The sequence below is a fragment of the Notolepis coatsorum genome, assembly GCF_963971535.1.
Source record: "Notolepis coatsorum genome assembly, chromosome: 2".
NCBI lineage: Eukaryota > Metazoa > Chordata > Actinopteri > Aulopiformes > Paralepididae > Notolepis > Notolepis coatsorum.
Genome location: NC_140166.1, coordinates 227,961,019 through 228,033,107, shown reverse-complemented (window position 1 = coordinate 228,033,107; position 72,089 = coordinate 227,961,019). Strand labels below are relative to the sequence as shown.

At 43.7% G+C, this 72,089-nt stretch overlaps 2 protein-coding genes and 1 long non-coding RNA gene across 3 annotated transcripts; all 3 read right to left on the bottom strand.

Annotated features, from left to right (window-relative positions):
• Positions 1-7,959: 7,959 nt before the first annotated feature.
• On the bottom strand, positions 7,960-12,286 carry LOC311248152. The gene is made up of 3 exons (XR_014620923.1): positions 12,136-12,286; positions 10,827-10,908; positions 7,960-8,110 (listed from the first exon to the last, which is right to left on the bottom strand). It is a non-coding gene; the product is annotated as an uncharacterized lncRNA (long non-coding RNA).
• Positions 12,287-21,262: 8,976 nt separating this feature from the next.
• Positions 21,263-27,496, bottom strand: LOC311223861 (collagen alpha-1(X) chain-like; the record flags this gene model as incomplete). Its single annotated transcript, XM_084308625.1, has 3 exons — positions 21,263-21,815; positions 26,822-26,938; positions 27,472-27,496. The coding sequence occupies 3 exons, from the start codon at positions 27,494-27,496 to the stop codon at positions 21,310-21,312; spliced, it is 648 nt and encodes a 215-aa protein (XP_084164751.1). The 3' UTR covers positions 21,263-21,309.
• A 34,266-nt stretch (positions 27,497-61,762) lies between these two features.
• Positions 61,763-68,025, bottom strand: LOC311248856 (collagen alpha-1(X) chain-like). Its single transcript, XM_084338086.1, has 3 exons — positions 67,922-68,025; positions 66,786-66,870; positions 61,763-62,794 (listed from the first exon to the last, which is right to left on the bottom strand). The coding sequence occupies exons 2-3, from the start codon at positions 66,850-66,852 to the stop codon at positions 62,289-62,291; spliced, it is 573 nt and encodes a 190-aa protein (XP_084194212.1). The 5' UTR covers positions 66,853-66,870; positions 67,922-68,025; the 3' UTR covers positions 61,763-62,288.
• Between the last annotated feature and the right edge of the window lie 4,064 nt (positions 68,026-72,089).

The following is a 72,089-nucleotide window of genomic DNA, read 5'->3' as shown; positions in this document are numbered from 1 at the left end:
GTATGGTAAATCACAGTGTTTCACATTAGGATCTAACATCCTAATAGGCTCTCTATTCAGTAATACAAATAATAAAATAGTTTAAAATGATTAAGTTTAAAAATAGTCTAAAAATTATAAAATAGAACGGACATACAACAGTAAAAAATACAGGCATAAGCGAGCATAAAAATAAAAAATGTAAATAGCAAGGTTACAGTGAAAAGTGTGATAAGATTGTTCAAGCAGATGAAAATGGCCCAGTTAGGAGAATCAACCTTGGCACGATGTACCTAACTGGAATGGTAAACAACTTTGCTAGATCTAGGTCAAAAGTCATCTTCTCCTCACAACAGAGCATCACTCTAACATACATATGAATTTCATTGGACGTGTATGAAAGTAGGTAGGGTAAGAATATAGCTCTGTTTACAGTTTGATTCAGTAATACAAATAATAAAAATAGTTTAAAATGATTCAGTTTAAAAATAGTCATCAGTAAGAAGTAAAAAGTGTGATAACCGACACATGAATTTGATAGGCAGTGTATAAAAGTAGGCAGGGTAAGAATAGTGTAGGTAAGTACAATTTGTGTCAGGATATCCCTGATGTTTCTATAATAATATTTCCCCTTGCCACTAGGTGGTAGCAGATATCTATCTTCAGATATTTGCCTGCATTACCCCACAGTGAAATGCCTGAGCAAAGAGATAGGTTTTAAGCTGTCTTTTAAAGATGTCTAGCGAGTTGGCTTCTCTGATGTTTTGGGGTAGTTTGTTCCACAGTTTTGGGGCATAGTTGATAAAGGCTGCATTACCGATCCTCTTTTGACTGTTTCTGGGAGCCTCTAGTAGTCCAGCAGCTGATGATCGCAGTGTTCTTGCTGGTGTGTAATTTATTAGAGTGTTGGCGATGTAGCTAGGTCCCTGTCCATTTAGAGCTTTGTATGTAAGGAGAAGGACCTTAAAGTCAATTCTAAATGTTACAGGAAGCCAGTGTAAAGCAGCTAAGACTGGACTAATGTGCTCTCTCCTTTTGGTTCTAGTTAGCAGTCGGGCTGCAGAGTTTTGGATTAGCTGAAGTCTCTCTGTGGTTTTCTTAGGGAGACCTGTGAAAAGTGCATTACAGTAGTCTAACCGGCTAGATATGAATGCATGAATTAGCTTCTCAGCATCGTTCTGATTAATAAATGGTCGTACTTTTGCTATATTTCTGAGATGGAAGAACGATGTTTTCGTCACTTTGCTAATATGAGAATTGAAGTTCAGTTCTGAATCTATGATAACCCCGAGACTAGTGACCTCAGATTTGATCCAAGGGGTTAGTCCTCCCAGGTTCTTTATTAATGTTTCTTTTTTAGTTTTGGGGCCGATAATTAGAATTTCAGTTTTGTTCTCGTTTAGTTTCAGGAAGTTCTTACTCATCCATTTATTTATTGCCAGTAAGCAGTCTGTAATGGAGCTAATCGCTGTATCATTTGGTTCAGCAGATATGTACAGTTGTGTATCATCCGCATAGCTATGGAAATCTACATTATGTTCTCTGATGATATCACCCAGCGGTAACATGTAAAGGGAGAAGAGTAAAGGACCTAAGCAACTCCCTTGTGCAACTCCATAGTTGTTGTCGTATATATCAGACATGTGATCTCCTAGTTTAACATAGAATTTCCTCCCTCTGATGTATGTTTTAAACCAGCCTAGCACATGTTCTGAGAAACCGACATGGTTTTCAAGACGATCGATTAGAATATCGTGATCGATTGTATCAAATGCTGCACTGAGATCTAGCAAGATAAGGATGGAGATCTTATTCTCATCAGAGTTTAGCCTGAGGTCACTGATCATTTTGGTGAGGGCAGTTTCAGTGCTATGATATTTTCTGAATCCTGACTGAAATTCTTCTAAGATGTTGTTTTCTTCAAGAAAGGAATTTATTTGAACTGAAACTATCTTTTCAAGTACTTTACTAATGAATGGTAGGTTGGATATTGGACGATAATTTGCCATTTCATTACTATCAAAGTTAGGTTTTTTTAGTAATGGCTTTACAACTGCTGTTTTAAAGGCATCTGGGAAAATACCAGTTTTAAGGGAAGTGTTTATGATAACTAGCACAGGGCTTGAAACACTATTAAACACCCGTTTGAAGAAAGCTGTAGGTATAGGGTCAATGTCTGAGGTGGAGGAGTTACATTCTGAGACAGTTTTGCAGAGTACATCTAATGTGATGCATGTGAATCTTCTCATGGTTACATTGCGCGGTTTTCTGCAATCAGCTTTATTTCCATGAGTAATGCTGGCCCTGATCAAGGTTATTTTGTTGTTAAAGAATAGTGCAAGTTCTTCACACTTAACCGTTGATGACTGAGGAGGTGTAGGGGCAGTGTTGAGTAGTACATTAATAGTGGAAAAAAGGATTCTGGAGTTTCCAGCATTTTCTGTAATGATTTTAGAGAAGTAGTCTTTCCTTGCTAAGCGGATGGTTTTATTATAAGCAGTTAAAGGATAACTCCACTTTTTTTTTTAAATTAGCTTATTTAACATCTTCCCTGGAGTTAGACAAGAAGATACATACCTTTTTTGTCTCTTGGTGGGCTCTAGGTCAACTCCTGAAAAGGGGGTCAATGTCAGACCTTGCAATCAAAAGTTAGGGGCGCACTGAAATTATGGCAAGGGTTATTAGCCCCCTAACTTTTGATTGCAAAGTCTGACATTGACCCCCTTTTCAGGAGTTGACCTAGAGCCCACCAAGGTCATGCATATCAAGTTTGGTCAATGTCAGACGTTGCAATACACTGTAAGGCACTGTAAGGCTACTGTCCTCCCCCACTTCCAGTGATGAAGCTAAGCTATGCTAACGGAGCGTCTATTCCCAAAGCTAAAATGCACGCACAGAGACAAAAAAGGTATGCATCTTCTTGTCTAACTCCAGGGAAGATGTTAAATAAGCTAATTTAAAAAAAAAGTGGAGTTATCCTTTAAAGCATCTTTGTATATATCACAGCATATGGTGGTTTTTTAAGGTTAAGGCTCCAGTACCATGAACTGATGGCAGTCAAAATGGCACTGGACCAGACATGAGGCAAGGGTTTTTAGCAGAGGTTTAAAAATTACCCAGAAATTATACTTACAGTAAGTGAAAGTATGGGTACCGTCTCAAAATCTTACTCAAGTAAAAGTCAGAGTATCTGGCTAAAAGACACTGGAGTAAAAGTAAAAAAGTTTCTACTTTTAAATGTACTTAAGTACTAAAAAGTAAAAGTAAAAACGTTGTTTTATTCCGGGGCAATGAAATGTTCCGTTTCGTCCTCCTCATCACTCGTACAATCGTTTGTGGCCATCTTCTGTAGCTCGTCACGCTGACTGTCTATTCTTCTGATAGCAGGTGCTTAATCAAAGATCCCCACTTTCTAGTCTTGCACAAGGACCAATCAGCATGGGTTTGGGCGGGTTCATTTTCCATTGATGGGGATTTGATTGGCTATTTTAAAATAAAGTTTGGCCGCAGCATTAATAACGTTAATGTTAGTTCGGCAAGAGAAACAAATATACTAATTAAAATGGTTGGACATGCAAGATTTGTACTTTGTAGGTCTGCATTTTAAATGTAAGGAGTAAAAAGTATGTTTTTTTTCTCTGAAATGTAATTGAGTAAAAGTACAAGTATACAAACCTAATAATACTCGAGTAAAGTACAAATCCCCAAAAACAGTACTTATGTATTGTAACAAAGTACAATTACTCAAGTACTTTACACCCCTGCATATATATAGTTCATAATATCAAATATATTATAGATTTCGACTGAATTTCTCATGGTAAACATGTATGTAAAACAGTGAGTAAAGTCAATTATTCTGCGTTGTGTTAGCAAATATCCACACAGGTCCTTCTGGGTTTAGACGTCCAAGTTTATTTAGTAAGAATAAAAGAACAAAAGACAAAATGCACAATATTCAATGAATGGTCATTCTTCCTAAGCCAGCTCCTATCTAGGTCTGTCTCCCTCAAAGTCGGCCACCAGAAGAACAATTCTCTCTCTCTCTCCCTCTCTCGATAACGCAGATGGGTCTGTTCTAAAACTAAATAGTTGCTTTTACGACTGACCCATGCCCCACACATCCTGGCTGTGGGTTCAACAGAAGGCCTTGAAAATAGAGTGTCCCGTATGAAGTGTCCCGGCTGCCCAGAGACAAGAGGTGAGGGAGAAGGTTATAGGCTGAATCAACCCCCTCCATGGAGGTCCGGCCACCACATTGTTACCAACCCCCCCCCCCCCCCCCTTGGAACAGAGAGAGAAGAGAGACCCAAATCCCACAGTAATTGACCAAAGGTGATCAAATTAAAATAAAAAGGTTGCATATTGTGGGCTCTTTCAGAACGTCCTCTAGTTTGTCTCTCAGCTTAGACACGACCTCAGTCACATCTGCAAAGTACAGGAGAGGAAGGACACTGATGCTGGGTAAGTCTGTAGACTCACTGGGACCGGAGAGGGAGGGGTAACTCTGTAGAAAGTGGATGTGGTCCTCTGTGTGTGAGAGCTGCTCCAGCTCAGTGTCTCTCCTCCTCAGGTCCGCTATCTCCTGCTCCAGTCTCTTCTGCAGTTCTTCAGCCTGAGTCACTGTGGTCCTCTGTTGGGCTCTGATGACCTTCTTCTGCTCAGAGCGTCTCGTCTCCAAGGAGCGTATCAGCTCAGTAAAGATTGTCTCACTGTCCTCCACTGCTTTATCAGCAGCGCGATCGAGAGAATCAACAGCCTGTTGGGCCTCTTTGAGTTGCTTCTCTCTCTCCCGGACTCTCTGGTGGATTTTCTGCTGACTCATGCCAAGCTCTTTCTGTCTCTCTGTCCTTTCTGCTGCAGCTGAGACTATATCATGGCCTTTATGTTCATCCATGGAACACAAATAACAGATACACTGCTGATCAGTACGACAGAACATCTTCATAGCTTCATCATGGCGAGAGCAGGTGTTCTCCTGAAGTCGTGTGGAGGCTTTGACCAGCTTGTGTTTCTTTAACGGAGCCACAGTATAATGAGGCTGGAGGTGAGTTTCACAGAAAGAGGTCAGACATACCAGGCAGGACTTGAGGGCTTTCCGCTTTCTCCCAGTGCAGAAATCACAGGCCACATCTCCAGGTCCAGCACAACAGTGATCAAGAGGAGCAGCTCGGAGTCTTGTCTTCATTAGTTGTTCCATCACTTCAGAAATTAAATAGTTTTTCTTCAGAACAGGCCTCGGAGTAATAGTCTCCCTGCACTGGGGACATGTGTAGATCCCCTTCTGATCATCTCGATCCCAGCAGTCTTTAATACAGCCCATACAGTAGCTGTGTCCACAGGGAATAGTTACCGGATCCTTCAGTAGATCCAGACAGAGAGAACAGCAGAACTGGTCCCGGTCCAGATCAACTCCTTGCTGCGCCATTTTATTTTATGTGTTTGGTGGGAGCTGCTTCCTGGTTGTAGGGTGAACTTCTTCTTCTTCTTCTTCTTCTTCTTCTTCTAATGTTTATTGGCGGTTGGCACTAACGTGTTGGTGCATTACCGCCACCTACTGAAATTGATTTTAGAGCTAGATGGATTATGCACATGCCAATCCCTATTCTACACTACTCTATATCCTACCACTCAAACCTGTACTATTTAGAAAATAAAAAATTGCCCTATACCCCACATTCCCTGAACTCAGTCGCAACACTTCTCTTACCTCCAGCTTGATGTGGTCTCTCTCTAACCTTTCTTTGAGGATCTGTCTCTCTTCCCTATACTTACTACACTCCACTAACACATGCTCCACTGTTTCCTGCCTACCGCAATACTCACACCTACCCGTCTCATGCTTGCCCATTAACCTAAGTGTACTATTTAGCCCTGTGTGCCCTAATCTCATTCTTGATACAATCACTTCTTCCCTCGTACCCCTACCCCCACTTCTCATCTTCCCTACTGCCCTCTGGATATTATAAAACTGCCTACCTTTACTTCCTCTATCCCACTCCTCCTGCCACTTCTTTTTCATTTCATACTTAACTACACTCTTAACTTCTGCCTTGCTGTACCTCACTTCCCTACTTACTACTACTCTACTAGCTGCTTCCTTAGCAAATGTATCCGCCAGTTCGTTCCCCTCCACCCCTATATGTGCTGGCACCCATATGAAACACACATCTGCGCCTACCCTCCTTACCCTGATTGATTGATTGATTGATTGAAAACTTTATTAACAGATTGCAGAATGGGTACAATACAGTACAGCTCAATACACACAATTGTTAAGGGGATGCAGACCAGAGAAAGACTTTCGTCTTGTTTACATCAGGGTCCCCCATTTTCAATTCATCCTAAACATCGCCTGCGCTATTTCTAAAATAATGTCCTGCCTTGATTCTGACTCTGTGTTCTTTATACTTACTAATGCACTACTTGAATCTGACGCTATTAATACCTTGCTTGGCTTAATTGTTTCCACCCAATTAATAGCTAACAAAATAGCCATTAACTCACCCGTGTATACCGACAATTTATCACTCACCCTCTCCTTTTCCATGATATCTACTTCTGGGCTTATAAATGCAACCCCCACCTTGCCACTGATTGTTTTTGATGCATCTGTGTATACTTTAACCTGCTCTCTATACTTACTTTCTATATACCTATTGACTTCATACCTATCCAACACTTCCTCACCTCTTTCCCTCCTTCTTTCCAATAAATGAAAATCTACCTCCACCTCCTCAAACAGCCATGGTGGAACATCAGACAATGGTACCGTCGGGCTTATCTCCATCTCCCCTATCCCTATCTCCCTACTGTCATTCCCTATTGTATAGAGTGAACTCTGAACGCGTCACGGGGTGGGAGGTGCTTCCTGGTTACAGTTGTTTAGGGGAGGAGTCGCTTTAAAGAGACAGTGTCTAGTTTACTGTGATTCATAGATAGATTTTTTTTAGGGCTGTCAAAATTAATGCTTTAACTTTGGAGACTAATTAAAATAATTTAAAGCATTACAATAAATATTAATCTAGCTTAATCTATGGAGTGAAAAATCTTCAATCTTAGCGCCGCGGATATAAGAAAGAAGTCTAGCTGAGTCAATGTTGATGGTTTTGTTGAACATTTGTATTTCACAGGAGAGAAACTGTATTCAAAGAAAGCTATTAAAATAGTCTTTGAATCTAAATATACTTTCTTTGTGTTGATTTTACATTAATTCCATGATTTTACTCAAGTAAATATCTGTTACAAGCTTCGGTCTTAAGTAGAAAAATGCTATTTTTAATCTAGATTAATTACAGAAAATTGTGAGATTAATTAGTTAATTTCTTTTAATCTATTGACAGCACACTTTTTTTTACATAGTTCTGGACTTTCTCTCGTCATCAACTACCTCTAATTTGTTTACATTGTCAAGGAAAACCCACTAAAACTAATAAGTACAAAGAGAGACAGAGAGAAAATGGTAAACATACAGTACTCATTAAAACATTTTCTTTCTCTCTCTCTTTCTCTCTCAAACACACACACACACACTCTCTCATTTACTCTCATTCTCAAGTTCAAAGTTCTATATTGAGGTTAATCAAATATGATGAATTGAAAATGGGGGACCCTGATGTAAACAAGACGAAGGTCTTTCTCTGGTCTGCATCCCCTTAACAATTGTATGTATTGAGCCGTACTGTATATTGTACCCATTCTGCAATCTGTTAAATAAAGTTTTCAATCAATCAATCAAGTCGGTGAAACGGCATGTTTCAAGCAAATATCCACACGGGTCCTTCTGGGTTTAGACGTCCACGTTTATTTAGTAAAAATAAAAGAACAAGAGACTAAATGCACAATATTCAATGAATGGCCATTCTTCCTAAGCCAGCTCCTATCTAGGTCTGTCTCCCTCAAAGTGGTCCCACAGCGATATTCCGACGAGGGCCAGGTGGGCCAGGTGGTCCCACAGCGCTATTCCCAGGTGGGCCAGGTGGTCTCACAGCGCTATTCCCAGGATGGCCAGGTGGTCCCACAGCGCTATTCCCAGGAGGGCCAGGAGGGCCAGCACTGCCAGGAAGGCCAGGTGGGCCAGGTGGGCCTATGGGTCCTGCCTCGCCTGGGTTACCTGGGGGACCTACAACGGCTGGGAAAATGTATAGATATGGTTACATATATGATGCAAAAAAACTGTTACATGATCACAATTGACCTATCCCAAACCCGCCCTCTGTTCTTGATAGGGATGTCCGATATTATCGGCCGATATCGGCAGTAAAATGTGATATTGGAAAATATCGGTATCGGTTAAAAAAAGAAAAAAAAACAATACCAATATTTGTTATATATATATCCAGTGAAATTATTAGTTACCTGAAATTATTCAGTTTTTTGGACGGGGAAACCCTGCATATATCGGTATCGGTTGATATCGGTTGATATCGGTATCGGAAATTAAGAGTTGGACAATATCGGAATATCGGTATCGGTAAAAAAGCCAATATCGAGCATCCCTAGTTCTTGATCCTCCAATCACAACTGTTGCTCCAACAAATGTTTTTTTCCCCGAGGGAATCAACAGTTGTGATTGGAGGGCAGCATTTGAGATAGGTCAATTCATTCTGGTACAGGGTCACATTGTTGGATGTTCATGGGTGGTTTTCTGGTGAAATGTATATCTGTTGCATTGAAGCATACAGTACCATATCACTTGCACATTCTATTTATGATCCAGTAGTTCACCTGATACTATAAATGTATTGTTAAAAAAGCCCATGGATCTAGGGGGGATAGGGGGAGGGAAGTCGTGGGTGGTAATCTGGCGTTGTGGACAGCGACACCTACAGGTCAGGTCTGGGCGCCTGCTCAGCGAAAGGCAGGAAGTGGTGAAGGCAGCGTGACCTCCCACGCGTTACACTTCACCAATGAGAGTCCTCGCTGCCAGGTGAAAAGAGGGCCACTGGCTGTCTCCACATGTGTCGGAGGAAGCATGCGGTAGACTTCAGGGTTCCCTTGTACCGACCAGTAGGGGGAACATGTGCACAATGACCAGGTAGGGGAGGGGGGGGGAATTGGCATAACGACTAAATTGGGATGGGGAGAAAAAAGATAAAAAATCGGAGAAAGAGAGGATAAAAAAAAAAAAAAAATTGCCTTATTTTGTAATGGTAATGAATGGCGAGCATCACTTGTTATTTATTTAGTTGTATCTAATCAGAGACTTGGGGGATATACAAGCATCAATCCGACAAGCATAAATGTGTCTTCATACAGTGCACATGAGAGAAGATCTGAGTCAAACTTTTCTGTGTTAAAACTTGGTATCTATCTAGCAAGGAATAATGCCATGCAGATAATAATAATAATAATAATAATGGATTGGATTTATATAGCGCTCTTCTCTGACTCAGAGCGCTTCACAGAGTCCATTATTCCTTCATACACAGTCATACCGGTGGTGGTAAGCTACAATTGCAGCCAGAGCTGCCCTGAGGCAGACTCACGGAAGCGTGGCGAATAATCATCGCCTACGGCCCCTCCGACCACCACCAACATTCATACACATTCATACGAGGCAAGTAGGTTAAGTGTCTTGCCCAAGGACACAAGGGCAATGGGATGGACATGGGCTTGAGCGGGATTCGAACCACCAACCCTTCGATCATTGGACGCCCCGCTCTACCCCTGAGCCATAGCCGCCCCACAATCTTTAGGCCCTTTAATCTATAGTCAAGATAAACATCTTCTTTCTCCACATCCTTTTTCCACTTTTCGGGCCCATCCACGTTAGTTACAGAGGGTTCCTTGGTCCTCAAGTGACCTCAGGCCTGGTATTCTATTCCAAAAGACCACAACCTGATTTAAAAGCAATAGGACACTGCTCCCCTGTGATTATAGAGAGAGGCTGTGGGATTTTGTGGGAAGAGCACTCTTTTTTTTCTCAGGGTAATCTCCACGGCACTAGTGGTCAGGGGTGTAAAGTACTTGAGTAATTGTACTTCGTTACAATACTTAAGTACTGTTTAAATGGTGCACCTGAAGCTGAAACGATTATATCTATGACATTAACATTCCACAATAAGCAATTTGTTATTGAATTACAACATCATTGTACTGGATCTTTAAGGTAGATGGAACTGATGAGACATCATCACACATGTATTTCTTAACTTCTTTTGCCAGAGATTAATTAAAAAGATACGAGCTAATTTAGGCTTTTAGGTTGTTCGATATCTTTACCTTCATCATGTGCTCAGTTACTATGCGCTCCAACGTTTTATGAATCTGATTGTTGTCTTGCTTTGCAACATCATTATGTCACAAGTTTAGGTCTTGAAGGATGAACTTTATAAAAGGATAATGCACTGTAACTGTCATCTTTCATCCGCTACTCTTTGTTCTACTCAAGTTGGCCCGAGTGTTGTTTTGATTCTGTGCATCAAAATGATGAATTAGCAAATTGTGTGTTTGCCTTATTGCTGCTGCCATTTACGGGTTACCTAACGTGCAGGGCTGAAGTTTGATCACTAAATCGAAGATAGATGCAGTTTTTTCCTTTCTTTGCGTGTGTTCACCCATATCCTCATTTGCCAGAATGGCATTTTAACCTGCCTTGCATCCTTATTGTCGTTGTGGTAAATAAAAATAGTAAACGGTGCAGTTTTATAGCTTTTATCCAAAGCGCTTTACAGTTTGTTCCTCACATTCACACGAGGACGGCCGAGGCGACTGCTCTACCTCCAGAGCCACTGTCGCCCCCTCTGTTCAGACTGCCACCAGAACATTAGGCACACGTTTCATCGTGAATAGTGCACGTTTCTACATGAACGTGCACGTTTCTACAATCATTGAATGCAACTTACGGGTGCTCTTGACTCTTGGAGGACATGCTGCCAGGAGGACGAAGAGAATGCTTGTTATCCTCAGGTCCATCTTCGGAAGAAGCTAAACCTGTAAAAGAAATGATCACATTTACAACAACAACAACAACTGTATCATCGCTAGCGTCTCTGTTGTGAAGCAGTAATCGGAACCCATACAAATAATAATAATAATAATAATAATAATAATAATAATAATAATAATAATAATAATAATAATAATAATAATAATAATAATAATAATAATACATTTTATTTGGTGGCGCCTTTCAGGACACCCAAGGTCACCTTACAGATCATAGAAAAAAAAATAAAGAAAAAAACACAAGGCAGTTAAAAGTCAAGGTTAACAATAAAACAAGCAACAGGAAGTATAAAAACAGTTAAGTTAAAATAACAGAACAAACAAACAGCAGGGGGTATAGGACAGTGGCAGAGGTCACAGTGAATATGCTAGTTCTAACAGATGGGTTTTCAGTTGAGATTTGAAGGTTGATAGTGAGTCAGACTGTACACAGTACACAGTAGCGTGGAGATCGTCTTCACGGCTCTTCAGTTCTACCAGGCTTTAGGCCCACAGTTATTCTAACGAGGGAAAATGAGAACAGAAAAGAGTAACTTCCCAACTCCTTTCCTTCAATGTAATCTTTAAGACATTGTTATACTGGCCCGTTGTCTCGTCACCCAGTGAACTGAGCCCTGAAAAGTGGTCTTTAGCTTTCCATGACTATAGCTGGGTTCACGCAGGAACTGAAAATCAGAGTCTTAACCATGTGCTACTTAGAGCTGAGTCTCCTTCATATTTCTTCTATGATGACAGAAGACCATATTTGGGTCTAATTGGGTTAAAAATAGGGATGTTCGATATTGGCTTTTTTACCGATATCCGATATACCGATATTGTCCAACTCTTAATTTCCGATACCGATATCAACCGATACCGATATATGCGGGGTTCTCGGGGAATTAACACAACATTATGCATACTTTTGACAATAAATAAAATAAGAATTTGTTCTTACTTGCTTGCCTGGGTAAATAAAGGTTAAATAAATGTAAAAAGAAAAAGAATATTTGAAAAACCGATACCGATAATTTCCGATATCACATTTGAATGCCAATATCGGACATCCCTAGTTAAACACCAATCTTCTCCGGAAACCCAGCCTTAGCGTGCGGCCCGCTGGACCAGTCGTAACCCTTTCACTGCCGCACTACCAAACGGTTAACCCTTTCACTGTGACAATACACAGAAGGTTAAGACGCGGCCGCGAGAGGAAGTCACACCTACCGGCAGGTTCACACAGTGGGGTCAGGAGGAGGCTGCAGTCCTGGTACAGAGCTGTATCTCCTGAAGGCTGGAGGAGCTGGAGGTGCTGCTGCTGCTGTTCTCCAGGGCACTGGGCTCCTGGTATTTATACCAAGTCGGTCCCCAGCGTCACACACTCTACCTAGGATGGAGGCCCCTCCCTGCTCTGATGTCGTCTTCAACGAGGGGTGCCATGTCCTCAGAAGAGAACCCTTTGAAATTCCTTTTTTAATGTTTTTATATTCTTCTCTTTTCTGTTTTGTGTATCATTTCCAGGCCCGGACTGGCCATCGGGAGCACCGGGAGTTTTCCCGGTGGCCTGGCCTGTGCTGATTACAAAAAATATTATATAATATTTTTTTTTCTTTTTGCAGTCAGGCCACATAACTTAGAAGCAGGCCAGGCCAGTGTTTCTAGTTGCGGTGACGCGATAGTTAGATAACCTAAGTGGGGAACAACCAGGAGATCACTGTGACAATCAATCAATCTAATTGAATTGTATAGCACATTTAGACATGACACTTGTCAACCAAAGTGCTTCACAGTAGGTTGCATAGCAAAAAAAATCAAAAAATTGCTCCTATAAAGTATAAAAAACAGAGATAGTACAGAGAGTAAACAGACAGAGTAACGCAGTCTAAACAGTCATACATATTTTATTCAACTTCAGTCCTGATCATAACCATTTTTATTTTTAGATGTTTTGTTTTTTGTAATGTCAGATTAACTCAGCCATTAGCCGGGTCCCGTTGTAGCTATGCCACGCTTTAAAGATAGGAGTGCGTCACCTTGTTTGTAGAGCTATATCTAATCTATATACTATAATATAATATAGCTATGGGGACAATACTATGGTCATTTGACAGTGAATTTCTTCCGGCCAAGATGCAAAAATGAGATCATTTGTCCATGCATACGTTCAAGCGTTATCCCGTGGTGAATATAAGCATAATTTCAGAGTGGTCTGGGGTAATTCCCGAAAGGCTGACTTATAGCCTTATACGTGAATTCTACTATAAGCGTTGGCGTTTCTTGCCTGGACATGCTACTATTCCCAAATCAAATGTAATAGGTATTATGTTTCATCATGAATGCATGAAAGGGGGGGGGGTATGTTTCTGATTCTCTGATGGCCAGTAACAGCATTCGTATTGAACACTAAAAATGCTGATCAGCTGGATCGGTATAAAAACATTGCACGATCAAGCTAGAATTGACGTCAGATAGTCCAAATAGTCCAAGATAGAGTACTCCAAAAATAATATTCCAATTGTTTGATCGCCATCTGGTCCATCTGATCTCCATCTGGTCCACGACATAACCCGCTTAAAAAGTGGCCTGACAGGGGAGCTCCAGTAGCTCACCGCGTACCTCGAACGCTATTTCGGCGTCGGGGACAACCGGACTCGCCGTATTTTCTCAGAGTGTCTTTCCCCCCATCTATACCCCATTCAACCTGTATCTGTCGGTCATACTTGACCAGAAAAAGCGATAAACGCGAAAAGAACCAGCTGACTGGTCAAAGTTTAAAAAAAAAAAAAGTGGCCTGACTGGGACTATATTTCGCACTATATCTCCTGGCCTGAATTATTTCCCCATGAGTCCGGCCCTGATCATTTCCGACACGTCTTGGTTGCCTCTTGGCTTTGTGGTCGTGTGTTGACGTTAACATCCCCTTGTGCACTTGACATCTTAATTGCAATGTGTGTTTTATGACTGATGATTTGGGATGGTTAAATCTGAGCTTTTGTTTCTTTGACCTGCATTTTAAAACGGCTCAAACACAGGTGCTTTTGCAATATTTAAGTGGATTCATTGTCTCAAATAGTTTTATTGACAAAGTGACCGAGTGTGTTCCTGGAAAAGTAGGAGAGTCTGAGTCTGACTGTGTTTTCCTTCAGTGGCTGAAGTTTCTGTATTTACTGGTAAAGTAATGGCACACTAGGTGACAGTCTCTCAGTGTGTGTGTGTGTGTGTGTGTGTGTGTGTGTGTGTGTGTGTGTGTGTGTGTGTGTGTGTGTGTGTGTGTGTGTGTGTTTATTGTTTAAAAGGATCCCCATTAGCTGTCACCTAAGTGGCGAGCTAGTCTTCCTGGGTCCACACAGAAAGACAACACAAAACACAAAACATAACAACATGAGCTACATATGACAATCACAATTAACAATGATTATCTAAAAACAGTAAAACATTGTAGACATCATTATCAACATCAGAATATTTTGCTCACATATTTAAGTAGTGCATTCTCAGGTGGTATTTGAAAGACACTTTACTATTCAATTTACTTATGTTCAGTGGGCAGTTATTCCAATGATTGATGGCACGATAAACAACAGTCCTCTTTAAAGCATTTGATTTTGGACGTGGTAACATAATCTGTCCATCATCAGCTGACCTAGTAAAATAAGAATGAACCTGACTGCATCTGACAATTTGTTTGTATAAGAAAACAGGTAAAAAAAAAAAAAAAAAACAGGTTGAGACGAAAAGACAGTGTTCCTGAAAAATGTAACTGTGTTGAAAACCAGCCTATTCTCTACCGTTAACCATGAGAGTTGCCGGTGCTTATAGCTTATAGTGTTTGTTCTCATGGAACAATGTAAGACTAACCTTGCAGCTCTGTTCTGGGCAGTTTGCAATTTCTTTAGTTGACCTTTGGATGCAGAGGACCATACTGGTGCACAATAATCTAGGTGACATCAAATTAAAGATTTCGCCACCTGTGTGTGTGTGTGTGTGTGTGTGTGTGTGTGTGTGTGTGCGTGTGTGCGTGCGTGCGTGCGTGCATGCGTGCGTGTGTGTGCGGGCGTGCGTTTCTGGCAAACATAAATATTTTTGCCAACTTTTAAAGGGAAAACAAACCTATGCATTTAGAGAACGAAGATATTGAAAATGAATTGACTCACATTTGGACTCATATAATGTGCGCCTGAACTTTTACATTAAAACCTGTAATGTAAATCCAAACCAGAACCATTCATTATTTATGAATATGGTACAATACTGTGTACTGAATACATTAATTAATTCAGACCAAAATCTCCTAAGGCATAGGAACATGTTTCAAAGCTACAATTCAATGGTTGTCCCCTTTTTAATTCAGCGTAGTATCAAAAGATCGGTCTGTTTATTAACTGTTGTGAATGTCAGAAATCATGTAGGTTTATTATGTACTTGTTCTCTCTTGATGGCTTGTGTGACTGAACTGTGAAGCGACTCGCTCCGGGCAGCCACAGTACAAGACAAAACCACCAGGGGGCAGGGTTGAGTTTCTGCTCTCAGACCTGTTAAATTGGTTGGCACAGGCTTCATCTCCATGATTGATTGATTGATTGATTGAAAAGTTTATCAACAGATTGCAGAATGGGTACAGTACAGTACAGCTCAATACATACAATTGTTAAGGGGATGCAGACCAGAGAAAGACTTTCGTCTTGTTTACATCAGGGTCCCCCATTTTCAATTCACAATGACATTTATGACATACACAACATACAGATATATATCATGACATTAATGACATACAGATATGCAGTACTGTTCCATTTGTGACATACAATATATACAAATATACAGTACTGTTAAACAGAGATCCTAACAGAAAATGTACATTAGGAGGGGGGGTTTGGACATTTACGGGGGCCAGTTTCATTAGTTTTCATTAGTATTAGACTCTGATCCTAATGAGATATTCCTCTAAATATGACTTCGAAAACGGCCAAAATGTCAGGAAAAAAATAGTTAAAAAAAAAATTCAGGGGGCCCTCATAGCTCTCAGGTGATAACTCGAAACCACCCACCTGACCAGGACATGCATCCTGCCCCACTACCCCTCCCTCACCTCAACACCCACCTGACCAGGACATGCATCCTGCCCCACTACTCCTCCCTCACCTCAACACCCACCTGACCAGGACATGCATCCTGCCCCACTACCCCTCCCTCACCTCAACACCCACCTGACCAGGACATGCATCCTGCCCCACTACCCCTCCCTCACCTCAACACCCACCTGACCAGGACATGCATCCTGCCCCACTACCCCTCCAGCCACCTCAACACCCACCTGACCAGGACATGCATCCTGCCCCACTACCCCTCCCTCACCTCAACACCCACCTGACCAGGACATGCATCCTGCTCCACTACCCCTCCCTCACCTCAACACCCACCTGACCAGGACATGCATCCTGCTCCACTACCCCTCCAGCCACCTCAACACCCACCTGACCAGGACGCGTGAATATTAAAGGCAACCAACTTGTGTTCAGCTTTTCGTTCAGCGTTTCTCTGATTGGCCACACGGCCACGTGACCGCCCTAGCACACGCCCTTTTCAGCTGAGAGACGAGGCAGAAGCGCTGGTCGAACCAACGCGCTGGTCGAACCAGTTCAGACAGAGGTGTTTATTTATATTAATAAACATATCTACTAGAAACACTGGTGTTCTGTTGTGTGACTGTACTAAACTCTTCCACCACATGACCGACATTTGACATACAGTACACCTCCTATATAACGCTGCCACCACCCACTTCAATGACAGAGCTCTCATATTTGCGAATGCATAAACTATATCTTAAATTATGGCTATGTGTCTAATATGGCTGTCGCGAAGTCATTGATAAGCGATATAAGCCATATAAGCCATATTAGACACATAGCCATAATTTAAGATATAGTTTATGCATTCGCAAAATATGAGAGCGCTGTCATTGAAGGGCTTCCTACAACGGAGCGCGGCCGCTGCTGCTGCTGGAGCTGGATCAAGCCGCGGGCGGCGCACGGAAGCCGGGGAAAAAACAACCGCCTCGCCCCGCTGGCGCTTCAGCAGCCTCCACGGGCGAAATAACATATAACGTTACAGCGTACAGTTCCACACTGATGTACAGTGAGTGTCTAATATGGCTGTCGCGAAGTCATTGATAAGCGATATAAGCCATATAAGCCATATTAGACACATAGCCATAATTTAAGATATAGTTTATGCATTCGCAAAATATGAGAGCGCTGTCATTGAAGGGCTTCCTACAACGGAGCGCGGCCGCTGCTGCTGCTGGAGCTGGATCAAGCCGCGGGCGGCGCACGGAAGCCGGGGAAAAAACAACCGCCTCGCCCCGCTGGCGCTTCAGCAGCCTCCACGGGCGAAATAACATATAACGTTACAGCGTACAGTTCCACACTGATGTACAGTGAGTGTTTAATATGGCTGTCGTGAAGTCATTGATAAGCTATGAGAGCGCTGTCATTGAAGGGCTTCCTACAACGGAGCACCGCCGCTGCTGCTGCTGGAGCTGAAGTGATGTACAGTGACGAGTGAATCTGGTAGTTGGTTGTTAAAAACGCGAAACATAATAACGTTACGCTTTCTAGTTCAGCGCATTGCATAACTGTATGGGCTTTGTTTATACTTCAGAGGTGATGTACAGTGACGAGTGAATCTGGTAGTTGGTTGTTAAAAACGCGAAACATAATAATCAGTCAGCAGCGCTCCACTGCTACCGCAGCTGAACACAAGTTGGTTGGTACAGCAGCTGAACACAAGTTGGTTGGTACAGCAGCTGAACACAAGTTGGTTGGTACAGCAGCTGAACACAAGTTGGTTGGTACAGCAGCTGAACACAAGTTGGTTGGTACACAAGTTGGTTGCCCGCGCTGCCGCTAGCTCCTTGGATTTCATTTGGGACGTGGGACGGCTGCCGCTTGCCTGCGCGTGGGGGCGGGGGGTCGCGGCCAATCAGAGAAAAGCCGAACACAAGTTGGTTGCCTTTAATATTCACGCCCCCCGCCCCCACGCGCAGGCAAGCGCAGTCGTCCCACGTCCCAAATGAAATCCAAGGAGCGCAAGCGAGCGGCAGCGCGCCTTGTGTACCATGGGCTGCTGTTCCAACGCACTTGTGTTGGGCTGCTGTTTCACTCGTGTATAAACAAAGCCCATACAGTTATGAAATGCGCTGAACTAGAAAGCGTAACGCTATTATGTTTCGCGTTTTTAACAACCAACTACCAGATTCACTCGTGTATAAACAAAGCCCATACAGTTATGAAATGCGCTGAACTAGAAAGCGTAAAGTTATTATGTTTCGCGTTCCATTGATTAACGCCATTACCTGCTGTACTGTAGGAAGCAGATGTACAGTAAGTTACAGTAGGTGTAGGTTACATGTTTAATCAAAGCCCATACAATTTTTTAGATGAATGATTGTGGATATAATATAGAAAACACATCATTATGATATTGTCAGAGGGAGAGGCGCGACTTCGCGACAGCCATATTAGACACTCACTGTACATCAGTGTGGAACTGTAACGTTATATGTTATTTTGCCCGTGGAGGCTGCTGAGCCTGAAGCGCCAGCGGGGCGACGCGGTGGTTTATCCCCGGCTTTCGTGCGCCGCCGCCGGCTTGATACAGCTTCAGCAGCAGCAGCGGCGGTGCTCTGTTGTAGGAAGCCCTTCAATGACAGCGGCGCGCTCTCATATTTTGAGAATGCATAAACTATATCTTAAATTATGGCTATGTGTCTAATATGGCTGTCGCTTATCAATGACTTCGAGACAGCCATATTAGACACTCACTGTACATCAGTGTGGAACTGTAACGTTATATGTTATTTCGCCGGTGGAGGCTGCTGAGCCTGAAGCGCCAGCGGGGCGACGCGGTGGTTTATCCCCGGCTTTCGTGCGCCGCCGCCGGCTTGATACAGCTTCAACAGCAGCAGCGGCGGTGCTCTGTTGTAGGAAGCCCTTCAATGACAGCGGCGCGCTCTCATATTTTGCGAATGCATAAACTATATCTTAAATTATGGCTATGTGTCTAATATGGCTGTCGCTTATCAATGACTTCGCGACAGCCATATTAGACACATCGCCATAATTTAAGATATAGTTTATGCATTCGCAAATATGAGAGCTCTGTCATTGAAGTGGGTGGTGGCAGGCAGCATTACTAACAGTAGCGATTTTTATTGTTTTGTCATGACCAAACATAATCCCAACATAGATAGGAGGTGTACTGTATGTCAAATGTCGGTCATGTGGTGGAAGAGTTTAGTACAGTCACACAACAGAACACCGCTGTAGAGTACAGTCACACAACAGAACACCGCTGGTTCGACCAGCGCTTCTGCCGCGCCGCAAGGGCGTGTGCTAGTGGATTGATTGATTGGCCGTGTGGCCAATCAGAGAAACGCTGAACGAAAAGCTGAACACAAGTTGGTTGCCTTTAATATTCACGCGGGCGGGGGGGGGGCGCGGCCAATCAGAGAAAAGCCGAACACAAGTTGGTTGCCTTTAATATTCACGCGGACCGGACAGCATTTGTGACGCACTCTGGGGTCTTCTTCAGGTACACACTCTGGGGTCTTCTTCAGGTACACACTCTGGGGTCTTCTTCAGGTACACACGCATGCCCTTTGGTCTTAGCGCTGCCCCCTGCTGCTTCCAAAAAGTCATCCAATCCAATCCACTCCAACTTTATTTATAAAGTGCTTTAACAGCCACAGGGGCACAAAGTGCTTTACAGAGGCAGCATATTAAAAACTATAAGCAGCACTAAAAATATATAAAAGAACAAGAGTGCTAAAAAGGAAAAAAAAAAGATAAACATAGGCAACAATAAAAATGTAAATAGATAAGAGTACTTAAAATATTTAAAAGCAAAGGACACAGTAACAAAACGATACAACAATAAGACAATAAAATCATAAAATCAACAAGCTACATGGTGTCGAAAGCCAGAGAGAAAAGGTGGGTCTTAAGGAGGCTTTTAAAATGGGACAGTGATGAGGCCTGATCTGCAGCGGCAGCCCGTTCCACATTTTAGGGGCGTCATGTCCACGATTCTTGCTGGGGTCCCGGGGACAGCAGTTTACCTGGATGACATTGTGGTGCAGGGTCGGACCAAGCCACCCACGATGCCCGGTTACTGGGGGTGTAACGATGCGACCTCACAACGATTCGATTCGATTACGATTATTCAGGCAACGATTCAATGCATCATGAAATCTCTTCATTTGACCACGATTCGATAAATTTTCGATACATTTTTGATTAATTTTCTATCAGTTAATTCCCCAATAAACTTTGAATACACAAATGTGGCTGGGGGAACTGATTCACTCAGCATGAATGGACTATAGGTAAATAAAAACAATAAACAAAATAAAAATAAAAAAAAACGTTTATTTAGATTAATTTAGATTATAACCGATTCTAACATATTCAAATCGATGCATCGATTCTAACACATTAATCGATGTATCGTTACACCCCTACCGGTTACACAGAGTGTTTGAGGCTCTCACCAAACATCACCTGACCCTGAACAGCGAACAAATGTCTATTCTCACTCAGTGCAGACTGTGGACTTCATCGGATTCCGCCTCTCTGGTGACGGCGTCTCACCTCTCTCTTCCAACGTCGAGGCAATACAGCGCATCCCAGAACCAACCTCCATCACACAGGTCGCCTCGTTCCTGGGAATGACCGCTTATTACTTGGCGTTTCCTGCCCAACTACTCACACACTACGTGTGTCCTCATTGTCCTATAGCGGTGATAAACAAACACAAACAACACATAATTCCTCATTTTGGAACTGGAACTTTATTATTTTATTTCGGTCAATAATTTGTACATAACCCGATACATCCGATGGAAGATAGTTGTTTGGACAGAGTTCACTTTCTCATTCTGTGTGTCTTGCTCATCACGGTGCTTGCTAGAATGTGTTGATCTGACCAAGCATGGTTTCATTTGCATGTATATTACAGTTACAAGTTTCCAAAGACAGACATTTGTCAAACACAGACACAAATAAAAGATCAGGTGTAAATGTTACAGGCAGTTGTAGAGCACCAGTTTGAGTATCTTTTAACCGTTGTTTCAGATTCCTTAAAACTACTAGATATATTGTTGTTGGAAAAGAACCATGAATTCCACATTTCCATTAAACCCCAGCATTTCCTTGGCATTTTGGCACATTTCTAACCTTGCCTGTTAAAATATGATTGAGACAATTTGCAGAAATTGTAACAAAATGTTCTTTATTCTACAGCGAGAACACAATCTCAATGGCATTTTGTAAACTGGACATTCACTCTGAGTAGTTCACATATTTAGTAAGGATTTAAGGTTTAATTTATTGTGTGAACTCAGGTGGAGGAAATCAAGAAACCAGAGAAAGAGCAGTGAACATTGTCTGCAGCAAAGATACCATTGCTCTCCTCATCAGGAACCTGCATGTAGACCTTGTTGTGGACGTTCAGCATAAGGACAGCACTGCCAGACATCTGATCCAGGAAGCCCTTGTTGTACTCATCATAGGTGAACATGACAGGATCCCCGTTTCTGTAAAGGGCCACCAATGCATTGGCGCCATTGACATGCATATGGTAGGAGAAATAGTAGAGGCCTGGGATCTGGCAGGTAAAAACACCGCTCTGGGGGTCATAGTGGTTCTGACCGTTGTACAGAACCTGAGCGAACTGAATGGGCTTTCCTGCAGGGGGATAAGCCCTGGTCAGCACGGCACTGAAGGCCGACACGGGGGCCTTCGTCACCTCATGACTTCCCTCTGTTCCTTTGTCCGTTGCACCAGGAGCGCCTGCGGCAGGTCCATGGCCCACGGGTCCTGCCCCGCCTGGCTCACCTTCAACGGCTGGGAAAATGGATATGGATATGGTTACATATGATGCAAACAACTGTTACATGATCACAATGGACCTATCCCAAACCCGCCCTACTGCATTCATTCATTACGCACGTAGACTATACAGTACTGCGAGCGCGTGTGCGTGTGTGTGTGTGTGCGCGCGCGCGCTCTGCGGCAGGTGGCCACGAGCTGTAGTAGCCTGTATATATGATGACAATACATTAATCTAATCTCATTTTGATCGGTCGCAAAGCGCTTCCGCCACCATTTTTACACGGCTGCATCGCATCAGTTGCATTTAAGGAGCTGGACAGGTGTGTCTAAACTCTCGACTTGTTGCGATTTCATTTGCACACGGCACAGAGCCTGGCTTATAAGGAGCTCTCGGAGGCGTGTCTTGTATGCAAATGACCTAGATGGGAACGCACGTTCATAGTGACATTCCTCATCGCCGGCATCACAGCTGGGATGGTTTGGGCCACTTAAGACAGCTTCCCCACGAGTTGGTGAATCAGGCTGTACTTGTCGGCGATTCTGTCTCAGTCGGTTCCAAGATGGTTGCCCTAAGAGTAGTCTTTGGGAAATGTTGGAGAATGAGACCCAATGGGCCTCATTCAACAATGCTCTCTTATTATTTTTCTTATATTCTCGCTTACCTGTCTGTTAAGAGAACAATAAGAAAAGCCACCGCCACATTCATCAAGCCGTTCTTAAGGTCCAAATCTGTGCTTACCCAGGTGTCTTGCATGATGAATCCCACTCATTCTTAAACTGAAATGCGCGTTCACGCTCAATTAATTTACACGCCCGCCATCTCCTTATAAGGCGAATGAGGCATGTGTAAAACAGCTGTGGTTCGGCATCTGATCCCTTCAACAGGAAGCGATTTGCGACTGATCTCAAAATGACACACACACACTGACACGTCTCACGACTCGCGACTCAGTGCATGTGTGTGTGTTTTCCTGTGGGTCGCTTATCGCATGTGTGTGTGTTAATCTGATGACAAATAAAGACTTATACTTGTACTTATACGTACTGTATAGTGCAAAATAAATCGTTCCAGCAAAGTAGGCTTTGTCAATACTGAATGACTGCGTGCTTGTCAAGAACCAATCGCGCAGTATACTGATATGTACTGTATATGTCGCTGATCCTATGCTCTCTCCTTTCAGAGAGAGATGACAGGTGACAGATCCGGTATTTCCAAACCTATAGGTCTGTCACCTGTCATCTCTCTCTGAAAGGTCCCATTGTTCTGTGTGAAAATAAACGTCAGGTTTGCCAGTCAGTCACTGACCTCTTTGCAGTGTACTATGTCGGCTAAACGAGTTCCACTCCCAAGTGCTGCTTTGATGCTTTTTTATGAAGCATAGAAAAATGGCAATTGTCATTGGCTCTCACATTTGCAGACAGCTCGGTTGCGTAAGAATGGCTCCTACTGAAAGGTTGGCGATGAGAATAGCTTAAATACTTTCATCCAAGGATTGTGTGTTTATTTGCGTGGGTCTTAAACATTTGCAGAGGGTCACCATATCCCATACATTTATTTGTCTTTTTTCTCATTTATTTATTATTTTCTATTTATTTTTAATCACAGATAAGTCAGTGCCACACCCTCTAAGATTTGACTGTGACAATATAAATAGTGTATTGGCTCGGTTAAGTCATGTGTTCAGCCATTTTAACACATTCCCTGCCACGCTTCTATCCATCAATGTAGGATCACTGCCACCAGTCTAAGCCTATGGAGATGTTCACCTTCTTTGCAGGGCTATAACTTTTTAAATTGTATTGCTAAATTGACATTACTATGGCCCATTCAACATCGATTATCTATCGTTCAGGATGTAGGAACATTATACTTTTTCATTCATAGATTCTTCCAAAAATACCTTCTAGAATATAAGTATGTTTTTATCGTTTTCTGCAGTAATTCATAGAACGTGAGTTATAGGCATAAACGCATATATAGATTATCAACTGCCGTTTATTGCCGATACACGCTATATTAAAAAAATCAACTGTACATGATCGTATACGTTGATTCATCATGCGCGGATGAAAGGGGGGGGGGGTCATTTATAATTCCGTGATCGTCAGTAAATGCTTTATGTAGTATGGGTGATATATTTATCTGATCGGTTTGCAGTGAAAAGAATAAACAATCAAGCTGAAAGTAACGTTACTGTCCTCTTACCGTTTGCAGATGAGACTGGAGGAAAAAGATCCCACTTATTTGACGTCGATCGACTAGATCCATTTCCGGTTTGTATGGCGCAATAAACGCCCAAATCATATCGATTATTGAGTTATGGCAGCGATCCATATGCACGCCAGTGTGTGTCTGTAGTCCCGCAACGATATGTGACTGCCGGACGGATTTCCCAGATGCACCGAGATCACCAGATCCACTTCCGGTTGTAACTCGCCCGATCATCCACCAGGCGGCGGTATTGAGGCGTTGCACTGTTGTGCATGGTCCCACTGTATCACCAGAGGCTGGGTGGCGGAATTATGAATGCCATGGCGAAAAAATGAAATATGATCTCAATAACGTCGTACAGCATGGTCTGGCAGAATTAGCATGGCCAGCAAACACGTCGTACGCCGTTTTTGGCGGTCAATGTGTTAAGATTCAGTACAATGAAAATTGTGTTTTTCAATCTTGTTGCATTTTTCTTTTACACAAGGTATATGTTGACATACAATTTCCCAAAATGTTAGAACTGTTGTGAAAATGATGACTAAAGCCCTTTGATCTCTACCCCCCTGGATATCAGCAAAATGAGACATTTCAGATATCTAATTCGCTTTCTTTGAAATATCGCATAATACACGCAGGTTACTCTGATTGGCCCACCAGTCACATCCAGCTGAGTGAGTCAGAGGAAAGTGGTGCATCTCTACTATAGATAATATATACTATAGATTCTATAGTGTCTAGTGAACAGAAGGCCACACCCCTCAGCTGTGCCCCTAAAACACTTGATGCACCTGAAGCTGAAAAGATTATATCTATGACATTAACATTCCACAATAAGCAATTTGTGATTGAATTACAACACCATTGTACTGGTAGATGGAACTGATGAGACATCATCACACATGGATTTCTTAACGTCTTTTCCCAGAGATTAATTAAAAAGATACGAGCAAATTTTGGCTTTTAGGTTGTTCGATATCTTTACCTTCATCATGTGCTCAGTTACTATGCGCTCCAAAGTTTTATGAATCTGATTGTTGTCTTGCTTTGCAACATCATTATGTCACAAGTTTAGGTCTTGAAGGATGAACTTTATAAAAGGATAATGCACTGTAACTGTCATCTTTCATCCGCTACTCTTTGTTCTACTCAAGTTGCCCCGAGTGTTGTTTCGATTCTGTGCATCAATGTATCAACTGTATCCATGTCCCCAACCACTGCACTTTACTGTCTTATTGTTGTCTCACTGTTATGTCCTGTTTTGCACTTATTTATTTATTATTATGTTTATTCCTATTTGTGAAAAAAAATGCATGCACTGAAATGTCAAATCACGTTCCATTTGTACCTGTACAATATGGTGAATAAAGTAATCTGAATCTGAATCTGAATCAAAATGATGGATTAGCTAATTGTGTGTTTGCCTTGTTGCTGCTGCCATTTACCTACAGTAACATGCTGGGCTGAAGTTTGATCACTAAATCGAAGATAGATGCAGTTCTTTCCTTTTTTGCATGTGTTCACCCATATCCTCATTTGCCAGAATGGCATTTTAACCTGCCTTGCATCGTTATTGTCGTTGTGGTAAATAAAAATAGTAAATGGTGCAGTTTTATAGCTTTTATCCAAATCGCTTTACAGTTTGTTCCTCACATTCACACGAGGACGGCCGAGGCGACTGCTCTACCTCCAGAGCCACTGTCACCCCCTCTGTTCAGACTGCCACCAGAACATTAGGCACACGTTTCATCGTGAATAGTGCACGTTTCTACATGAACGTGCACGTTTCTACAATTATTTAATGCAACTTACGGGTGCTGTTGACTGGAAGACATGACATTATAATAATAATAATAATAATAATAATAATAATAATAATAATAATAATAATAATTTGAATGTTGATAGTGAGTCAGACTGTACACAGTAGCGTGGAGAACGAAAATGAGAACAGAAAAGAGTAACTTCCCAACTCCTTTCCTTCAATGTAATCTTTAAGACATTGTTATACTGGCCCGTTGTCTCGTCACCCAGTGAACTGAGCCCTGAAAAGTGGTCTTTAGCTTTCCATGACTATAGCTGGGTTCACGCAGGAACTGAAAATCCGATTCTTAACCATGTGCTACTTAGAGCTGAGTCTCCTTCATATTTCTTCTATGATGACAGAAGACCATATTTGGGTCTAATTGGGTTAAAAATAGGGATGTTCGATATTGGCTTTTTTACCGATATCCGATATACCGATATTGTCCAAATCTTAATTACCGATACCGATATCAACCGATACCGATATATGTAGGGTTCTCGGGGAATTAACACAACATTATGCATACTTTTGACAATAAATAAAATAAGAATTTGTTCTTACATGCTTGCCTGGGTAAATAAAGGTTAAATAAATGTAAAAAGAAAAAGAATATTTGAAAACCGATACCGATAATTTCCGATATCACATTTGAATGCCAATATCGGCCGATAATATCGGACATCCCTAGTTAAACACCAAGCTTCTCCGGAAACCCAGCCTTAGCGTGCGGCCCGCTGGACCAGTCGTAACCCTTTCACTGCCGCACTACCAAACGGTTAACCCTTTCACTGCGTCAATACACAGAAGGTTAACCCTTTTCACTGCCACACGACAGCAGGTTAACCCTTTCACTGCCACACTACAGAAGGTTAACCCTCTACGATCACACTACCGACGGGTAACCTTCTGTAGTGCGGCAGTGAAAGGGTTAAAGGGCATGTCGCCAACTTCAAGCCGCATCTGAGAACCGACGCGGCCGCGAGAGGAAGTCACACCTACCGGCAGGTTCACACAGTGGGGTCAGGAGGAGGCTGCAGTCCTGGTACAGAGCTGTATCTCCTGAAGGCTGGAGGAGCTGGAGGTGCTGCTGCTGCTGTTCTCCAGGGCACTGGGCTCCTGGTATTTATAACAAGTCGGTCCCCAGCGTCACACACTCTACCTAGGATGGAGGCCCCTCCCTGCTCTGATGTCGTCTTTAACGAGGGGTGCCATGTCCTCAGAAGAGAACCCTTTGAAATTCCTTTTAGGTGACTTGTATTTTTATTTATTTTTTTATGTTTTTATATTCTTCTCTTTTCTGTTTTGTGTATCATTTCCAGGCCCGGACTGGCCATCGGGAGCACCGGGAGTTTTCCCGGTGGCCTGGCCTGTGCTGATTACAAAAAATATTATATAAAAATCTTCCTACTATACTAATATGTCTTTACTACTAGGCACTCAACACTGCAGCACCCACGTTTCAGCACTGTTTGATGAACATTGTTACTCAGTTGTAAGAGTTGTACCCTTCGTCGTACAGAACTTAATGACAAAATGTAAAATGTAAATGTAACAGTGATGTGATGTAAGGGGGAAGTCCATCCAACCTTTTCATAAAGGACACAGTGGTGGGTATCAACATAGCAATACCTTGTCTCATAGGGACTGACCTTGTTTTTTGGTGAAGTGCCCCATTAAGTGAAGAGTTTCTAAATATGTTGTTACTGTTCGCTACTGACCATGTACCCCCGCATGTGCTAAAAAAAAGTTAAACAAAAATAAATAAATAATAATAATTTTACATAAATTTTTTTTTGCAGTCAGGCCACATAACTTAGAAGCAGGCCAGACCAGTGTTTCTAGTTGCGGTGACGCGATAGTTAGATAACCTAAGTGGGGAACAACCAGGAGATCACTGTGACAATCAATCAATCTAATTTAATTGTATAGCACATTTAGACATGACACTTGTCAACCAAAGTGCTTCACAGTAGGTCGCATAGCAAAAAAAAAAAAAATGCTCACATAAAGTATAAAAAACAGAGAGTAAAGAGAGAGAGTAAACAGACAGAGTAACGCAGTCTAAACAGTCATACATATTTTATTCAACTTCAGTCCTGATCATAACCATTTTTACTTTTAGATGTTTTGTTTTTTTGTAATGTTAGATTAACTCAGCCATTAGCCGGGTCCCGTTGTAGCTATGCCACGCTTTAAAGATAGGAGTGCGTCACCTTGTTTGTAGAGCTATATCTAATCTATATACTATAATATAATATAGCTATGGGGACAATACTATGGTCATTTGACAGTGAATGTCTTCCGGCCAAGATGCAAAAATGAGATCATTTTTCCATGCATACGTTCAAGCGTTATCCCGTGGTGACTATAAGTATAATTTCAGAGTGGTCTGGGGTAATTCCCGAAAGGCTGACTTATTGTTATGGTTTGACACCGACCCCAAACGCACGACACAAGAGAGTAGGAATTCAGAGTTGCCAAATACGAGGGCTTGTTTATTTGATACTAAATATAAAGAGTACAGGAAAGGCAAGTCAACAAGACAGGCAAGTCAACAAGACAGGTACATAGGACAAGGGGCAAAGTTCTGCTGCTCTGCAGCTTCTCCCGTGATGGTAGTCTTGGGGATAGCAGGTGTTGACGTCTGAACCGCTCTGCAGAATTCTCTCGGCAGAATCTCAGATGTGTTGCGAGACCGAGAGAGGGGGAGAGGGAACGAGTCAACACAGTGCAGTTTGAACGAGCAGGAGAACAGGGTGAACAATTCTTAGTGTAATTTAAACACAGTGAGCACAATTCCAAAACAGCCCAAGTGAATCTCTTCGTGTAATACACACAGTGAGCAAAACTCCAAACACAGTCCCAGTGAATATCTTCGTGTAATGTACACACAGTTAGCAAAATCCAAACACAGTCCCAGTGAATATCTTCGTGTAATATACACACAGTTAGTGAAGTCCAAAACAATCCAATAGTGAAACAATAACTTCGGTGTGAGCAACACACAGAGGGAGATGGAAGGTCCCAAAAATATTATCCCATAAAGGAACAAGCAAAAATAGAAAAGCTGGGTGAGTGACTGTCTGAGAAAAAGGTGGTAGTCTTCAGTGTAATAATTACACACGAAAAACGGAATAGATCATGACAGTCAATTTAAACTCACCCAGACGTACTGCGTAATGGTGCTGGAACAAACAGCGGAGCGAGCGCGCGCCACGGGAACAGGTGTCCGAGAGAAAGGCTTCTTGGAATTCCTGGAGAAATAGCACAGAGCAAAGCAGCAGCAGCAGCAACAAACGGGGAATGCAATCAGAGAAAAATACAAGACGATCCAACAAACTTAGAGTGGAGAAACGGGGTATAAATAATGAGGGATCGATTGATTGACAAGCAGTGACAGCTGGGGAAAGTGATTGAAAAGCGTGCGGACCTGAGAGAACCAATCAGCGACGTTTCTGATGACGTCAATGGGGAGCAACGTGTGAACGAGGGAATTGAAATAATTAACAGAAAAAACAAATGAAAACAGAGCGAGGGTGGTTAAAGGAACAGAACGAGTGAGAGAGCAAGGACAGAAACCTCACACTTATAGCCTTATACGTGAATTCTAAGCTTTGGCGTTTCTTGCCTGGACATGCTATTCCCAAATCAAATGTAATAGGTATTATGTTTCATCATGAATGCATGAAAGGGGGGGGGGGGGGGGGGTATGTTTCTGATTCTCTGATGGCCGGTAACGGCATTCGTATTGAACACTAAAAACGCTGATCAGCTGGATCGGTATAAAAACATTGCACAATCAAGCTAGAATTGACGTCAGATAGTCCTTACCTGTGATCGGGAGTAGGCCTACTCCAAAAATAATATTCCAATTGTTTGATCGCCATCTGGTCCATCTGATCTCCATCTGGTCCACGACATAACCCGCTTAAAAAGTGGCCTGACTGGGACTATATTTCGCACTATATCTCCTGGCCTGAATTATTTCCCCATGAGTCCGGCCCTGATCATTTCCGACACGTCTTGGTTGCCTCTTGGCTTTGTGGTCGTGTGTTGACGTTAACATCCCCTTGTGCACTTGACATCTTAATTGCAATGTGTGTTTTATGACTGATGATTTGGGATGGTTAAATCTGAGCTTTTGTTTCTTTGACCTGCATTTTAAAACGGCTCAAACACAGGTGCTTTTGCAATATTTAAGTGGATTCATTGTCTCAAATAGTTTTATTGACAAAGTGACCGAGTGTGTTCCTGGAAAAGTAGGAGAGTCTGAGTCTGACTGTGTTTTCCTTCAGTGGCTGAAGTTTCTGTATTTACTGGTAAAGTAATGGCACACTAGGTGACAGTCTCTCAGTGTGTGTGTGTGTGTGTGTGTGTGTGTGTGTGTGTGTGTGTGTGTGTGTGTGTGTGTGTGTGTGTGTGTGTTTATTGTTTAAAAGGATCCCCATTAGCTGTCACCTAAGTGGCGAGCTAGTCTTCCTGGGGTCCACACAGAAAGACAACACAAAACACAAAACATAACAACATGAGCTACATCTGACAATCACAATTAACAATGATTATCTAAAAACAGTAAAACATTGTAGACATCATTATCAACATCAGAATATTTTGCTCACATATTTAAGTAGTGCATTCTCAGGTGGTATTTGAAAGACACTTTACTATTCAATTTACTTATGTTCAGTGGGCAGTTATTCCAATGATTGATGGCACGATAAACAACAGTCCTCTTTAAAGCATTCGATTTTGGACGTGGTAACATAATCTGTCCATCATCAGCTGACCTAGTAAAATAAGAATGAACCTGACTGCATCTGACAATTTGTTTGTATAAGAAAACAGGTTAAAAAAAAAAAAAAAAAACAGGTTGAGACGAAAAGACAGTGTTCCTGAAAAATGTAACTGTGTTGAAAACCAGCCTATTCTCTACCGTTAACCATGATAGTTGCCGGTGCTTATAGCTTATAGTGTTTGTTCTCATGGAACAATGTAAGACTAACCTTGCAGCTCTGTTCTGGGCAGTTTGCAATTTCTTTAGTTGACCTTTGGATGCAGAGGACCATACTGGTGCACAATAATCTAGGTGACATAAAATTTAAGATGTCGCCACCTGTGTGTGTGTGTGTGTGTGTGTGTGTGTGTGTGTGTGTGTGTGTGTGTGTGTGTGTGTGTGTGTGTGTGTGTGTGTGTGTGTGTGTGTGTGTGTGTGTGTGTGTGTGTGTGTGTGTGTGTGTGTGTGTGTGTGTGTGTGTGTGCGTGCGTGCGTGCGTGTGTGCGTGCGTGCGTGCATTTCTGGCAAACATAAATATTTTTGCCAACTTTTAAAGGGAAAACAAACCTATTCATTGCTGGTTTTGGGCATTCCATTCAGTTTGAATAAGGAAGAGCTTAAATTTAGAGAACGAAGATATTGAAAATGAATTGACTCACATTTGGACTCATATAATGTGCGCCTGAACTTTTACATTAAAACCTGTAATGTAAATCCAAACCAGAACCATTCATTATTTATGAATATGGTACAATACTGTGTACTGAATACATTAATTAATTCAGACCAAAATCTCCCAAGGCATAGGAACATGTTTCAAAGCTACAATTCAATGGTTGTCCCCTTTTTAATTCAGTGTAGTATCAAAAGACTGGTCTGTTTATTAACTGTTGTGAATGTCAGAAATCATGTAGGTTTATGTACTTGTTCTCTCTTGTCTTGATGGCTTGTGTGACTGAACTGTGAAGCGACTCGCTCCGGGCAGCCACAGTACAAGACAAAACCACCAGGGGGCAGGGTTGAGTTTCTGCTCTCAGACCTGTTAAATTGGTTGGCACAGGCTTCATCTCCATGATTGATTGATTGATTGATTGAAAAGTTTATCAACAGATTGCAGAATGGGTACAGTACAGTACAGCTCAATACATACAATTGTTAAGGGGCTGCAGACCAGAGAAAGACTTTCGTCTTGTTTACATCAGGGTCCCCCATTTTCAATTCACAATGACATTTATGACATACACAACATACAGATATATATCATGACATTAATGACATACAGATATACAGTACTGTTCCATTTGTGACATACAATATATACAAATATACAGTACTGTTAAACAGAGATCCTAGCAGAAAATGTACATTAGGAGGGGGGGTTTGGACATTTACGGGGGCCAGTTTCATTAGTTTTCATTAGTATTAGACTCTGATCCTAATGAGATATTCCTCTAAATATGACTTCGAAAACGGCCAAAATGTCAGGAAAAAAATAGTTAAAAAAAAAATTCAGGGGGCCCTCATAGCTCTCAGGTGATAACTCGAAACCACCCACCTGACCAGGACATGCATCCTGCCCCACTACCCCTCCCTCACCTCAACACCCACCTGACCAGGACATGCATCCTGCCCCACTACCCCTCCCTCACCTCAACACCCACCTGACCAGGACATGCATCCTGCCCCACTACCCCTCCCTCACCTCAACACCCACCTGACCAGGACATGCATCCTGCCCCACTACCCCTCCCTCACCTCAACACCCAGCTGACCAGGACATGCATCCTGCCCCACTACCCCTCCCTCACCTCAACACCCACCTGACCAGGACATGCATCCTGCCCCACTACCCCTCCCTCACCTCAACACCCAGCTGACCAGGACATGCATCCTGCCCCACTACCCCTCCCTCACCTCAACACCCACCTGACCAGGACATGCATCCTGCGCCACTACCCCTCCCTCACCTCAACAACCACCTGACCAGGACGCGTGTAACTGTTCCGCAACAGTAAGTGACTTCCGGGGTAGGCCTGATTGGCCCCGACAGGCACGTGACGCGCAACTTTCTCTGCCGCGCGGCACGCTCCGCGGAGCCGAGCGGCAGAGCTTACGGAATTACGTAACCGTCCAAATACGCCATGACTCTCATTCGGCGCTATAGCTCACCTGGCAGAGCAGCGGTCCTGCGATCCTGCGGTCCGTTGTTGGTGAGTTCGAATCCCATCAAATCTTTTTTTTTTAACGTGATTTTTTTTTTAACGTGTATTCTTTCGCCGGTTAAGGTTAGGCATGGTTAAGGTTAAGGTTAAGGTTAGGCATTGTTTCGGAGTTGGTTAAGGTTAGAACGGTTAAGTTTAGGCGCTGTTAAGGAGCTGGTTAAGGTTAGAGTTTGTCTTAGAGAATGGCAATATTCTTTCTATGGTTAAGGTTAGGCATGGTTAAGGTTAAGGTTAAGGTTAGGCATTGTTTCGGAGTTGGTTAAGGTTAGAACGGTTAAGTTTAGGCGCTGTTAAGGAGCTGGTTAAGGTTAGAGTTTGTGTTAGAGAATGGCAATAGACAGCCTATTTCCGCGCGACAGCTCTCAGCAGCCTCGTTGCGCGTCCTGAGTTTGCCGCGTCACGTGCCTGTCGGGGCCAATCAGGCCTACCCCGGAAGTCACTTACTGTTGCGGAACAGGTACACGCGACCAGGACATGCATCCTGCCCCACTACCCCTCCAGCCCAGTGGCGGCTCTACCACTAGGGGCGCTAGGGCGCCGACCCACCTGTTAATTGAGAGAAGAAGAAAAAAAAACGTTTTAGTTTTTTGTTTTATAGCCCTATAAATAATATAAACATGTTTAAAATGAATAATATTTACTCATTTTAAGTATGTTTGTGTTTCCAATGCACAATATAACTTAATTTTACAAAGATTAATAATAGTTTTCCTGAACAGGAAGTGACGATTCTGTCTGATATAGACCTTTTCATTACGTAGCCGCAGGCATTTCTCCTCGGCGTATTTATCTCTGGGCTAGGCGCAATTGCGCCTGGAGTGCGCGTGCCCGCCGTGCACTGGTTCATCGCTGTATCTGTCGCAGCCACGCGCTTTGCGTTGAATATGATGTATTATGATGGAACTCGGGCGCTGGTTTGAAACGACCTAGCAAGCAGCCGAGCGTCTAAAAGCTCTCTGATTGGCCGACGCGGTACTTTCCGTAACCGCAGTTTGCAACATGAGTTTATGCTGTTGTTGTGTTGTGTGATGCAGATATTTGTCTTGGAGCGTGATGGCAAGTTCTTTCAACGGTTAGGCTTAGGCACTCTTTCAAAGTTGGTTAAGGTTAGAGTTTGTCTTAGAGCATGGCGATAGAACACCAGGTAGTTTGCAGGCTGTTCGAGGCGGAAATGGACAAAGACACAGCTCTTCACTCCATCGGCGTATTTAGACCACTATCACTAGGGCACGTGCCCTAGTGATGATCATCTGTGCCCCAGTGATGACATTTCTTTTTTTTCTTTTTTTTTTAAACAAATGTTTTTTATTTTCCCTTTTTTAACATGATCAAATTATCATTTAACATGATCAAATAATTATTATAATATTTTTTACTTCGCTTTGAAATATTATAGTGAAATATTTTGCACTGCATTTATCTTGTTGAAATCCTCCAACAGGCTCTTTTTTGTAAGTTGACTGGTTTGCACACCAATAATACAGTGCAATAATAGAATAGTAGAATAGATAGTAAAATTATGCAATAGAATGGCCAGAGTAAAATAGTGCTACAGTACAATCAACAGCGGGGTGTATTAGAAGGCTATGGTGAAGAGGTACGTTTTTAGCTTATTTCTGAAAATATTAAGAGATCTAGCTTCCCTAATGTCCATAGGTAGTGTGTTCCATAACTTTGGTGCATAGTTAGCAAAGGCTGCATCCCTGATTTTCTTTAGACTGTGGCTTGGAACCTTCAATAGACTAGTAGTAGATGATCACAATGTTTATACTTTGTATATAAGGAGGAGGACCTTGAAATCAATTCTAAATGTTACCAGAAGCCAGTGTAGGTTACTTACTTGTAACTTCGGGTTTGATCCAAGGAGTAAGTTGCCCCATATTGCTCTGTAACTTTTCTCTTTTTGTTATAGGACCGACTAGTAGGATTTCAGTTTTGCCCTCATTTAATTTTAGGAAGTTGTTCGTCATCCATTTGTTTATTGCTAAGAGACAGGCGGAAATGGAGTTTATAGCTGTGTGATCATTTGGTTCAGCGGAGATGTACAATTGTGTGTCATCTGCGTAACTATGGAAACATACATTGTGCTTTCTAATGATGTCTCCTCAATGTTCAATGTTCAATGCAATGTTCAATGCAAGTAAAGCACTTTAAACTTTAAGTATGACTAAATGCTTTATTGACTATATATATAGTAACTGTTCCAAAATGCATAGATTTCTATGTATTTTAGGGGTTTGGGTGGCTAGCTCTTTTTAATATAAATGTCAGATTGTTTTATTTATTTCATAGATTTCTATGCATTTCAGGAGTTTGGGGGGCTGGCTCCCCAAAATAATTAAATAACATAACCCTAACCTAACCCTAAAACCGAAATAAAGTTAAAAAAAGAATAGTTACAAAATCCACCCATTTTCGCCCACAAACCGGCCAAAACCGGTAGTTGTTGGTGCCCTTCTGTGCCCTACTGAAGTGCTGGGTCTAGATACGCCCCTGCTTCACTCACACAGTACTTGTTGGCTAACAACAAGCTATATATGGATGCAGTGTGGAGGGACGTGCATGGACAATGGATGGACATCAACACAGGCTGGATGGACAATGCCATGGAGTGGATATACTTGATCAACAAGCCAACAACAAGGTAGATTAGCGATCTTAACTCTAGTTTAATACATGATACGTTGTCTACTGATGCCGCATAATATCAACAGCTGATTCGTTGTAACGTTACAGCTTTCAGCTAACGTTAGCTACTGCTAGCTGTTAGCTCCGTTATCTTAGCTGGCCACTTTTATAATTACTGCATGGAAACGGAGTAACGTTAACGTTTAAACGTTATGTCGAGGTCATACAATACTACAGTCGACATAAGGTTAACGTTACCCCGTTTCCATGAAGTGTTTAAATAGCAGCAATCTTGTTGAAAATGTAACTTTACTAAAATGCTCTCTCTCTCTCTCTCTCTCTCTCTCTCTCTCTCTAATTTCGCCGCGTGTGGGGCATAACCACTCAGACAATGAATGGTAACTTGTTTAAAATGACGAGATATACAAATGTGGTTATTATTGAATGGATCTGACATCATCTGAGAGAGAGAGAGAGAGAGAGAGCGAGAGAGCGAGAGAGAGAGAGAGAGAGAGAGAGAGCTGTGCGTGTTTGTGTTGGGCTATTGGAAACGTGGTTGCATTTGACTGACTGATCATATATTGATCGATGGCAATGGTGATAATATTCGCCAATGCGTGCCTTGTACATGTTTGCAAAATGTTTGGTATAGCGCCCCTAGTGGCGAAGCATCCACGAGCCGCTACTGCTCCAGCCACCTCAACACCCACCCAGTGGCGGCGCCAGAGAATTGGCATTGGGGGAGCTCTGGGGGGGGCTGGATTGTTTATAGTAGGTGCTAATGAATTATAATGGGCACGGCGACCCAACATTAAAATGGGCACAGCGACCCGACATTCCAGTGTGTGTGTGTGTCTGTGTGTGTGCTGTAACTGCGGGTGTATTATACATCGAATGTATTATTATTATTAAAACACAACACTCACCATAATGCAGGCAGCACTGCCCTGGGCTTATTATTGTCCTCAAAAATCCATGCTCATGTTTCAAACATTGGCTTTTGGAGGACCGAAACAATAATAAGCAACCGGTGACTCTCGCGTGTTGACATGGCAACCCGTAGCCCCTTTCGTGACTGTGATGATGCACCGAGTGAATCCACAGTCACTTGCTCCTCAATAGGAAACCAACCTAGATTTACCCTGAAGGACTGGTTCTAACCGAACCGTTCGTTATACAAGAATCACAGAGACATGTCAAAGGTACTCACAGCTGCACGAGGGTTTCGGACAGAGATACGGGATGGTTTGAAAGCTCGCTGTTGCTAATAAACATTTTAAATATATTTTATAAACTGCTCGAAACGGCATTATTTCCGGCGTTGGGATTAGCAACGGCGAGCTTTCAAACCATCCCGTATCTCTGTCCGAAACCCTCGTGCAGCTGTGAGTACCTTTGACATGTCTCTGTGATTCTTGTATAACGAACGGTTCGGTTAGAACCAGTCCTTCAGGGTAAATCTAGGTTGGTTTCCTATTGAGGAGCAAGTGACTGTGGATTCACTCGGTGCATCACAGGGAATTGTGCTATTTATTGTGGCAATTGCATGGTGTTCTGTCGCTGCCGCTCCTGGCTGTCAGCGGCCCACTCCACTATGATGACGGTCAGCCGCTCCTGGCTGTCAGCGACCCACTCCACTATGATGACGGTCAGCCGCTCCTGGCTGTTAGCGGCCCACTCCACTATGATGACGGTCAGCCGCTCCTGGCTGTTAGCGGCCCACTCCACTATGATGACGGTCAGCCGCTCCTGGCTGTTAGCGGCCCACTCCACTATGATGACGGTCAGCCGCTCCTGGCTGTCAGCGGCCCACTCCACTATGATGATGGTCAGCCGCTCCTGGCTGTCAGCGGCCCACTCCACTATGATGACGGTCAGCCGCTCCTGGCTGTCAGCGGCCCACTCCACTATGATGACGGTCAGCCGCTCCTGGCTGTCAGCGGCCCACTCCACTATGATGACGGTCAGCCGCTCCTGGCTGTTAGCGGCCCACTCCACTATGATGACGGTCAGCCGCTCCTGGCTGTTAGCGGCCCACTCCACTATGATGACGGTCAGCCGCTCCTGGCTGTCAGCGGCCCACTCCACTATGATGACGGTCAGCCGCTCCTGGACGGTGGTTAGCTGCTCCTGGCTGGTCAGCTGGGGAACGGGGGGGCAGCACTGGGGGCAGCACTGGGGGCAACACTGGGGGCAGCACTGGGGGCAGCACTGGGGGCAGCACTGGGGACACTTCTAATTTACATGCTATACTATGTTATTTCATACTTCTCTTGTCTAGCACAGTCTGGAGCGTAACAGTAAGAAACATTTTGTATAAAAGTATTCTGTACTTCTGTATGACAACTATTAAAGAAACTTGAAACTTGGCCAATCAGAGAAACGCGGAAGCACAAGTGCGTTGCCTTAAGTGTTCACACGTCCCGACTAGGTGATTTAAAGATGGCGGATTCTACTTTGACTTAGCAGGATGTGTAGTGACGGTTGTAACTCTTTGATTCATCTGAACCTAACTGGTGTATTAAACCCATGATTGTTCAAGCCTACCTGACTGTCTACATTTGATTACTCCGGGAACAATTCTCTCACACCCTACATACGGGCGACAGTGGCTCAGGAGGTAGAGCAGCCGTCAGCAGCCAGAGGGCCCATGTTCAGGGGTGTAAAGTACTTGAGTAATTGTACTTTGTTATGTCGTATATTTATCTAAATAAAACCTGTAAATTAAACAATAGAAATTATGCACATATATGAAATAGCAAAGAACTAGGTTATTTTCTCTTAGAAAAGACTCACAGCCATGCCAAATCACCTATTAGGTTAACCATACATTTGAGTCAACAAGAAGGCTGTTAACTGGCCTCAGTCTAAATGGTGACAGATGGCCAAAAGCTACCTTGAGATGTACGGAGGGGAAACACTGAATACAGGTCAGGGAAGGACAAATGTGGATAGCCTTCAAATAAGCTGAGACCAGCAGAAAAACGTGTTTGTGTAAGGTTTAGAAGAGATTTTATGACTACACAGTCCCACAGTTCAAAGGAAGGGTGATCGTTTCATACAGATGTACTGAGACCACAGGATGAAACCTCTTTCCCCACACAACAAAGTGGGATGGAGGGCCCAATACTTAACTTTAAGTCAGGCCTGAAGGCCAGCACCCGAGTTCTGTTTACTTTAGCTAAGCAGACCATACAGGCCATTCTGGGATACCCACTGTTAGGTTGAGTGGGTACTATATTTCCATCTGTATGAGGGTCGCATTCAGGGACACTTGGGTAAATCATTCTAAAAGGAAACTAGTTCATATCCCCTCTGTAAGGTCACCTTGTAACGCTGTTTCGCAAGACCCATATGACTGTCACTTAGAGGGGAGACCTTCTAGCCAATAGAAAAGCAGGCTTTCTGGGGTGACAGCACTGGATGGCGAAAGGGGGGGGGGGGATTCTCTCTTCTCTATAAAACCTGCAGGTTGAATGATGGAGGGGAGAGAGAGACACGGAGACACCGAGACGCAGAGAGACACGCAGAGAGAACGGAGAAGCAGAGACGGAGAATCCACCCCACCAGAGTTCGAGAAACAGAGCCGAGAAGAAACCTTCGAGACGAGCTGATTAGAAATAGAAATAATTGATACTGTAAACCTGATTGATTAAGCTGTTGGATATTCCAATAAAGCAACGGTCAGACCGTTTACACCTGCAGCGCTGTCTCCGCCTCCACGTGATTTCCAAAGGACCACATTTGAATGAACTCTTTATTATAACGTGATACAACAGCAGAGTAAGCAGCTATCCCACTATACAACTGAAAACGATTAGATAGCTATACATAGAATCATTGAGAAGATACATTAATCTGGCGCCGTGACTGCCGGTCTGTACATCCGAACGGAACCCAGGACAAGGACACGACAGAACTTCAAAAACTCTCAGAGCAGAGCAACGACGCCTGACTACACCATCCTCGAGCAACAACAACCAGCAGAGGTCAAACGGTGAGTTGAAGATGTGTCTGTATTGTCGGGGTTTGTTTGGGCAGATTTCGAACAGGGGTAGGGAATGGTTGCATTGGCGCGATCGAGTTAAACGATTGAGCGCACAGCCGTATCGGCACTAATGAAATGAAGGGGATTGGCGCGATCGGGTTGGACAATAATATAGTTCAGGTCGCGCACTGCTGAGGGGCTGGAGGATTGCGCCAGGTTAGGCGACAGAGACCCTTGTTTAGAATCGTAGGTTCAAATGCAATGACAATAACTGGAGACGTCTGGTTTGTACGTTGCTAAAGACAAATCGACGTCGTACGAATCCGTTTAATTCATACGGAACAAGGGATCTGGAGCGCGTAAGGTAGTCCTCTTAAACCTCGGAAAAATTAGCACTTGTGCACTGGGGGGTTGGAAAGAACTGCGCTTATGTTTGAACTAAAAAACTGCACTTAGAAAGCGATGAGGCATTATATATTTAAAGGACTTTGGTATGTAACAAGGTATATGTGTTGTTTAGATGAAATAGGATGGCACATGCATGGTATCATAGCTATGATCAAACGTACGTCATCATAACGCTAAACGTCGCGGATTACTATATTGCTGCAGTATATGGAATAAAGCCGTTTTATACCCGGGAAGCTACTGCTATACGAAGCAGGGCTAATACATGCTAAGCTACGTTGCAAGCTAACGGGGAATGCTTGGGGCTAATAATGTTTAGTACGACTGATGTGGCGACGTCTCGCGGGAAGCCATCCTTAATGCCGGACTACGATTCGGTACAGGGAATTCTGGGAATTGGGGTTCATGTTGTGTGAGCACGTCGGCTGACGTCATGGGAGGGGTGGCTGCGTGATGACGCACTTGTTATTAGGAGGGTGAGGGCGCCTTCTGCAGGACGTTGGGAGTACTGTGGGGCAATGGGGTTGATGTGCGAATGGAGACAGCAGGGGGCGGTGTTGTCTTTGCAATGGATACACCTCTGCTGTTGCTTGGCCCTCGCTCCCTAGGTTGCCCCCCTCCCTTCCTCCATCCCTCCCTCTCTCTCTCTCTCCCTCCCTCACCTCCTTTTCTTCCTCCATCCCTCCCTCCCATTTCCACTCCCTCCCTCCTTTTTTCCCCTTTTATGGCTAAAATGGTACAGTATATGAGAGGATACTAGAAGTTACATCAGGGCCCCCCCCTCCCCACTGTAGCCTTCCCTATAGGGTGTGCCCCCTCCTGCACTATTATAATGGGTGCCATCCTGAACTATTATGATGGGTGCCATCCTGCACTATTATAATGGGTGCCATCCTGCACTATTATAATGGGTGCCATCCTGCATTATCATAGTGTGTGCCCCCTTCCCCTCCCCCCTTCCATCCATCCTGCACTATCATAGTGGGTACCACATTCCATTCCATCCTTCCATTTATTATATGGTGTGAGCTCCCTATGGCACAGCTCCTTCTTCTATGGTGTGTGCCCCCCCCCCGCCCCACTGTAGAGATGAGATATCATCTCCCTCTATACCATAGTGTGTGCCCCCCCATGCAGATATAGTACTCTTTTCCCTCCCTCCCTCCCTCCCTCTCCCTCCCTCCCTCCCTCCCTCCCTCCCTCCCTCCCTCCCTCCCTCCCTCCCTCCCTCCCTCCCTCCCTCCCTCCCTCCCTCCCTCCCTCCCTCCCTCCCTCCCTCCCTCCCTCCCTCCCTCCCTCCCTCCCTCCCTCCCTCCCTCCCTCCCTCCCTCCCTCCCTCCCTCTCCTCTCTCTCCCTCCCTCCCTCCCTCTCTTTCCCTCCCTCCCTCCCTCTCTCCCTCCCTCCCTGCCACCCTCTCTCCCTCCCTTTCTCCCTCCCTCCCTCTCTCCCGTTCCTGTGTGCGTATGAGTCACGTGTCCGTTCTAATGTTTGCAAACAATGCACCTTTAGATGTAGTTGTGATGCGCTCTGCTCACGAGGACAAGTTTGTAACATGAGACGCGCATGAGGTCTTGTTTCGCATTCAATTTAATCAGAATGTGATGAAGGCTTATTTCCTGATACAGGTTCGAAGATAACTTCACGGTTATTGGCAATTTGTTTCCTTATATCGCTTCCTCCAGGGTTCCAACTTGTGTTGACAGACGGCAACCCTGCTCAAATACGGAGCGTCAGCGCTCTCGCTGGACTGGAAGGGTGCACTCAGTAGAGCACAGATGTCCGCCAGGACGGCAGCCACACATGATAGTGATAATAATGGATTGGATTTGTGATGCGCTTTTTGTTCGATGGGATCCCAGAGTGCTACGCTACAGGTTTAAAACAGTTATAGGGAAGAAATAGAACATGGTTAATTAGAAACATAGAATAAACGGAGGATTTAAAAAACGAGGGCGATAAAGTTAAAATAGGAGGCTGACAGTCGAAGGCCTTTTTGAACAGGTGGGGTTTCGGCCTGCCTTCTCCCTCCCCCGTCCCCCCCTCCTCCCTTCGTCTCGCCGTCTCTCTTTTTCTTTCCCTCTCTCCCCCTCTCCCTCCCTCCCTCCCTCTCTCCCTGCATCCCTCCCTCCCCCATTCCCTTCTCCCTCCCTCCGTCCCTTGGGGTATAGTGGTGGCTTTTAGGAACTCCATGCAAAGACCGTTAGTTGTATTAAGCTGTGGGTTTACTGGACCAGGCTATACGGTGAAGTCTGCTGGTTGATTCTGGAAATAGAAAGAAAGTAAATAAATCTCCCTTCATAGCATCCCCCCCTCCTTCCCTCTCTGTGCCCCCCCCTCCCGTCATGGCTCCCCCCCTCCCTTCATCTGTCTGTGCCCCCCCTCCCGTCATAGCTCCCCCCCTCCCTTCATCTGTCTGTGCCCCCCCTCCCTTCATCTGTCCTCCCTCTCTCCCTCCCTGTCTTCCTCCCGCTCTCCCTCCCTCCCTCCCTCCCGGTATCTCCCCTTCCCTCTGTCTATCCCTCTCTCCCAGATGGACTCTGTTGATTGATTGGTTGATTGAAAACTTTATCAGAATGGGTGCAATACAGTACGGCTCAATACACACGATTGTTAAGGGGATGCAGACCAGGGAAAGACTTTCGTCTTGTTTACATCAGGGTCCCCCATTTTCGGTTCATCAGGACATACATGACATGCAGTTAGTTAGAGTATTCGAGTTAGGTTGCCCTTATGGTGGGCTTGAGGCAGTGGTTGTATTAAAATAGTGTTTACTTTACGGAAGGATGAGTTAATATTCATGGTCGTTTGGGAACTCCTCTTCCGTATGTATGTCTCTCCCCCCCTCTGTCTCTCCTTGTATTTCTCCCTGTGTCTCTCCTTCTCTCCCTCCCTTCATTTCTCCACGTGCGCCCCCCCTCGATGCCTTGCCTTCAAATGGATTGTGGGTACGTTACGGACCGTTTCTGGTTGGGGTCCCTCCAACCCCCAGACTGGCCCTCTTGAGTGTGGCGTGTGTGTTTGGGCTGGGGGCAAGGAGTTGGAGCGTTTGTTATAAGGGAGATGGGTTTTACATTAGGTTGGTTTTGGTTAGGAACGGTTGTGGCGTGTTTTTTGTTTTTCATTTTAGGGAAGGTGCCAGTCCCCTAGTTTCCCCCTTCGGTTGGGGTCCTTGGAGGCAGGGTTGGCTTTGCGTCTTGTTGTGTGTTATTGGTTGGGTGGTTGTTTTAGACTACGTAGCTGTTATGTATGTGGAATAGGTGCCGGTACAGGTGATGGTTGGACGAGTTGTGATATTCCTTGGAAGGGGGCTTGGGGTGTTTTCATTCAGGTTCGAAACTGAGGGAAGATGCTTTGGGCTGTGACATGACGGGTCTCTGTGGATTCAGGGATCATGGGAAATGTTGCGGTGGGTATAGTACTGGGGTTCATGAATTTAATAACGTGGACAACTGGGCTATGTAACGGTCAGGGGTTTAGTGACCTAAGTTGCTAAAGATTAATTTTTTCCCGTGATAGTGGTTGGAAGCAGTGACGCCACCAAAAGGTTTTTTTGGTGGTGTGAGGGGGTATGTGTGGAAAAATAATGTAGAATGATGTTGTATGAAGAATGTGATGAAGGCGTGAGATGTAAATGTGGTGAGAAATGTAGGAAGAAGTATCGTTTTTGATTTTCATAGTAGAAAGCAAGTAGGGAAGTTAATATTACATTTATACATAGTTAATACGCGGAGCAGTCATTTAAAGTATAAATTATGACAATTTCATCAAGGCAAAAAGAAATTGGAACAGATGGCTAACCAAGTTTACCATTTGTTAGAATTGATAGGTTGTGTGGAACTTAATGATTATGTTCCCCAGAGAACCAAAGGTGAAAGGAACACACAAAGGATTGGAACCTCCAGTTTCCGGTTGGACAAACGGACAAAAACAAGTAAAGCCGTATCGTTATATTCAAGTAGATCACACCGAATCTCTCTAGAAGAATTAGTATAGGAATGCCCGACATTTCCAATGCATAAATATTGAGGAAATGACAAGGGAAATGCCACTGTATTAAGTGTTATGTTTTTGCTTTCTTTTTGCACAGGCTCGGCGAGGACTGGGGCTCTGACGATTTCAATACCAATTGGGGAAACGGCTATATGAGCCTTGTTATAGTATGAATGATAAGAAAATTGTCAATCCCTGTCTGCACCGGTATAAATCTGATAGTGTGGGTGAATTTTAACTCAAGTAGCGAAAAATAGGTTTGGACACAGAGAAACTTGTTCTTCCAAACGGTGATTGCAGGTGTGTTTGGAAGTGGTGAGAATGTCGGGTACACAGGAAGTTCACCTTAGTGGAACATTGATAGAAACAACTGAAGGTTTAGAAGCAATAACAATAGCAAAAGTAGACAATCTGTCTATGTCAATGACTGGAAATATCACAATAGAAGTGAAGAAGCCATGGCCAAAGAGATTCAGGCCTTTACAAAACCTTGTATTTAAGTATAAAAAAGGAGGCCGTTATAGATTGAGAAACAAAAATAAAAAACAGAAAAAGAGAGCACGAAGAGCGATGAAAAGAAGTAATGCCGACAATAGCAATAGGCTGACAACCTTTGCAGACACTCCCGTAGAAAGATTGATATCTGAAGTTAATCTGATTGAGTGGGATGTGATGGAATTTCCTCAGGTGACCAGTATAACAGAGGGACTGGAAATAATGACTTTGATTCCAATACAGGAGGTCTTACAGGAGAGAGAACCAGAGACAACGGTTTTACTCCAACCAGAACCGAGCCACACTGGAGTGTCCATTGCTGGAGACTACGATTTAACCGAGGAACAAAGAAAGCGACGGAAGCGAGCGGCGTTGTTACAGCCGTCCCACGAAGTCCACTCTGGCCGTACGGCTGAAACAGGGACCGATAGCAGGTATGGAAATGTACACAAACAGTTTCCACAGCCCAGTCCAGTCGTCCCTCGAGACCAAAGCCAGGATGAGAGGCGTGGGCCAGTGACGAGGAGCCAGACAGCGGGGGCCAGGGTGGAGCTAGAGAGGATGACGTGCCTCTCTCCAGAAAGACAAAGAGCATTCACGGAAGCGTCCGAAAGACATGAGACAGTCCGTAGAAAACTGGTGGAGAAGCAGCTGGCGGTTGACCAAGTCACACGCGAGAGGGAGGTGCTAGAACAAGAGCTGGCGAAACAGACTGTGATCATGAGTGATGTAATTTTGGAAATCATGTTTCGTACTGCAGAACAAGGACTCAGTGAACAAGAGAAGTCACCTGCCCTGTTACCTGAACAGGGAGCGGAGCAGCGAGGGAATGATGACAGCCGCAGGGGGGGTGAGTTTCCAGGCCCCTCCCAACAACAAAAGGCCCAAGGGGCGGCGGCTGGGAAGAACAGGTATGTCCCTCTCTCATCCAGACAACAGAACTGGCAGCCCCAAGGAGGGAATGGACGACAAAGAGGGGACCGCTTGGATGGCCGGCATCAACTGAGTGCTGGAAATGTGGAGAAATCGGCCATCTCGCTCGATCATGTGGCAAAGGGTGGCGGGCTCAGCAAGAGTCCAATAGAAAGCAAGAGTCCATCAGAAAACAGAGTTGCTGGACATGTGGAAAGTTGGGACATTTTCAGAAGGGGTGTAAAGAGGGTGTGTCTGCAAAGGCCATAGGTTGAATAAGAACGAGGCAGGAATGCACAAGCGAAGCTAATAGTGCTCGGGAAAATAGAGGTATTAATAAGTTAAAATGGGAAAAAGGACTGATTGGAATAAAAATAGAATAAAAAATATATAGAAGCGTTGGTACATTAGATTATGAGTGGAAGCGACTAAGATGGATGTGCAACTAACAGGGAGAGATGAAATGACTGACAGATGCATGAGCCAATCGTACTAACAGTAAATTAATAGACCAATCATGGGTTTTCCTTTTTGCTACAGTGTGTCTGATCAACTCTTGCTGTGGCAGTGAGGAAAACGTAAGGGGGAATGGTATGGTGGACGATTTTTGGTATCTCCCACCTGTACAGCCTGGCCCGGCTGCACAGATTGGAGAGAGAGAGAAAAATGGTCACCGCAATGGCTCTTGTGGTCATGTGAACTCTGAACCAGACGGTGTCAGAGAAGGGTTAAACAGTTGATATTAGACATAATATTAAACAGAGTTAATAACAAAGGACTATTTTAGTAGTGATTATACATACTTGATCCAAGGGTGGTCAAGGAGACTTAAAAAAAAAAAAAAAAAAAAAAAAATTCTTTACTTCATTTCTTTTTAATTTTTAATTTTTATTTCTTAGTGATTATGCAGGGTTATTTATGCCTCTAGCTGATAGTTTAATTCTGTTGATGGGTGTGTTGCATGAAGGCACTCACGAATTTTTGTTTATGTTTGTTTGCAATTTTCTTTGTTTTTGTTTGACACTCTATTTTTTTTAGGAACTGACTGGCTGGGAGGGATCTCTCACCGGTCAGGGATAGCAGGTGGTGGTGACACAGCGGGACTGGTAGGAATGTCTAATATAATGGGCTGGAAACTAAGGGTGGACGAGAGCTGGTTCATGATTTTGTTTTCCGCTCATTGAGAGTCCAGGAGTAGATTCTGGAGAGTTGTGTCACGTTTTTGGGTTTGGTAAGTGTTGGGCGAACGTGTTTCTCTGTTTATAGGTAAGCTCTGTAGATTTTGGTCGCCATTGGCCAAATAGTTTTCGAGTAGGGTGCAGACATGTGAAATTGATAATTGGCTTATGGGGGACTCTGCACCGGCTTGTTGGGGGCTGGCGGAGTGTGTGGGATGTGTGTTTAAAGGGACTGTGGTTTGTTACCATGCACATAGGTTCTGTTGGTGGTTGGCCTCGTCTAGAGCTGGCTGTCCGGACCGAGGAGGCTGTCGGGAAACAAGGTATTGATAGTGTAATAAATGGTTATTCCACTTTCAAGGGTGGAAGTGGTGATTGTGTTGAACTTGAGATATTTGATCTAGTAAAATAGTACAGCACAAAAATGAATGAGACAAAGGTGATTTGATTGAATATTAACAATTGAAGCTGTGGAATATATAGATAACGAATTTGGAAAAAGAGTGTTGTCAAATACAGAACAATAAAGATGTATCTGTGCGAAAAAGAGAACTTCCAATCCATTGTGTGTTTGTAAATAACAATTCAAAATGCAAAAAAGGACAGAGGGAAAATCGTTTCTTTCTGTGGAAAATCGGAGCAGTACCAAAAACTGCATACAACAAAGAAGAGGCTGTGGTTAGCACAAAATACAACAAGAAGAAAACAGTCAAAACGAGGTAGCCGTAAAGACCTCAGGAGGTTTAAACAGGGATAACTGACAGGGATGAAAGCGAAGAATAATTGAGGCCTCAGTCGTCTTTTCAAGGAGAAGAGATGATTTATGTTTGCTTGTTTGAATCTCCCTCGATGCTTAGAGTGTTAATCTTTTGGGTAGGATGTATTAATCTTTTCTTGCAGAGTCAATTACACAAAACAGACACATTGAAGCTAAGTAAACATGGATAAAATAGTCTAAACAAAAAAGCTGTTATTGAAAGAGTGTTTCCTTGTAAAAACAGGAACAGCTTTCTTAGTCTAAAGTCATAGTAATAACTGATATTGTGTGTGACTGGGGAAGAAGCCAACGGAAAGAGTGAATGATGATTTTGTAACTGTACAGACGGAAATGGGTTTGGTAGTTCGATTTGTGTAAATTTTGGATTTTTTGAATTTTTTGAAAATATTAGCAAAAATTATAATTATGGTTTAACATGTTTAATTTAGAACATATTGGTGCTATATAGTGGGTTATGAAACCCACTAAGGGTGGATTGTCGTATATTTATCTAAATAAAACCTGTAAATTAAACAATAGAAATTATGCACATATATGAAATAGCAAAGAACTAGGTTATTTTCTCTTAGAAAAATAGAGACTCACAGCCATGCCAAATCACCTGTTAGGTTAACCATACATTTGAGTCAACAAGAAGGCTGTTAACTGGCCTCAGTCTAAATGGTGACAGATGGCCAAAAGCTACCTTGAGATGTACGGAGGGGAAACACTGAATACAGGTCAGGGAAGGACAAATGTGGATAGCCTTCAAATAAGCTGAGACCAGCAGAAAAACGTGTTTGTGTAAGGTTTAGAAGAGATTTTATGACTACACAGTCCCACAGTTCAAAGGAAGGGTGATCGTTTCATACAGATGTACTGAGACCACAGGATGAAACCTCTTTCCCCACACAACAAAGTGGGATGGAGGGCCCAATACTTAACTTTAAGTCAGGCCTGAAGGCCAGCACCCGAGTTCTGTTTACTTTAGCTAAGCAGACCAAACAGGCCATTCTGGGATACCCACTGTTAGGTTGAGTGGGTACTATATTTCCATCTGTATGAGGGTCGCATTCAGGGACACTTGGGTAAATCATTCTAAAAGGAAACTAGTTCATATCCCCTCTGTAAGGTCACCTTGTAACGCTGTTTCGCAAGACCCATATGACTGTCACTTAGAGGGGAGACCTTCTAGCCAATAGAAAAGCAGGCTCTCTGGGGTGACGGCACTGGATGGCGAAAGGGGGGGGGGGGATTCTCTCTTCTCTATAAAACCTGCAGGTTGAATGATGGAGGGGAGAGAGAGACACGGAGACACCGAGACGCAGAGAGACACGCAGAGAGAACGGAGAAGCAGAGACGGAGAATCCACCCCACCAGAGTTCGAGAACAGAGCCGAGAAGAAACCTTCGAGACGAGCTGATTAGAAATAGAAATAATTGATACTGTAAACCTGATTGATTAAGCTGTTGGATATTCCAATAAAGCAACGGTCAGACCGTTTACACCTGCAGCGCTGTCTCCGCCTCCACGTGATTTCCAAAGGACCACATTTGAATGAACTCTTTATTATAACGTGATACAACAGCAGAGTAAGCAGCTATCCCACTATACAACTGAAAACGATTAGATAGCTATACATAGAATCATTGAGAAGATACATTAGTTACAATACTTAATAGAGATGTAAGAGACACACATAGAATGTCTTTGGACTTTGGATTCTTACCAGGGATGTCCTGATCTTTCTGTATTTGGCTACTTGCCGTAGAGTACCGATATATGAGTGAGTACTTAATAATATCCTTACAGTTTAAGAAAGAAACTTGAGAAACTTTCAAACAATGACTTTGTAAACATGTTTTATTTTCACCACATGTTCCTCATTTTCTGATTCTCTGTCACAAATTAAATATACATTAATTAATTAATAAACATTACGCTGTCGCTGACATTTTAAGTAAAAGATAATTGAGCCTGCGTAGCCCAAGGGTGCTACCAGTGGTGGTGAAGAAGGCAATTTATGAATTATTATTATTATTATTATTATTATTATTATTATTATTATTATTATTATTATTATTATTATTATTATTATTATTATTATTATTATTATTATTATTATTATTATTATTATTATTATTATTATTATTATTATTATTATTATTATTATTATTATTATTATTATTATTATTATTATTATTATTATTATTATTATTATTATTATTATTATTATTATTATTATTATTATTATTATTATTATTATTATTATTATTATTATTATTATTATTATTATTATTATTATTATTATTATTATTATTATTATTATTATTATTATTATTATTATTATTATTATTATTATTATTATTATTATTATTATCTTTTCAACAGCCTCCCAGGATCGCTCTCTGAGGCCGGCCACGTGGAGCGAGTTGCGTAGCTACATCGACCTGCAGCCGGAGTTCATCTCCAAGAAGTTAAAAAAATCTAAATTTATTTTTATTTTTATTTTTTTTAATGTTTTTTTTTGTTGTGTGTATTGTTTTTATTGACCTATAGTCCATTCATGCTGAGTGAACCAGTTCCCCCAGCCACATTTGTGTATTCAACATTTTTTGGGGAATTAACTGATAGAAAATGTATCGAATCGAATCGAATCGTGGTCAAATGAAGAGGTTTAATGATGCATCGAATCGTTGCCTGAATAATCGTAATTGAAATTAATCGCTGTGAATGAATGAATGAATGAATGAATGAATGAATGAATGAATGAATGAATGAATGAATTACCTTTATTTATATAGCACCCTTCACAGCACGAATGCACAGGGTGCTTTACACTACAGCTTAATATAAAAACACAATAAAAACTAAATCAGAAATAAATGACAACAACAAACAGCAGTTAAAAACAGTGAAACCAGATAGAAAAAGTAGAATAAAAGAATTTGGATAAAATCATGAGTCACTAATTAAAACAAAACTATAGAACAGTGAGGACAAGAAAAAGTGCCTATGCATGACCAAAAGCCTGTCTGAACAAATGTGTTTTTAATTGTTTTTTAAAAGAGTTCTCAGAGGGGGCAATTCGCAGGTCCAGGGGGAGAGCATTCCAGAGCCTTGGTGCTGTCACCTGGAAGGCTCGATCACCCCTTGTTTTAAGCCTGGACCTGGGGACCACCAGGTGCTGATCGGCAGATCTGAGTGAGCGGGTGTTGGTGTAGGGATGGATGAGTTCAGTGATGTAGATGGGGGCCTGACCGTGAAGTGCTCTGAAAGTGAAAGTGAGGACTTTGAAGTGAATTCTATAGTGTACCGGGAGCCAGTGCAGGGATACCAGAATGGGAGTGATGTGGCATGATTTTTTTGACCTTGTGAGTAGCCTGGCTGCAGCATTTTGGACCATTTGTAGTTTATCTGTGGATGATTTGGTGAGACAGGTGAAAAGTGAGTTGCAGTGAGGTTGCATCGTTACACCCCTAACGTACACACATCCAGAAGTGCCATCCAGACACCCAGAAGTGCCATCCAGACACCCGTGATTGCCACTCACACGCCCAGAAGTACCACCACCAGCTCAGGTAGGTCTCTCAGGTTTCATTGTTCCTCCAGACCAGACTAGTCTGACTGTGTAGACTAGAGTCATCCTTGCCTTGATACAAGAATGAAGGTACCCTTCTTTTTTTCCACAATATTTTACCGTGACTGTATTGACAAATCTTCAGGGATGTAAAAAGTACCCAGAAAATACCGTCTCAAAATCGTACTCAAGTAAAAGTCAGAGTATCTGGATAAAAACACACTTGAGTAAAAGTAAAAAAGTTTCTACTTTTAAATGTACTAAAAAGTTAAAGTAGAATATTTTTTTCTGACCTTCTATTCTTCTGATAGCAGGTGTTTCCAGTCTTGCACAAGGACCAATCAGCATGGGTATGGGCGGGTTCATTTTCCATTGATGGGGATTTGATTGGCTGTTTTTCAAATAAAGCGCGGCCGCAGGATTAATAACGTTAATGTTAGTTTGGCCAGAGAAACAAATATACTCATTAAAATGGTTGGACCTGCGAGATTTGTACTTTGTACTTTGTAGGTCTGCATTTCAAATGTAAGAAAAAATTATAATAAAAAAAAAAAAGAACAGGAGTGGTTCTTGTATAGTAATAGATGGATATAGCAAGATAGCGTAAGGATATATAGTATAACTGTATATTGTATAGTATAGTATTGTATAGTAGTGTACATAAGACCCAGTGCCTCATCCGTAGCATAACACTGTATTGCACTATCGCAGGACCTTAGCATGTCTTTTACCATGCATTTTAAACTTTATGTACATTATACCTGTTATGTCTTATTCTTATTACTTGTATTATTGCACAATCGCTGCGGGCATGACCACCCACATTTCACTGTATGCCTTGTATGCCGTGACAAATAAAACTCTTGACTTGACTTGACTTGAGGAGTAAAAAGTTGTTTTTAAATCAATCACATGTGATTGATTGAATGAACATTTTATTAACAGATTGCAGAATGGGTACAATACAGTACGGCTCAATACACACAATTGTTAAGGGGATGCAGACCTGAGAAAGACTTTCGTCTTGTTTACATCAGGGTCCCCCATTTTCAATTCATAATGAATTGTAAGTAAGGGTGCAATTAGCACTGTGCAATCCATTCTTTGTGGATCTAGCCAGTCTCGCTGTTTTATTAGGTCCCTTATTGGCTGATTAAACCAGGGGTTGCTCCTCTGTTTGATTCGTATTTGTCTGAGAGGGGCGACTACATCCACTACTTGGAGAAATAGCTTTTTAAAACTGTCCCACTGTTTATTACAGGAGACCAATCCACTTCTGTCAATAAAGATCTGAAGGTGTCTACAGAGTATACTTTTTAAGCGATCTGATCTGAATGGTTTTGTGCGCAGAGAAAGATACTTTCTGTTTCTTTCTTGTGCTGTGGACAAGGTAATGATCACTTATTCCGTATTTTATGACCCTACTCTGTACTATATTTGATTAATCTGACACTAAAATCAGGTCGATGGTAGTTTGGGACGTTTTGCAAACTCCGTGTGGGTTCTCTAATAATTAACTGCGTCATCCCTGTAGTCTTACATAAGTTGTTATATGCATTGTAAGTAGGGCAGGTTGTATCTGTGACGTTCGTGTTAAAATCTCCTATTAACACACATTCTCTCTCAGTCCCAGCACATTTACTGAGAAGCACTTCAAGACTGTCCTAAAACGAATTGCTGTCAGGCGGTCTGTAACAAACTCCCAAAAGCAGGGGTTCTGTGTTGGGAAGACAAAATGTCCAGCAGTATAACTTCAATGTCATCATGATTATCGAGATCAGTTTTAACCGTGTAATTAATATCAGAGCGAATATAGACACACACGCGATGCACCAGCAGTGGCCTGCAGCGCTGTTCGACAGCCTGAGCTGCTTGACGGCATGCACTCATCGACCCCTGGTCGACCCTGCCATCACACCAGTTATTCAGCCCCTCAGGCGCTTGCCGCTCGCCTTCCGGGAGGGCGTCACTGCTGAGCTCACCTCCCTGCTGGACGAAGGCGTCATCGAGCCAATAAATGCAGCACCTTGGATCTCAAACCTGGTGGTTACACAGAAAAAAGCAGGGGGTCTCCGGGGTCTGTGTGGACTTGCGACGGGTCAACAAAGCTGTCATCCCAGACGGTATACTGTATTGTATTGTAACTCAGTTACACATTTTTTTCTACTCTGTATTGTATATTGTATATATGTATATTGAGCACTTTTGTTTACACTTTGTTTACGTACTTTTGACTTCCTATTTGATACTTTTATCTAGCACACTCTCAGGAGCAGAAGAGAAAAAAAGCATTTCATATAAAAGTATTCCGTATTTTTGTACGACAACTAATAAAGAAACTTGAAACTTGAACTTGAAACAAATACCCTCTACCTACAGCTGAGGAACTCCCCACTCTCTTCCATGGCTCAACAGTCTTCTCCAAGTTGGATTTGCCGCCAGGGTTATACCTGCAAGTCCCCCTTCACCCGGCCAGCAGGGACCGGACAGCATCTGTGACGCACGCTGGGGTCTTCTTCAGGTACACACTCTGGGGTCTTCTTCAGGTACACACTCTGGGGTCTTCTTCAGGTACACACTCTGGGGTCTTCTTCAGGTACACACTCTGGGGTCTTCTTCAGGTACACACTCTGGGGTCTTCTTCAGGTACACACTCTGGGGTCTTCTTCAGGTACACACTCTGGGGTCTTCTTCAGGTACAGACTCTGGGGTCTTCTTCAGGTACACACGCTGGGGTCTTCTTCAGGTACACACTCTGGGGTCTTCTTCAGGTACACACTCTGGGGTCTTCTTCAGGTACACACTCTGGGGTCTTCTTCAGGTACACACTCTGGGGTCTTCTTCAGGTACACACTCTGGGGTCTTCTTCAGGTACACACTCTGGGGTCTTCTTCAGGTACACACTCTGGGGTCTTCTTCAGGTACACACTCTGGGGTCTTCTTCAGGTACACGCATAGCCTTTGGTCGTAGCGCTGCCCCCAGCTGCTTCCAAAAGGTCATCCAATCCAATCCACTCCAACTTTATTTATAAAGTGCTTTAACAGCCACAGGGGCACAAAGTGCTGAGGCAGCATACTAAAAAACTATAAGCAGCACTAAAAATAGATTAAAGAACAAGAGTGCAACAATAAACAACAATACAAATTTAAATAGATGAGAGTACTTAAAAGTATTTAAAAGCAAAGGACACAGTAACAAAACAATACAACAATAAGACAATAAAATCATAAAATCAACAAGCTACATGGTGTCGAAAGCCAGAGAGAAAAGGTGGGTCTTAGGAGGCTTTTAAAATGGGACAGTGACGAGGCCTGATCTGCAGCGGCAGCCCGTTCCACATTTTAGGGGCGTCATGTCCACGATTCTTGCTGGGGTCCCGGGGACAGCAGTTTACCTGGATGACATTGTGGTGCAGGGTCGGACCAAGCCACCCACGATGCCCGGTTACTGGGGGTGTAACGATGCGACCTCACAACGATTCGATTCGATTACGATTATTCAGGCAACGATTCAATGCATCATGAAATCTCTTCATTTGACCACGATTTGATTCGATTCGATTAATTTTCTATACATTTTTGATACATTTTCTATCAGTTAATTCCCCAAAAAACGTTGAATACACAAATGTGGCTGGGGGAACTGATTCACTCAGCATGAATGGACTATAGGTAAATAAAAACAATACACAAAAAAAAACAAATAAAAACTTTTATTTAGATTAATTTAGATTATAATCGATTCTAACATATTCAAATCGATGCATCGATTCTAACACATTAGAATCTATGCATTTCGATTAGGGATGTCCCGATCAATTTTTTTTGCTCCCGTTCCGATCCCGATCATGTGATTTTGAGTATCTACCGATACCGATCTTTCCCGATCCGATAAAAAAAATGTATTAAAAAAATATATATACATTTTTATTTATTTTTTAATCCCAATTTCTCACATTACATTCACCCTGAATGTTGACGTTATCCAGGTGAAAAGTTTATTTCATTCAAGCGAGGCATTGCTACCGGAGTTGTAACTGAGGGGTACAATTCCCTGACTGTATTAATCAAGTACTGATATCATTAAATCACTACCGTCTATGTACTCCTGGCCAATACTGTACATAAGTATATTAGATTAGAACACTCCCACAATAACACGGTTTTCCACACAAAATACTAATTTATAATATTTATTACATAAAAGGGATTATATTACATGACTTAGTTGCGCTTATAAGGCAAATAGAATGTGCATAGGCGAGTCAATAGTAAATATTAAGGATTATCTCTGGTACTCTGGGATAGGGGTACTACCGGTTGTAAGCCAGCAGAGGGAGGCAAAGCTCTAGGCAAGTCAATGGTTCACTGAGGCGATGTCACCCCTGGAGCAGCGGGGATAGGCAGCCTGGTTCCAGGATGCGCGCAGTGTAGGTGAAAGCTGTGGAGTCTCTGGTACGACAGAAACGGGCTGGAGTGATGGTCTCCACGGGCACGTGGATCCCACAGCAGTGGGGTAGGCGGTTCTCTGTTCCAGCAGCTTGGTGAAGAATGAAGAATAATAATCCTTGCCGGAAAAGTGGCACTGCGGGCGGGGTGTAAATCCCCCGTGGTGCTGCTGCTCCGGTGTAGATATCCTCCGGTGCGGTAGTGCACGGTTAAACTTGACGTTACTATACTATTAGCACGGGCAATAAGTGCTCTATGTCGACGCACAATTACTCACTCCACGTGGTCTTTGACTCGTAATGAAGGTTTACTAATGAATAGAGAACGATACGACAAACAGACGTATTAGGATAACACGAGGCTCTATCTTGGGGCAATGCGAGCCCTGCTATGCCCACGTTGCGTAGTGGGTGAGACGTTGCTTGGATAACTGAACCAGACTGAACTGAAGGCGAACTGAAGAGGAACTGCAAGGGGGGTTCTGTATTCGCCGCGCTATATTTATATGTGCGGGGGGTAAACGATGGTGCCAGCCTGCTCACTGTCTCGTAGCCTTGGGCGAAAGCGGGCATGTTTGGGCAAGTCCTGGCGGTAGCTTTCAAGTCAGCTCGAGGGGGGTAAGGCTGGTGGCGCCTAGGGGTCGCTTCCAATAGGAGAACGAATATTATGGTCTGTCCTGCTACCAGGTAAAGGGATATTCCGTATATATTGTACAAGGAATATACAGGGGATATCAAACGATATGCAGATATTATACATGGGATCTCAGGCAATAAATATATATATTCGGTTTAATCTGACCCTTTGTAACAGCCGCCCCCTAATTAGTCCCACCTAATTAGCTAAGCAGGGACAGATTAGCCGCACTGTCCACTACTCAATGTCTGTGAGGGGTCGGGCAGTTCACAAAGTCAGGGGTCATGGTCGTCATTAGGCAAGTCGGGGAGCCTTGGCGACTCTATCAGCCTCGCCACGGGTCGGTTGTAGATCCGCCCTTGGCCGAGCACTTCTGCCACTCTGACTTTTCCGTCGGTACCAGTGGTCACTTTGCTTACGCGGCCGGCCGGCCACGCAGCTCGGGGTAGTGACTGGTCTATGGTCATGGCGACTGGACGGGATGAAGGGGGGCTTAGGAGGAAGCGGGCCTGAGACTGCTTTGATCTGGGCTTGGCTGTGCTTTCTCCTTCTCCGTCTGTTTCTCTTGTTCGCTCTGTACCCCGTGTGAGGAGGGGCCGGTCCCGGCCGCCCCGTCAAGGAGTCGCTTGGGGTGCTGGGTTCGAGGTCAGCTACGTCTGAAGCGCAGCTGAGGGGGGTGGAGTTCCGAACTCCCTCTGGTACCCACGGTTCTCTCACGGGCCTCTCGCTTAATGTCAATAGCCTCTGCTGTATGGGGGAGAGGCCGGTGTCGCTCGCCTCTGTGTGTAGGCAGCTAGTGGCTGCTGTTCGGTTGAGAGATTTAGCGAGGGGGCCTTGTAGGGTCCACCCTAGGCGGGTCTCGACTGCTGCAGGACAGCCTCGGGTTCCGGTATGGACCCGGTCTATCAGGACGATGAGGTCTGCATGGTCTGAGCCTATCAGCAGGGTCGGGGTGGCGCCGTCTATGAGCGGGATAGGTAGTTGACGCAGGTGCACGTATTTGTCCATCAGCTTGGTGACAGGGTAGGTGTACTGCGATAGTCCTATTTCTTGGCTGGTGAAAGCATTTGTAATCCTATACCGTCGCTCTGGCTGCCCGCTTGCTGCGATAGTGAAGGAGACATTCTCGCCCTTTATCGTCTTTAAATCTCTTCTTATTGTCCGAATCGTCATTTGGTTCTCGCTCCCCCGCAGTCCCAGCTGGGCCGCAGCGGACGCGAGCAGAAGGGTCTTCTCTGACCCGTCATCAAGGACGGCGTAAGTGTCCATGACTTTGTCCCCGTGGCTCAGGAGCACTCTGACCACTTTGAGGAGCACACGGGGGGTCCCGCTATGCTGGGGGTCTATGTGGAGCACTCCTGTCTCGGGTGGTGACGTAGACTCTATATGGCACGAGTCGCACCTTGACTCCCAGTGTCTGCCGTAGCAGTCGGGACACCAGGGAGCGGTCTGGTGGAACTTTGGTTCTGGTGCCACCGCCTCGGCATGGTACAGTACCGCGACGGGCCCACTCGGTTGTCCTGGCTGACGCTTGTTGATGTCGTGCAGGACCTCCAGGTGGGTGCCACCGCACCTGCTGCACTTTTTCTTCAGGTGGCACTCAGCTGCTAGGTGGCTGCGCGCGCAGCGGAAGCAGCGGCGGTGGTCCTTGACCCACTGGCTCACATCATCCGTGGTCAGCTTCTTGAAATCCTCGCACTGGTGGAGCCGATGTTCTCCCTCACAGTACTGGCACTCGATCTTCCACTGGTCCTCTTTCGTCGAGGGGGTGTTGTGGTTGGAGTGCTGCGGTACTGACTCTGATTGGTGCATGACAGTCACCGATCTTCTTCCATCATTTATTCTCCTGGGTCCCTCTCTGGAGCTTGGCGTGCTCCGCCCAAATGTATCTAGTCGTAAGCTGCTGACTTCTCTCGCCAGGAAGTCGGCTAGATCAAGGAGGGATGGCTCGGGGCCGTCGGGGTCGCGGTAGTCCCTCTGCCGCCGAAAGCGCTCCTGTCTTGCGGGTGGCAGCTTCTCCAAAATCCTCTCAACGTTAGAGTTGGCGTATAGCTCATGCCTGCCCTTCTCCCGTTGCGCTCCCAGCATCCCCACCAGGGACTGCACTTTGATTGACAGGTCGTCTAGTGAGCGATTGTCTGTGGCTGGGGGTAGGCGGTCAATATGCCTTATCTCTTCTATTACGTAATCCCATATACGTCCATATCTCTGGTCCAGCGCTGCAAGGGCCGCTGTGTATGGGGTCGTAGAGGTAGCATAGGCCAGCGCTATATTGTGCGCTCACGGTACTTTCAGGTGCTTCAGTAATATTGCATACTTGTGGCGTTCATCAGCGACATCCACCATCATTGTCTCTAAGCACATCCGGAGCTCCGTGTACTGTGCTCGACTCTCATAGGCGAAGTCGGGAAATGACGGCGTGGCAATGTATGAGGTCATGGATGACTGGCACATCGGTGAGCGTTGGGGGAGAGGCCTCCTAGGCGAGTCTCCTCTTGCGTGTCGTCTTGGGCTGGTACTTGGTGGGTACCGAAGGTCGGGTACCCAGGTGCTGTTCCTCGGGGCTGACGGTGCGTCAAACTCACCCGTGAGTTGAGTCGGGGGTTTGTAGCGCAGGGCCTCGGGGCTGACTTCTGGGCTGTACTGGACCTCCTGGTCCTGAGTACGTTGCTGCTGGTCGGGGCTGTACTGGGCCTCCTGGGCCAGAGCACGTTGCTGCTGGTCGGCTTGACACTCCTCTTCCTCCTCCTCCTCTTCCTCTGCTAGGACCTGGAGTCTTTTGTTCAGTCTCTCGGCGTGGTCCGGTTCTGTACCCCGGTTGCTAGGTCTCGTATGGACCGGCTGGGGAGGGGGTTCAGAGACGTGGGCAGGCTCCTCCTGTTGGCGGGGTCCCGGGTCGCTTCGTCGGGTAGGGGAATGTGTCCTAGACCCGTGTCTCGACGATCTCTGGGAGCTCCGTGCGGAGTGAGGGGGTGTCGCCATGGCAACCAGTTTGTCCATCAGCTCCGCCTGCAGCCGGTCGCGCTCTGCCTCGCGCCGGGCATGGGCTGCGTCGCGCGCTGCTTCGCGCTGGGCATTGGCGGCGTCGCGCTGCGCATTGGCGCTGGCCTGGGCAGCGTCGCGCTGTGCGTTGGCGACGTTGCGCTGGGCATTGGCGCTGGCATGGGCAGCGTGGAGCTGTGCATTTGCGGCGGCGTGCTGTGCATTTGCGGCGGCGTGCTGTGCATCGGCGCGGCTTCTCTCAATGTTCTCTTCTGTCTGGAGGCGTCTGGTCTCCAGCCTTATGCGGTCGTCTTCACTCCTTTGTTGCGCCTGGAAGCGCTCTCGCTCGCAAACTGTTCGCGCTCGCGCGTCTGTTGCGCTTGAAGTCGATCGCGTTTGGTGGAGGCTGCCAGGGTGGCGATGAGTGCTTGCGCCAGCATCTTGTCCGCCGCGCTGGGGGAAGACGCGGTTCGGGGCGATCGGCTCCCGGCAGTACTGGTTGGAGATCCGTTCTCCTGTTGCGTACCGAGGAGATCCGTCTCCTGGGTGCGCGTCTCTTTAGGGTTGTCTTCCTCCCGGAGCTGATCGGGGGCTATTTGTTCGGTATTGTCTGGGGGTAAAGTCGTGTCAGTTCCCTCCTGGTCCCCACCGTGAGCTTGGTCAGTTACATTAGCACCCACTAGGGCCTCTGTGGTCGGGGTAACCTGGTTGTTAAGGTCAGACATAATTTTACTTTCTACTTTTTCCGCGTTTAACTTCCCTTTAAAGCTAGGTATTGGACTGACAGAGTATGCCTCCAGGTAGGGAGGTGGCTGTCGTCTGCGCTGCGGGCGATCTAGCTTAGGAGAACCGTTTGTGGAGTGTTCGTCATCGGCCATGTCAATATTAATATTATATTAATATTACGCTGATTATTCTCCGGCTATCGAAGGACCAATTGTAACTGAGGGGTACAATTCCCTGACTGTATTAATCAAGTACTGATATCATTAAATCACTACCGTCTATGTACTCCTGGCCAATACTGTACATAAGTATATTAGATTAGAACACTCCCACAATAACACGGTTTTCCACACAAAATACTCATTTATAATATTTATTACATAAAAGGGATTATATTACATGACTTAGTTGCGCTTATAAGGCAAATAGAATGTGCATAGGCGAGTCAATAGTAAATATTAAGGATTATCTCTGGTACTCTGGGATAGGGGTACTACCGGTTGTAAGCCAGCAGAGGGAGGCAAAGCTCTAGGCAAGTCAATGGTTCACTGAGGCGATGTCACCCCTGGAGCAGCGGGGATAGGCAGCCTGGTTCCAGGATGCGCGCCGTGTAGGTGAAAGCTGTGGAGTCTCTGGTACGACAGAAACGGGCTGGAGTGATGGTCTCCACGGGCACGTGGATCCCACAGCAGTGGGGTAGGCGGTTCTCTGTTCCAGCAGCTTGGTGAAGAATGAAGAATAATAATCCTTGCCGGAAAAGTGGCACTGCGGGCGGGGTGTAAATCCCCCGTGGTGCTGCTGCTCCGGTGTAGATATCCTCCGGTGCGGTAGTGCACGGTTAAACTTGACGTTACTATACTATTAGCACGGGCAATAAGTGCTCTATGTCGACGCACAATTACTCACTCCACGTGGTCTTTGACTCGTAATGAAGGTTTACTAATGAATAGAGAACGATACGACAAACAGACGTATTAGGATAACACGAGGCTCTATCTTGGGGCAATGCGAGCCCTGCTATGCCCACGTTGCGTAGTGGGTGAGACGTTGCTTGGATAACTGAACCAGACTGAACTGAAGGCGAACTGAAGAGGAACTGCAAGGGGGGTTCTGTATTCGCCGCGCTATATTTATATGTGCGGGGGGTAAACGATGGTGCCAGCCTGCTCACTGTCTCGTAGCCTTGGGCGAAAGCGGCATGTTTGGGCAAGTCCTGGCGGTAGCTTTCAAGTCAGCTCGAGGGGGGTAAGGCTGGTGGCGCCTAGGGGTCGCTTCCAATAGGAGAACGAATATTATGGTCTGTCCTGCTACCAGGTAAAGGGATATTCCGTATATATTGTACAAGGAATATACAGGGGATATCAAACGATATGCAGATATTATACATGGGATCTCAGGCAATAAATATATATATTCGGTTTAATCTGACCCTTTGTAACAGGAGTAATCTAAAAACTCTGGCTCCAACCTGCTGCTTCATGAGAGCAATGGCGCCATCGTCTGTAAAAATCAGGTGACTGCAAGTTCTGCAACTAGTGGATGTCCCTCATCCTTGACATAAATCATTTGATGTATAATTAAATCAAAGGAAATGCGTTTGTTTTGGCAAAATTCTTCTGCTCTGTGTGACAATAAATAAATGAATGATGATATGCAATTTAAAACCAAAACTAAGGCCTCAGTATGAGTTTAAGACGTGAACATGGTCATGTTTGTTGAATAAAATTTTTTAAATAAAATAAAAATAAAATAAAAAATCCTGTTTAAAAAAAAAATTGTATCCCGATCTTCTGAAAATCACGTGATCGGCCCCCGATAACGATCACGTGATCGGATCGGGGCACATCCCTAATTTCGATTAATCGATGCATCGTTATACCCCTACCGGTTACACAGAGTGTTTGAGGCTCTCACCAAACATCACCTGACCCTGAACAGCGACAAATGTCTATTCTCACTCAGTGCAGACTGTGGATTTCATCGGATTCCGCCTCTCTGGTGATGGTGGCGTCGCACCTCTCTCTTCCAACGTCGAGACAATACAGCGCATCCCAGAACCAACCGCCATCACACAGGTCGCCTCGTTCCTGGGAATGACCGCTTATTACTTGGCGTTTCCTGCCCAACTACTCACACACTACGTGTGTCCTCATTGTCCTAGCGGTGATAAACAAACACAAACAACACATAATTCCTCATTTTGGAACTGGAACTTTATTCTTTTATTTTGGTCAATAATTTGTACATAACCCGATACATCCGATGGAAGATAGTTGTTTGGACAGAGTTCACTTTCTCATTCTGTGTGTCTTGCTCATCACGGTGCTTGCTAGAATGTGTTGATCTGACCAAGCATGGTTTCATTTGCATGTATATTACAGTTACAAGTTTCCAAAGACAGACATTTGTCAAACACATAAATGTTACAGGCAGTTGTAGAGCACCAGTTTGAGTATCTTTTAACCTTTATTTCAGATTCCTTAAAACTACTAGATATATTGTTGTTGGAAAATAACCATGAATTCCACATTTCCATTAAACCCCAGCATTTCCTTAGCATTTTGGCACATTTCTAACCTTGCCTGTTAAAATATGATTGAGACAATTTGCAGAAATTGTAACAAAATGTTCTTTATTCTACAGCGAGAACATAATCTCAATGGCATTTTGTAAACTGGACTTTCACTCTGAGTAGTTCACATATTTAGTAAGGATTTAAGGTTTAATTTATTGTGTGAACTCAGGTGGAGGAAATCAAGAAACCAGAGAAAGAGCAGTGAACATTGTCTGCAGCAAAGATACCATTGCTCTCCTCATCAGGAACCTGCATGTAGACCTTGTTGTGGACGTTCAGCATAAGGACAGCACTGCCAGACATCTGATCCAGGAAGCCCTTGTTGTACTCATCATAGGTGAACATGACAGGATCCCCGTTTCTGTAAAGGGCCACCAATGCATTGGCGCCATTGACATGCATATGGTAGGAGAAATAGTAGAGGCCTGGGATCTGGCAGGTAAACACACCGCTCTGGGGGTCATAGTGGTTCTGACCGTTGTACAGAACCTGAGCGAACTGAATGGGCTTTCCTGCAGGGGGATAAGCCCTGGTCAGCACGGCACTGAAGGCCGACACGGGGGCCTTCGTCACCTCATGACTTCCCTCTGTTCCTTTGTCCGTTGCACCAGGAGCGCCTGCGGCAGGTCCATGGCCCACGGGTCCTGCCCCGCCTGGCTCACCTTCAACGGCTGGGAAAATGGATATGGATATGGTTACATATGATGCAAACAACTGTTACATGATCACAATGGACCTATCCCAAACCCGCCCTACTGCATTCATTCATTACGCACGTAGACTATACAGTACTGCGAGCGCGTGTGCGTGTGTGTGTGTGTGCGCGCGCGCGCTCTGCGGCAGGTGGCCACGAGCTGTAGTAGCCTGTATATATGATGACAATACATTAATCTAATCTCATTTTGATCGGTCGCAAAGCGCTTCCGCCACCATTTTTACACGGCTGCATCGCATCAGTTGCATTTAAGGAGCTGGACAGGTGTGTCTAAACTCTCGACTTGTTGCGATTTCATTTGCACACGGCACAGAGCCTGGCTTATAAGGAGCTCTCGGAGGCGTGTCTTGTATGCAAATGACCTAGATGGGAACGCACGTTCATAGTGACATTCCTCATCGCCGGCATCACAGCTGGGATGGTTTGGGCCACTTAAGACAGCTTGCCCACGCGTTGGTGAATCAGGCTGTACTTGTCGGCGATTCTGTCTCAGTCGGTTCCAAGATGGTTGCCCTAAGAGTAGTCTTTGGGAAATGTTGGAGAATGAGACCCAATGGGCCTCATTCAACAATGCTCTCTTATTATTTTTCTTATATTCTCGCTTACCTGTCTGTTAAGAGAACAATAAGAAAAGCCACCGCCACATTCATCAAGCCGTTCTTAAGGTCCAAATCTGTGCTTACCCAGGTGTCTTGCATGATGAATCCCACTCATTCTTAAACTGAAATGCGCGTTCACGCTCAATTAATTTACACGCCCGCCATCTCCTTATAAGGCGAATGAGGCATGTGTAAAACAGCTGTGGTTCGGCATCTGATCCCTTCAACAGGAAGCGATTTGCGACTGATCTCAAAATGACACACACACACTGACACGTCTCACGACTCGCGACTCAGTGCATGTGTGTGTGTTTTCCTGTGGGTCGCTTATCGCATGTGTGTGTGTTAATCTGATGACAAATAAAGACTTATACTTGTACTTATACGTACTGTATAGTGCAAAATAAATCGTTCCAGCAAAGTAGGCTTTGTCAATACTGAATGACTGCGTGCTTGTCAAGAACCAATTGCGCAGTATACTGATATGTACTGTATATGCCGCTGATCCTATGCTCTCTCCTTTCAGAGAGAGATGACAGGTGACAGATCCGGTATTTCCAAACCTATAGGTCTGTCACCTGTCATCTCTCTCTGAAAGGTCCCATTGTTCTGTGTGAAAATAAACGTCAGGTTTGCCAGTCAGTCACTGACCTCTTTGCAGTGTACTATGTCGGCTAAACGAGTTCCACTCCCAAGTGCTGCTTTGATGCTTTTTTATGAAGCATAGAAAAATGGCAATTGTCATTGGCTCTCACATTTGCAGACAGCTCGGTTGCGTAAGAATGGCTCCTACTGAAAGGTTGGCGATGAGAATAGCTTAAATACTTTCATCCAAGGATTGTGTGTTTATTTGCGTGGGTCTTAAACATTTGCAGAGGGTCACCATATCCCATACATTTATTTGTCTTTTTTCTCATTTATTTATTATTTTCTATTTATTTTTAATCACAGATAAGTCAGTGCCACACCCTCTAAGATTTGACTGTGACAATATAAATAGTGTATTGGCTCGGTTAAGTCATGTGTTCAGCCATTTTAACACATTCCCTGCCACGCTTCTATCCATCAATGTAGGATCACTGCCACCAGTCTAAGCCTATGGAGATGTTCACCTTCTTTGCAGGGCTATAACTTTTTAAATTGTATTGCTAAATTGACATTACTATGGCCCATTCAACATCGATTATCTATCGTTCAGGATGTAGGAACATTATACTTTTTCATTCATAGATTCTTCCAAAAATACCTTCTAGAATATAAGTATGTTTTTATCGTTTTCTGCAGTAATTCATAGAACGTGAGTTATAGGCATAAACGCATATATAGATTATCAACTGCCGTTTATTGCCGATACACGCTATATTAAAAAAATCAACTGTACATGATCGTATACGTTGATTCATCATGCGCGGATGAAAGGGGGGGGGGGGTCATTTATAATTCCGTGATCGTCAGTAAATGCTTTATGTAGTATGGGTGATATATTTATCTGATCGGTTTGCAGTGAAAAGAATAAACAATCAAGCTGAAAGTAACGTTACTGTCCTCTTACCGTTTGCAGATGAGACTGGAGGAAAAAGATCCCACTTATTTGACGTCGATCGACTAGATCCATTTCCGGTTTGTATGGCGCAATAAACGCCCAAATCATATCGATTATTGAGTTATGGCAGCGATCCATATGCACGCCAGTGTGTGTCTGTAGTCCCGCAACGATATGTGACTGCCGGACGGATTTCCCAGATGCACCGAGATCACCAGATCCACTTCCGGTTGTAACTCGCCCGATCATCCACCAGGCGGCGGTATTGAGGCGTTGCACTGTTGTGCATGGTCCCACTGTATCACCAGAGGCTGGGTGGCGGAATTATGAATGCCATGGCGAAAAAATGAAATATGATCTCAATAACGTCGTACAGCATGGTCTGGCAGAATTAGCATGGCCAGCAAACACGTCGTACGCCGTTTTTGGCGGTCAATGTGTTAAGATTCAGTACAATGAAAATTGTGTTTTTCAATCTTGTTGCATTTTTCTTTTACACAAGGTATATGTTGACATACAATTTCCCAAAATGTTAGAACTGTTGTGAAAATGATGACTAAAGCCCTTTGATCTCTACCCCCCTGGATATCAGCAAAATGAGACATTTCAGATATCTAATTCGCTTTCTTTGAAATATCGCATAATACACGCAGGTTACTCTGATTGGCCCACCAGTCACATCCAGCTGAGTGAGTCAGAGGAAAGTGGTGCATCTCTACTATAGATAATATATACTATAGATTCTATAGTGTCTAGTGAACAGAAGGCCACACCCCTCAGCTGTGCCCCTAAAACACTTGATGCACCTGAAGCTGAAAAGATTATATCTATGACATTAACATTCCACAATAAGCAATTTGTGATTGAATTACAACACCATTGTACTGGTAGATGGAACTGATGAGACATCATCACACATGGATTTCTTAACGTCTTTTCCCAGAGATTAATTAAAAAGATACGAGCAAATATCTTTACCTTCATCATGTGCTCAGTTACTATGCGCTCCAAAGTTTTATGAATCTGATTGTTGTCTTGCTTTGCAACATCATTATGTCACAAGTTTAGGTCTTGAAGGATGAACTTTATAAAAGGATAATGCACTGTAACTGTCATCTTTCATCCGCTACTCTTTGTTCTACTCAAGTTGCCCCGAGTGTTGTTTCGATTCTGTGCATCAATGTATCAACTGTATCCATGTCCCCAACCACTGCACTTTACTGTCTTATTGTTGTCTCACTGTTATGTCCTGTTTTGCACTTATTTATTTATTATTATGTTTATTCCTATTTGTGAAAAAAAATGCATGCACTGAAATGTCAAATCACGTTCCATTTGTACCTGTACAATATGGTGAATAAAGTAATCTGAATCTGAATCTGAATCAAAATGATGGATTAGCTAATTGTGTGTTTGCCTTGTTGCTGCTGCCATTTACCTACAGTAACATGCTGGGCTGAAGTTTGATCACTAAATCGAAGATAGATGCAGTTCTTTCCTTTTTTGCATGTGTTCACCCATATCCTCATTTGCCAGAATGGCATTTTAACCTGCCTTGCATCGTTATTGTCGTTGTGGTAAATAAAAATAGTAAATGGTGCAGTTTTATAGCTTTTATCCAAATCGCTTTACAGTTTGTTCCTCACATTCACACGAGGACGGCCGAGGCGACTGCTCTACCTCCAGAGCCACTGTCACCCCCTCTGTTCAGACTGCCACCAGAACATTAGGCACACGTTTCATCGTGAATAGTGCACGTTTCTACATGAACGTGCACGTTTCTACAATTATTTAATGCAACTTACGGGTGCTGTTGACTGGAAGACATGCTGCCAGGAGGACGAAGAGAATGCTTGTTATCCTCAGGTCCATCTTCGGAAGAAGCTAAACCTGTAAAAGAAATGATCACATTTACAACAACAACAACAACTGTATCATCGCTAGCGTCTCTGTTGTGAAGCAGTAATCGGAACCCATACAAATAATAATAATAATAATAATAATAATAATAATAATAATAATAATAATTTGAATGTTGATAGTGAGTCAGACTGTACACAGTAGCGTGGAGAACGAAAATGAGAACAGAAAAGAGTAACTTCCCAACTCCTTTCCTTCAATGTAATCTTTAAGACATTGTTATACTGGCCCGTTGTCTCGTCACCCAGTGAACTGAGCCCTGAAAAGTGGTTCTTTAGCTTTCCATGACTATAGCTGGGTTCACGCAGGAACTGAAAATCAGAGTCTTAACCATGTGCTACTTAGAGCTGAGTCTCCTTCATAATTCTTCTATGATGACAGAAGACCATATTTGGGTCTAATTGGGTTAAAAATAGGGATGTTCGATATTGGCTTTTTTACCGATATCCGATATACCGATATTGTCCAAATCTTAATTACCGATACCGATATCAACCGATACCGATATATGTAGGGTTCTCGGGGAATTAACACAACATTATGCATACTTTTGACAATAAATAAAATAAGAATTTGTTCTTACATGCTTGCCTGGGTAAATAAAGGTTAAATAAATGTAAAAAGAAAAAGAATATTTGAAAACCGATACCGATAATTTCCGATATCACATTTGAATGCCAATATCGGCCGATAATATCGGACATCCCTAGTTAAACACCAAGCTTCTCCGGAAACCCAGCCTTAGCGTGCGGCCCGCTGGACCAGTCGTAACCCTTTCACTGCCGCACTACCAAACGGTTAACCCTTTCACTGCGTCAATACACAGAAGGTTAACCCTTTTCACTGCCACACGACAGCAGGTTAACCCTTTCACTGCCACACTACAGAAGGTTAACCCTCTACGATCACACTACCGACGGGTAACCTTCTGTAGTGCGGCAGTGAAAGGGTTAAAGGGCATGTCGCCAACTTCAAGCCGCATCTGAGAACCGACGCGGCCGCGAGAGGAAGTCACACCTACCGGCAGGTTCACACAGTGGGGTCAGGAGGAGGCTGCAGTCCTGGTACAGAGCTGTATCTCCTGAAGGCTGGAGGAGCTGGAGGTGCTGCTGCTGCTGTTCTCCAGGGCACTGGGCTCTTGGTATTTATAACAAGTCGGTCCCCAGCGTCACACACTCTACCTAGGATGGAGGCCCCTCCCTGCTCTGATGTCGTCTTTAACGAGGGGTGCCATGTCCTCAGAAGAGAACCCTTTGAAATTCCTTTTAGGTGACTTGTATTTTTATTTATTTTTTTATGTTTTTATATTCTTCTCTTTTCTGTTTTGTGTATCATTTCCAGGCCCGGACTGGCCATCGGGAGCACCGGGAGTTTTCCCGGTGGCCTGGCCTGTGCTGATTACAAAAAATATTATATAAAAATCTTCCTACTATACTAATATGTCTTTACTACTAGGCACTCAACACTGCAGCACCCACGTTTCAGCACTGTTTGATGAACATTGTTACTCAGTTGTACCCTTCCTGCTGACTTGTCGTACAGAACTTAATGACAAAATGTAAAATGTAAATGTAACAGTGATGTGATGTAAGGGGGAAGTCCATCCAACCTTTTCATAAAGGACACAGTGGTGGGTATCAACATAGCAATACCTTGTCTCATAGGGACTGACCTTGTTTTTTGGTGAAGTGCCCCATTAAGTGAAGAGTTTCTAAATATGTTGTTACTGTTCGCTACTGACCATGTACCCCCGCATGTGCTAAAAAAAAGTTAAACAAAAATAAATAAATAATAATAATTTTACATTAAAATTTTTTTGCAGTCAGGCCACATAACTTAGAAGCAGGCCAGACCAGTGTTTCTAGTTGCGGTGACGCGATAGTTAGATAACCTAAGTGGGGAACAACCAGGAGATCACTGTGACAATCAATCAATCTAATTTAATTGTATAGCACATTTAGACATGACACTTGTCAACCAAAGTGCTTCACAGTAGGTCGCATAGCAAAAAAAAAAAAAATGCTCACATAAAGTATAAAAAACAGAGAGTAAAGAGAGAGAGTAAACAGACAGAGTAACGCAGTCTAAACAGTCATACATATTTTATTCAACTTCAGTCCTGATCATAACCATTTTTACTTTTAGATGTTTTGTTTTTTTGTAATGTCAGATTAACTCAGCCATTAGCCGGGTCCCGTTGTAGCTATGCCACGCTTTAAAGATAGGAGTGCGTCACCTTGTTTGTAGAGCTATATCTAATCTATATACTATAATATAATATAGCTATGGGGACAATACTATGGTCATTTGACAGTGAATGTCTTCCGGCCAAGATGCAAAAATGAGATCATTTTTCCATGCATACGTTCAAGAGTTATCCCGTGGTGACTATAAGTATAATTTCAGAGTGGTCTGGGGTAATTCCCGAAAGGCTGACTTATTGTTATGGTTTGACACCGACCCCAAACGCACGACACAAGAGAGTAGGAATTCAGAGTTGCCAAATACGAGGGCTTGTTTATTTGATACTAAATATAAAGAGTACAGGAAAGGCAAGTCAACAAGACAGGCAAGTCAACAAGACAGGTACATAGGACAAGGGGCAAAGTTCTGCTGCTCTGCAGCTTCTCCCGTGATGGTAGTCTTGGGGATAGCAGGTGTTGACGTCTGAACCGCTCTGCAGAATTCTCTCGGCAGAATCTCAGATGTGTTGCGAGACCGAGAGAGAACGAGTCAACACAGTGCAGTTTGAACGAGCAGGAGAACAGGGTGAACAATTCTTAGTGTAATTTAAACACAGTGAGCACAATTCCAAAACAGCCCAAGTGAATCTCTTCGTGTAATACACACTGAGCAAAACTCCAAACACAGTCCCAGTGAATATCTTCGTGTAATGTACACACAGTTAGCAAAATCCAAACACAGTCCCAGTGAATATCTTCGTGTAATATACACACAGTTAGTGAAGTCCAAAACAATCCAATAGTGAAACAATAACTTCGGTGTGAGCAACACACAGAGGGAGATGGAAGGTCCCAAAAATATTATCCCATAAAGGAACAAGCAAAAATAGAAAAGCTGGGTGAGTGACTGTCTGAGAAAAAGGTGGTAGTCTTCAGTGTAATAATTACACACGAAAAACGGAATAGATCATGACAGTCAATTTAAACTCACCCAGACGTACTGCGTAATGGTGCTGGAACAAACAGCGGAGCGAGCGCGCGCCACGGGAACAGGTGTCCGAGAGAAAGGCTTCTTGGAATTCCTGGAGAAATAGCACAGAGCAAAGCAGCAGCAGCAGCAACAAACGGGGAATGCAATCAGAGAAAAATACAAGACGATCCAACAAACTTAGAGTGGAGAAACGGGGTATAAATAATGAGGGATCGATTGATTGACAAGCAGTGACAGCTGGGGAAAGTGATTGAAAAGCGTGCGGACCTGAGAGAACCAATCAGCGACGTTTCTGATGACGTCAATGGGGAGCAACGTGTGAACGAGGGAATTGAAATAATTAACAGAAAAAACAAATGAAAACAGAGCGAGGGTGGTTAAAGGAACAGAACGAGTGAGAGAGCAAGGACAGAAACCTCACACTTATAGCCTTATACGTGAATTCTAAGCTTTGGCGTTTCTTGCCTGGACATGCTATTCCCAAATCAAATGTAATAGGTATTATGTTTCATCATGAATGCATGAAAGGGGGGGGGGGGGGGGGGTATGTTTCTGATTCTCTGATGGCCAGTAACGGCATTCGTATTGAACACTAAAAACGCTGATCAGCTGGATCGGTATAAAAACATTGCACAATCAAGCTAGAATTGACGTCAGATAGTCCTTACCTGTGATCGGGAGTAGGCCTACTCCAAAAATAATATTCCAATTGTTTGATCGCCATCTGGTCCATCTGATCTCCATCTGGTCCACGACATAACCCGCTTAAAAAGTGGCCTGACTGGGACTATATTTCGCACTATATCTCCTGGCCTGAATTATTTCCCCATGAGTCCGGCCCTGATCATTTCCGACACGTCTTGGTTGCCTCTTGGCTTTGTGGTCGTGTGTTGACGTTAACATCCCCTTGTGCACTTGACATCTTAATTGCAATGTGTGTTTTATGACTGATGATTTGGGATGGTTAAATCTGAGCTTTTGTTTCTTTGACCTGCATTTTAAAACGGCTCAAACACAGGTGCTTTTGCAATATTTAAGTGGATTCATTGTCTCAAATAGTTTTATTGACAAAGTGACCGAGTGTGTTCCTGGAAAAGTAGGAGAGTCTGAGTCTGACTGTGTTTTCCTTCAGTGGCTGAAGTTTCTGTATTTACTGGTAAAGTAATGGCACACTAGGTGACAGTCTCTCAGTGTGTGTGTGTGTGTGTGTGTGTGTGTGTGTGTGTGTGTGTGTGTGTGTGTGTGTGTGTGTGTGTGTGTGTGTGTGTGTGTGTGTGTTTATTGTTTAAAAGGATCCCCATTAGCTGTCACCTAAGTGGCGAGCTAGTCTTCCTGGGGTCCACACAGAAAGACAACACAAAACACAAAACATAACAACATGAGCTACATCTGACAATCACAATTAACAATGATTATCTAAAAACAGTAAAACATTGTAGACATCATTATCAACATCAGAATATTTTGCTCACATATTTAAGTAGTGCATTCTCAGGTGGTATTTGAAAGACACTTTACTATTCAATTTACTTATGTTCAGTGGGCAGTTATTCCAATGATTGATGGCACGATAAACAACAGTCCTCTTTAAAGCATTCGATTTTGGACGTGGTAACATAATCTGTCCATCATCAGCTGACCTAGTAAAATAAGAATGAACCTGACTGCATCTGACAATTTGTTTGTATAAGAAAACAGGTTAAAAAAAAAAAAAAAAACAGGTTGAGACGAAAAGACAGTGTTCCTGAAAAATGTAACTGTGTTGAAAACCAGCCTATTCTCTACCGTTAACCATGATAGTTGCCGGTGCTTATAGCTTATAGTGTTTGTTCTCATGGAACAATGTAAGACTAACCTTGCAGCTCTGTTCTGGGCAGTTTGCAATTTCTTTAGTTGACCTTTGGATGCAGAGGACCATACTGGTGCACAATAATCTAGGTGACATAAAATTTAAGATGTCGCCACCTGTGTGTGTGTGTGTGTGTGTGTGTGTGTGTGTGTGTGTGTGTGTGTGT

Coding starts and splice junctions, on each gene's coding strand:
- LOC311248856 (XM_084338086.1), bottom strand. CDS start 66,852: ATGGACCTGAGGATAACAAGCATTCTCTTCGTCCTCCTGGCAGCATGT. Junction 62,795..66,785: donor TCTTCCAGTCAACAGCACCC/GTAAGTTGCATT, acceptor CCATTTTCCCAG/CCGTTGAAGGTGAGCCAGGC.